The following is a 71,280-nucleotide window of genomic DNA, read 5'->3' as shown; positions in this document are numbered from 1 at the left end:
GCGGTGCTTGGGCTTCTCATTGCGGTGGTTTCTCTTGTTGCGGAACACGGGCTCTAGGTGCGCACGCTTCAGTAGTTGTGGCACGTGGGCTCAATACTTGTGGCTCGCAGACTCTAGAGCACAGGCTCAGTAGTGTGGTGCACCGGCACAGTTGCTCTGTGGCATGTGGGATCTTCCCGGACTAGGGCCCGAACTTGTGTCCCCTGCTTTGGCGGATTCTTAACCACTGCACCACCAGGGAAGTCCCGCCTGCTTCCACTTTTAAGGGCTCTTGGGATTACATTTGGCCTAGCAGTGGTAATTGGATTGTTGGATAATCCAAATAATCTGCCTGTTTTAAGGTCAGCTGATCAACAATCTTAATGCCATCTGCAACCTTAATTCCCCTTTGCCATGTAAGGTAACATATTCACAGGGTCCAGAGATTAGGATGTGGGCATCTTTGAAGGACCATTATTCTAGCTATCATAAATTTCCTTCTTTCTTCCTTTTCCCCTTCCTTTCTTGTTTCTGTTTTATTTTTTTGCAAAAAAATAATATTCACATTATCAAATTTTGACTAAAAATAATTGAGAACATTATGAGAAAGTGAGGACATTTCGATGAAGCACCAGGCTTATGTGGTCCAAACGTTTTACTTTTGCTGATTGGAACATGAGCAAATGGATGGTTAGTATTCCCTTGGCCTGACCTTCTCAGATACCACCCATTTCAACCAGGCTTTTGACAGTAAGTCAAGATGGGGTTCCTGGCAAATACCTTAAGTGCAGATGATAAGAGGTCTGTAAGATTTTAAAGTCTTTTTTCCCCCTCTGAAATCTTTTAGATTTATTGAGGTTTGATTGATGAAGTATGGACTGTATATATTTAAATGTACAACTGATGAGTTTCAGATAAGTCTGTGGAACCATCACCTCCATCAAATAACTCCAGAATTTTCCTGCGCCCTTTGTTTTATTTTTGGTTTTTTTTTTGCTGTACGCGGGCCTCTCACTGTTGTGGCCTCTCCCGTTGCGGAGCACAGGCTCCGGACGCGCAGGCTCAGTGGCCATGGCTCACGAGCACAGCCGCACCGCGGCATGTGGGATCTTCCTGGACCGGGGCACGAACCCGCGTCCCCTGCATCGGCAGGCAGACCCTCAACCACTGCGCCACCAGGGAAGCCCTTTCCTGCGCCCTTTGAAAGCCAGTCCTCACCCCACTGCACACCACCCCAGGCCACCTCTCATCTGCTCTCTGTGAAGCTTCTCCTCTGGACCATGGGTACTTCACAACTAGAATGCCCACAAAAAGGCTTTTCTTTTTTTCCCTTCCAGCTTTACTGAGGTATAATCGACAAATAAAATTGTATATATCTAAAGTGTGCTATGTGATGATACACAGGTCCATTGTGAAATGACTATCACATCACAATCAAGTTAATGAACACATCACTTCATGTAGTTACCTTTTCTTTATCTTTTCTTTTTTTTTTTTTTGGTGGTGAGAACACTTAAGATCTACTGTCTCAGCAGATTTCAAGTATACCTCACAGTATTGTTAACTGTAGTCGCCATGCTGTACACTAGGTCTCCAGAACTTACTCATCTCATAACTGAGAGTTTGTACCCTTTGACCAACATCTGCCCATTTCTCCCACCCCCTAGACCCTGACAACCACCATTCTACTCTGTTTCAATGAGTTCAGCTTTTTTTTTTTTTTTAGATTCTACATATGAGTGAGATCATACAGTATTTGTCTTTCTCTGCCTGGCTTCCTTCACTTACCATAATGTCCTCCACGTTCATCTGCGTCGTCACAAGTGGCAGAATTTCTTTCTTCTTTTATAGCTGAATAATGTTCCATTGTGTATATATCACATTTTCTTCATCCATTCATCCATCAGTGGACACTTAGGCTGTTTTCCTATTTTGGCTTTTGTAAATAATGCTGCAATGAACACGGGAGTGCAGATGTCTCTTCAAGACACTGATTTCATTTCCCATAGAAGGCTTTTCTAAGAGATCATTTTGTCTTCACAAGTTTCATTGCTCTTAACTGCCTGGCAGTCTCTTGTTGACACAGGTAGGTTGAGAGCAGACCTGGAGCAAAGGAGCCTCCTATCTGTGAGTCACCGGTTGGTGTGCCTGGGTGAAATGAATAGAAAGCCATTGTACATTAAAATGTAAAAGACAAGCACTGAACATTTTTCAGGTATCTGAGGTACAAGACCCTGACATCATCTCTTGATTTCTAGGCAAATTACATATTGTTCCACAATAGTAATCTCACTTTTAACTTAATTATATCCGGTAATAACCTTGTCCCTTAAGAAGATAAAATGATTCAAGTGATGCTTCTAAAATCCTTTCCTCTTAGTTTTTTTTATCATGCATTCAACTGATTTCATAACGCCACGTTGGAGTTGGGGTGTAACTAAGGATGTGGACAATCTTTGCCTTAAATGTGTTGCCTTAATGGTGTGGATTAAGCAGACAGTGGGAGAAAATCAGCTTTTGAGGAAGTTCTAGCACAGAATATTGAAGGTGTTAGAGTCATACCCTAAAGTGCCACCTTGACTGTCCCATTTTTATAGCCAATTCAGATACGAACATGACCTAGAACCACATGGTTACCCCAGACCATCATTCCACCCATCTCTCAGTGTAGAAGGCAGCCGACCCACACCCCTGCAAGCTTAATGCAGTAGACTGTGATGGTTAATTTCATGTGTCAACTTGACCAATATGTGCTGGTGAGGATGCGGGGAAACTGGAACCCTCATATACTTTGCTTTGGAAAACAGTTTGGCAATTCCTCAAAAGTTTAAACATAGAATTACCATATGGCACAGCGTTTCCATTCCAAGGTAAATGCCCAAGAGTCATGAAAACATACGTCCACTCAAAATCTTGTACATGAATGTTCACAGCAGCATTCTTCATAATAGTCAAAAAATGGAAACAACCCAAATGTCTGGCAACTAATGAATGGATAAATAAAATGAGATATATCCGGCTTCCCTGGTGGCGCAGTGGTTGAGAGTCCGCCTGCCGATGCAGGGGACATGGGCTCGTGCCCCGGTCCGGGAAGATCCCACATGCCGTGGAGTGGCTGGGCCCGTGAGCCATGGCCGCTGAGCCTGCGCGTCCGGAGCCTGTGCTCCGCAACGGGAGAGGCCACAACAGTAAGAAGCCCGCGTACCACCAAAAAAAAAAAAAAAAAAAAAGAGAGATATATCCATATAATAGAATTTTATTCAGCAATAAAAATAAATGCAGTACTGATACATGCTACAACACGGATGAGTCTTGAAAACATTATGCCAAGTAAACGAGGTCAGTCACAAAATACCACATACTGTATGATTCAGTTATACAAAATGTCCAGAATAGGTACAAACAGACAGAAAGTGGGTTACTGGTACCTAGGTTGGGGATTTAGGGGAGGAAATAGACAGTGACTGCTAATGGGTACAGGGCTTGTTTGGGGTGATGGAATGTTCTAGAAGTGATTTTGGTGATGGTTGTTCAAATCTATGAAAAATCATTGAATTGCAAAAAATAAAAAATGAAAAGTCCCCCTACCCCACCTTTACCAAAATTACTGGAGTGGACTATATATGAACCAGTACTGAGAATGGGTTATAATCTAAGCATAACGAATCCACTTCTATGTACCTGAAGTCCAAGATACAATGAATTAATTAACTCTGTTCTTTAAGTACCTTCTACTTAATTAAACTTAAAAGCTTTTGCACAGCAAAGGAAACCATGGACAAAATGAAAAGACAACCTACTGAATGGGAGAAAATATTTGCAAATGATATGACTGATAAGGGATTAATATCAGTATATTAACAGCTAATATCAGTATATTAATATATAAACAGCTCATACAACTCAATATCAAAAAACGAACAACTCAAAAAATGAGCAGAAGACATGAATAGATATATTTCCAAAGAAGACATATGGGTGGCCAACAGACACATGAAAAGATGCTCAACATCATTAATCATCAGAGAAATGCAAATCAAAACCCAATGAGATGCCACTTCACACCTGTCAGAATGGCTATCATCAAAAAGACCACAAATAACAGATGTTGGCAAGGATGTGGAGAAAGGGGAATCCTTGTACACTGTTGGGGAGAATGCAAATTGGGGAAGCCACTGTGAAAAACAGCATGAAGGCTCCTCAAAAAACTAAAAATAGAATTACCATATGATCCAGCAATTCCACTCCCAGTTATATATCCGAAGAAAATGAAAACCCCAATTCTAAAAGATACATGCACCCCAATGTTCATAGCAGCGTTATTTAAAAAAGCCAAGATATGGAAACAACCTAAGTGTCTATCAACATGAATGGATAAAGAAGATGTGGTATATATATATACAATGGAATACTACTCAGGCATAAAAATGAATGAGATTTTGCCATTTGCGACAAAATGGTTGAATCTGGAGAGTCTTATGCTTAGTAAAATAAGTCAGACAGAGAAAGACAAATACTGTATGTTATCACTTATATGTGAAATCTAAAAAGTAAAACGAATGCACGTAGCAAAAGAGAAACAGACTCATAGATATAGAGAACAAACTAGTGATTACTAGTGGGGGGTGGAGGGGCAAAACAGGGGCAGGGGATTAAGAGGTATAAACTACTATGTATAAAATAAGCTACAAAGATATATTGTACAGCACAGGGAATATAGCCAATATTTTATAATAAATAAATAAATACCTTCCTCATCTTAAGCAATATTGTCCATAAAATCGTGGTTGTGATGTTCCAGTTATACATTTTTGTCTAATGCATATCAATAGAAAAGCGTATTAGTTTTACGTTCATCAGCCTAGGTTCTGCTTCGGGTTCCTGCAGCCTCACCCTTGGTCTCCATGCCCGCACATACCTGTCTGATGGACAAGCTGCAACAGAGCCCTTGTGATTCCTGCAGGTCTAGTTCATGAGATTACGTGAGGAGCCCATTTGCTTTTCTAAAGGGGTGTTTATAACAAGCAGGATGTAAGAGAAATCTCAGGCACCTCAGGATTTTCTTCCTGGTCTAGGACTTCCCCAGACTTCATTCCAAAGCACCTACAAAACTTCTCCTGCCTGCAGGGGTGGTTACAAGCTTACGTTTACCTTGGCTTCAAATTCAAAGAGCCCATCAAGGGTGAAGCGATACACAGCAAGATTAGCATGTTCCTGTCCTTACATTAGTTCCTGTCCTTACATTAGTCTTCCACGTTTGTTACATTTTTCTTTCTGATAAAAATAACCAATATCCTCCTGTAGTAGCAAATGCTTTCATAAAAGTACAAGGTCTAAAACTCCAGTTCTGCCTCTAACTTGGAAATTAAACATTTTCTTACACGTGTCCTAAAAGAAGTAATGCTTGGTTCATGGGGGTTGTATTGTAGTTTTGTTGGCTAATATTATAAATTATTTTTAAACTTTTTTATGAAATCAGTGATACTAGCAAATGATTATGGCTTTTTCTTGAACCTATAGGTTTTTCTTCTTTTATTTAATACCCATTTTCCTGAAAAGTGTCATGTAGATCAAATCTAATTTTAAATGCTGTCAGAGTATTCACTAATGGAAAGGCAGTGAATCCTTCTGAGGCTAGAAGAATCCTCGTCTACTGAAATGTTTATATATCAGTATATAAACAGGAGTTGAATTTTATTTCCCATGAAACAGAGCACACTTATACTATTTTAAAAATATTTTGAGTGTTCAAAAATAGATCATTGGCATTAAACAAGCATATGCTTAACATTCAGAAGTCAACTCCACATCATAATCTTTGAGAAGGTCATCAATAAATAGGACTGAGTCTGGATGAGAAACACCAAACATTTTTTCTTGTCAGTCACGACCTCACTGTACCTTTACTTGCAGGAGCAAATGGTTGTGATGGAAGCAGTTGAAGACATGAGATGTGAATGCCTAAATTTAAGAGGAAAGGAGTTTGGGAGAAGTACTTGAACCACGTCTCATTTGTGAGACAAACGTGTTATCTAGTAAAATTAGTACAAGCTATTGAAGAACAATGTATGGATAGTTTAAGGGAGAATCAGTAAAGCAGGTTCTTCTATTTTACATGGGAGGAAGGTGGTTCTCTTTTCTATGATCATTTTTGGTGGATTTCTTATACGTCTACCCTGTACCTTTAAGCTCGACAGATACACCTAGGAAACCTATTAGCCAGAGATGAATCAGAATGGGCTGCAGCTATTGTAGCAATGTTCTTGGACCTCTTTGCTCTGTCTTGCCCTTGACTTGGGCTTTCCTCCTGACTCTTGCTCGTGTTGACCTGGCCTTGTGTCTCAAGTCTCCAGTTTTCTCTTCACCTTGAGAACAAATTGAACTTCTGGGGCTCTTTCGGAGACACTGGTGGATCTTCCAGCCCCAGACCAGTCCCCCAGCCGGACCTACCCTGGCTCCTCTGCCAGAGAAGATCAGATGATTTCACTGTATTGTGAAGACCAGACCGAAGGCCAGCGTTAGGAAACTCTTAGGACTGTGTAACCAGTGGTTATGAAAACCCAGGAGCTGTCCTCTTCCTGGTTGCAAAGCAGCAGAGCATGCGTGGCAGAAGCTAAGAGCATCCAGAGCTTGGCCATCCAGGTGGTGAGGTCAGACCCGAGCTGGAAGCCCCGCTTCTCCCCTCTGTTCTGTGGAGCCTGTGCGTTCACCCTCGAGTGGGTGTGCTGGCAGAACTACATCAAAGGGATATTGAAAGCATTAAATAAGACGATACGTGTAAAGCACCGTGTTGGCACAGTGCTTGGCATATAATTAGGAGACTTGTTTCTAACGTTGTGTTAATGGTGTCATTGAAACCCATGCCACCTCTGAGAGAAAACTCAGCAGAGGCCTTTGGAGAGGCAGCATAAATCAGTGGTTCAGAGCATATACCCTGGAGCCTCGTTGCCTGGATTCAAATCCCAACTTGCATCACTTATTTCACCTTTAATGCGGTTACTTAGCATCTCTACATCTCAGTGTGATCTTCTGTAAAATGGGAACAAGAAGAGAAAGAGGAGGAGGAGATTAACCCTTTGGATCGTGGTGAGGTATTAAATGACTTAGACTATATGAAGTCAATCCCCATGCCTCCCAGTGTGACGCACTAAGCACACAGCATCCCTTCTGTGAGACTCTTGACAAAAAAAATACATAACCTACATCTGATTGTGAGGATGCATCAGACAAACCTGAATTAAGGGATATTCTAAAACATAACAGGGCCTGTACTCTTCAAGAAGGTCAGCGTCATGAAAGATAAATGAAGACTCAGGAACGGTCCAGGGTAAAAGAGATGAGAGAGACCATGACAACTTAACGCAGCGTGTGATTGCTTTTACCAATTGGAGTGGGACAGCGGGCCAAACTTGATTCAGGGCCAGAGATTAGGTAACCGTATTATAACTTTGTTAGACTTTTTATTTTGAAAAATTTACTGTGGTAATGTAAGAGAATGTCCTTGTTTTTAGTAAACGCTCCCTGAAGTATTTAGGAGTAAAGAAGAATTTAGAAAATATGTAAAGTCCTTAGAACAATGCCTGGCACGTAGCATGTTATTTTCTAACTGCATTTTTTTGGTGCTGAATTCCACGTAGTATCAAACAGTGCTCTTGTGACCTTCATTAACAGTATTGCAGGAAACTGTGGCTAATCTCACTGCTTTTTCTTTTCCTGTTTCCCAGCCTTTGGTTTCAGATCTTAGGCAGTCCTGGAAAATACAGGAAAGCTACGAGGAGTTTCCTTTGCTCAGATGTAATATCTCTCAGTTCCCCTGGGTTCCTCTTGCCCTGTCTACCTCTCTCATGCCTCTTTTACGAGCCTCACTGTGCATTCAGATTGTGGAAGGTGAGCCCACCTGTGCCCCTGGAGCAGGATGGGGTGAATCAGAGCAGGAGAGCAACCTGCTCAGTGGAGAGGAGTGAACATTTGCAGAAAAGAGCGTCCCTCAGAATTGTTCTTTAAGTACTTTACTGTGGTCCCCTCTCCCCTTGTGGGGTGACAAAATCAGGTGGAATATGGGAGAGGGTGTTTAAATAAAGATGTCGACCTAAGCCACGTGCTTGTTTCCAATTCGTTGTGTGAATAGCTCCATGGGGACGAAGATGGCCAGACGAGGGAGCTGTCTTTCAGAAATCTTGTCATGAATGGTTGGTTCAATCGCGAGCCCAGCTCTCAATGGCTTTTGCCTTGGTGTGAGTGGACTGAATGATGGGGGTTACCTTGGTTACTTAGCTGCTCTTACACGAAACATGGTTAGCCGGGTTTCACTGTAGTTGAGGTCAGCATCGTATTGGATGTGTAACTAGCCTGGGGTTGTACTCACTTGAATGACAGTGGGGTCTTTAGGATACATGGGGTTAAAAAAAAAAAAAAGGAAAAAAAAAACCCTATACCATCAAATGCGCTTCATGTGGTTTCAAACCTCCACGTGTTACCAAAAGTGGGGTCCGGCTGCTTACCATTCAAAAGCCAATACTCGGGAGAAGAGGTTGGTGGAAAGGAAAGTTTGCTTCATTTCGGAGGCCGACAACTGGGGGAGTCGGCCTTTGGACAGGAGTCCGCCCTCTCCCCTAGTTGCCAGCCTCTGAAATAAAGCAAACTTTCCTTTCCACCAGCCTTGCCTCGCGAGTATTGGTTTTTGAGTGGTGAGGAGCCAGACCCCATTTTCGGTAACACATGGAGAGAGGTTTGTCAACGTGAAGGATGAAACAATGGTCTGGCCCACCTCAATTTGGATATACCTGAGAGGAGTGAGGGGGACATTATTCCTAGAGGTTGTGTTGGCTGCAAAAATAGGAGGATGTGCTTCCTGGGTATCAGGACTGTCTGTCAGGATGACTTGAGGCAATACCTTCCAGAGATTGAGATTTTCAGCTGTGCAGTGACTAGCAATGGCTAACACTGCATCTCTTTCATGCATTACTAAATATTATTGAGCTCCTATAAGGCGCCTGACACTGTTTCTAGGTGCTGACAAATCAGTAATAAACACATGCATGTCCAATTCTTGTTTAGTCCTTTGAATAGTCAAGGAGAAAGTCTCAGGAGTAGAAAGGTCTTTAACACCTCTCTCTAATTTATTAAGGGCGAGAGCAGGCTGCAGGCTTAGTAGTCATCCTGCAGTAGCTCTATCTAGCTGGAATTAATAACCTTGTTTGTTTTCATTTATTTATTTATGGCTTCCTTTATTTATGCCCTTATTTAACAAGAGTTACCGAGAGCTTACACTGTGCCAGTTTAGTTTCAGGTGATGCAGAATGCTACCCTGGGCAAAGCCAACAGGAGCCACTGCACTCATGCAGCCTATATTCTAGGGGAGAATAAAATATGCAATATTTCAGGTGGTGACAAGTGTTATAACGTAAAACAAAGGAGGCTGAGGGAAGCGAGGAGAGGGTTGCATTGTTCTTTTATACGTTTAGGTTGGTCTTGGCAAGGGGTAGACTAGTTTTCCATTTACACTAATGATACGACACTTCCTTTGAAAATAAAATTTAAGTTAAAAGACAAATTCATTTAAAGAAAATTGTAAGTAGATCATCGTTCAGCAAGATGGTAGGCAAATAACTGACATTTGGGACGTGTTACTTTAAGGCAGTGGTTTCAAGCATTGACTGAATGTTAGAATCACCTGGGAGTTTTAAAAAATTCCAGATGGTCAAACCACACTCCAGACTAATTGGATCAGACAATTAGCCAGGGAACTGCCCATCTCCTAACCCACAGTGAGGTTATTTTCTGGAGAAATTGAACTAGATGTGGGCGCAGGCAGGACAGAAAGTGGGGCTGTGGCAGAGAGCGGGAAGGGGTGCATTCTGCTCACCGAACGGTGAGATCCTCCAGCACCTTTCACCTGCTCTGCCCCCCAGACACCAGCGGTCTGGAGCATATTTCTCAAACAGGAGACAGGACGAAACTTCCTTTGGAGAAACTGAATGGGCCCAAGAAGAATAATTTGCAAATAATGATGTTTTGGGGGTACCCGATGAAGAAGTTGGCTTTCCACCCAATCATGACGGGTAAAACACACCCTTTGGCACATCCTTTCCTGCCCACGACCGCAGGCTTCTAATCAGCTTTCCGACAAAGGGCTATAGGAAGGAACTGAAATCTACGCACACTAAGTTAACTGAGTTTGAAGAAGTTGGTTACAGCAGTGGAACTGGAGGGATGGTCCCATCATGAATCAAGTAGTTCACACAGCAGTGTGGCTGGTAGGTGGTACCACTCAACTGGTCGACCACTGGTGTGTGCTGGCTAGTAAGAGTAATCACCGCGCTACGTCCTCTGTTGCTCAATCCTCACAACACCTCCGTAATCGAGATGCTTTTATTCCCCCAATTATGGGTGAGTAAACAGGGGCACGAACAAGTTAAGGAACTTGCCAGGTACACAGAGCTTGGGATTTGGATCAAGGGAGTTTGGCTCCAGAGTCCCTGCACTTCACCACTACATCGCACAGCCTCCAGTTGGGTATATATTTCTAGACAAAAACAAAACAAAACAAAACTCAGGGATGCACCCCCTGGTCCCTGCAGGCTACAGCTGCCGTGAAGAACAGGTATCCCAACTCCCTAACTGGCTGTTTAAAGAGCTTGATCTGAGCCCAGCTCACTTTTCTGGTGTCATCTCCTACTACATCTCTGTGCCATCAGTGATCCAGGCAAAGTGGATTTTCCTCAGTTCATGCCTCCGTGTTTCCATGTGCTTTTTCCTTCCTTAGACTGGAATCACGGGCCTCTCACTGTTGTGGCCTCTCCCGCTGCGGAGCACAGGCTCCGGACGCGCAGGCTCAGCGGCCATGGCTCACGGGCCCAGCCGCTCCGCGGCATGTGGGATCTTCCCGGACCGGGGCACAAACCTGCGTCCCCTGCATCGGCAGGCGGACTCTCAACCACTGCACCACCAGGGAAACCCTAATTCTTTACTCTTTTTCCTGACTCCACTCAACCTAGTTCCTTCAGATCCAAATGACCAGGACCTGTTCTGTGTGCCCACGGGTTTGTCCACCTCTGGTCCTCTGGAGGGCACCTCTGCCGTTGCCACCTGCCCAGCGTCTGTTCTTCCTTCTCCTGCCATCAGCAGCCTGGTGTTCCCTTGGGGAGCTGTTGCTGGTGAGAGTTCTGCTGCACTTCCAGGATCCAGGCCCAGCCTATTGGGGCATTCTTGCTCTCTGACCATAGAAATTGGTCTAGGAATGAACCTGTGACCCAAACCAAGCCAATCACCCCCAATCCCAGCACTTTGTTTAGAAAGAGGTGGTCTCTGCTGGACTCGCGGAGCTGGTAGGACCCAAGCCTCACACTACTCGGGGAAACTCTTCCTACCTCGTGGAATTATTGGGGAATGCGTGTGTATACGATTTAAGGTTAAAGTCCGCACAAAGAGAACAGAGTCAAGAGTTGAGAAACAAAGAAAAGATGCCCTCATTTGAGCAGCTGGGCCCAGCCATGCTTTCCAGAATCGTCTGTGCTTTTCTATTACGTGAACCACTTGTACTCTTGAGCCAGTTTGAGCTGAGATCCATCCCTTGCTGGTTCGAAGATCCTGACTCACACGTGGCCTGTGCACCTTGCTGCGACTGATTCCGTGGCTCTCCTGTGTGGTGGATTCCAGGCGGCCCCAGGCACAGAGCGGGCCTTTCTAAGGCACGAGGAAAGCTTGGATGAGTCAGAAGTCCTCCTCTCTTTGCAGATCTTGTCCTGCTCCTTCTGTGGAAGTCAAACTTTCTCTAATTGCCGACAGCAAAACAGTTGCTGTGGGAAAACATTTTTTACTTGTTCAGTCCAGAATCATGGCTTCTCTGCTCCCCTTTTCTTTGAAAAACTCTGTCTTGGGGATTAGAAGGGTGTACGCCTGTCAGGAAGTTTGCCTCAGGGCATTTTAAACAGATCAGCAAAAGGTCCTCTCTATGTTCTGTTTAAATTTAACAGAGAACCCAAAGGTGTGAGAAGCATGGAGGGGATGAGACTTGCAGGGAAAGTTTCTTGAACTGCGGAGAAGAAGAAAGGAAAGGAAGTCCCAGCACCAAGACCTGAGGTTCAGAATTTAAATGACACCTGTGAACAGGGACCGTCCAGGGCAAAGTTACCAAGCAAATGTCTTTGGAGCCCACCAGGGGCCCAGCTTTCCCTTCCCACTCTTCCCCTCCAGAGCAGAGAACTGAGGGGATGAGGCCCAGGGCAGGTGTTTTGATATCAGATGAGTGTAGCAAGAGCATGGAATGCTGCTGGGAGCCATGGAGGACCCACAGCTAGGGAAGCCGCAAGGCCAGGAAAGCATGAGCTGCAGGGAGTGGGTGAGATAAAGGGGCTGCCGAGCCGGGAACACTCAGCCTGAGGTTCCTGCGATCAGAAGCTCCAGAGTGAGCCAGGTCCTGAGACTGAGAACTTGGTACCGTTTGCCCTTCTGAAGCAGTTCTTCATACATTGGGAAGATAATACTAAATTATGAGTCTCAAGGGCACATCTGTCCCAGACTGCCTTTAGTTCATTTTGGGGACCGCAAGGCTATAGTATTCAGCTAATAATCCCACTATGGCCATATAGGGAATTAAAATGCTGGCATATTCCTATCATGGTTGACAAATAGGAAAACAGCTGCCTCCTGGCCCTTCACTACAACATTCCTCCCCCCAACCCCCCTCAAGGCGGGTAACCTTGTCTTATCAGATATGACATATCTTGAAAGCCCTCCTGGGATACCTAAGCTTGCTACACAAATTAGCTATTATCCATTAGCCTGCATTTAGACATTTAAAAGTACTGAGTTAAGCCATTTGCTACAAATCCACAAGTTTTGAGCATCTGCTGTGTGTTAAGGTCCTGGTGAGACCTGCACGCTGGACTAGACAAGGCAGGAGAGGCCCATGTACGCTCACATGGACACACTGCACCCCACAAAAGCCCGGCTGCTTGCATGCCTCAGTCTTCCGCATCCCACAGTGAGGACAAACAAGAAAGGGGAAGGCAAAAAAGCGAACGTGATGATAACCAAGCCCAGACAAGCTCTCTTCTGCGCCCCTTCCTCTCGGGGACCCACGCAGCGCCCTGGTCTCGCAGGGCCACGAGGCAGGGAGCTGGGGGGCAGATGCTGGGCAGTTCCCCTGTGTGGAGATCTGGAGGTCCGGAGCCACTGCAGTGGAAGAATAAAACCATCAAAGGCGGGGACCCACGGGAGAGGGCACTGGGACTGATTTCGCGGGGTCTGAGTGATGACGGAGCCTTTGGTGGGTGGGTGGCTGCGTGGCCAAGCCTTTGCAATGCGTGTTAGCATCTTCAGGTGGTGCCTGAAGCGGCAGCAGAAAAAGGGCCAGCACGACTCAGGAGGAGCCTGCCGACACCTGGGCATCCGGGAACAGGGTTTTGCCTCTAATTTCTAACAGGTGAATAATACCCTTGTAGTTATCCTGAACGCTCTGTTTTTCTTAAAAGGCACAAGTTCTCCTTGGATAATTTCAGTTCAGAATGGTGTAAAATGAAGGCAGTAGATGGAAAGAATAAAAAAAGCAAAGGAAAACATTCTGCAAGTCTCTTCATGTTTTTCCTTGTTGTTAAGGCTTTGAGGGCTTGTTTTACTCTTCCATCTCGGTTCCTCTTAGAGAGCAGGTTCTCTTGGTTGAATGGAGGCCCAACTCTAGGGACTGGGTTTTGGCTTTCAACCTGGCTCCCCTCCGGAGTGATGAAATTGGCCTTTTTTCCACTCCTGCTATGAGCATGCATCAATGTCATCCATTTCAACATGTGAGCGATCAAAGCTAGTAGCCCCCTCCTTGTCCCTGATCTCCGTCTGCTGGCGGGGGTGAGGTTGTGGGCAGACGGGCTCCACAGAAGCTGGCCATGTAGGGACCCTCTCTGATTTTACGTCATCTGTACTCTGAAGGTCAAGCAGGACCAGAGTTTTCTTTGCCCTTTCCCCTCCTCTGCATGCTGACCTCTCCCCGACCATCCCTGGGGCCCACCTGTGTCCATTCTCATGGGCCTAGATCGAGAACTAATTCCAGGGTCAAGTTCAGACTGTTTAGAGACCACTACTGGGGGTGTTGGCATTTTGAAAGTTAATGTATCAGAGACTCTCAGGGTTGAAAAAGATGTTGGAGATTAATCTAAGCCAGGGGTCAGGACTTCCCTGGCAATGGTTATGACTCCACGCTTCCAATGCAGGGGGTGTGGGTTCAATCCCTGGTCAGGAAACATGCTGTGTGGCATGGCCCAAAAATGAAAAAAAAAACCCCAGGGGTCAGCAAATGGGGCAAAATCCAGCTTGACACCCATTTTTGGGAAATCAAGTTTTGTTAGACTACAACACCCATTCGTTTGTACATTGTGTGTGTGTGTGCGTGTGTGTGTGTGTGCGTGTGTGTGTGTGTGCGTGTGTGTGTGTGTGCATGCTACAAAAAAGCAAGAACGGCAGAGCTGACCAGTTGTGACAGAGACCATATGACCCACAAAACCAAAAATATTTACTATTTACTCCTTTACAGATGAAGCTTGCCAATTCCTGATCCAACCTAACCGTGTTTATGTCCCCTGTAGGTGACCAGTTCTTGAGCATTTTGTATGACAGAGAGCTCACTTCCTAATACTCACCTGCTCTTTAATTCTAGAATGTTCCTTTTTATGTTAAGCTGCATTCGCTTTCTTGGTTTTCTTTTTTCTACCACTTTATCGGAAAACTAAAAATTCAGATAACCCCAAGGACCTAATTTCTGATGGTAGAATCCCACACACTTTTATAGTTTGGTGGAAGAGATAGTTGGTGTGAAGGTGAAGGGCTTTAGAGGTAATTACCTTTCAAACCACATGACCTGGGTACTTGCCTCTCTTCTGCTCACTTATGAGGTCCACCCTCGAAAATCAGGGCATTCAGTCTCGTTGCAGGCTGAGCCAATTCAGCCTTTGGAGGTGGAGTTCCCGCCAATGTTCCCTTTTCAGCCTCCTGAGGGCGGTTAGCTCATGACATCGTGGTCTGTCATCCACACACACAGCGTATGAAATAGCAGAAGGGAAATAATTTTTCCAAGGATGAAAAGTCTGAGATTGTGCAACTTGAGGATTTCACTTGCATACATATATATTCTCTTTACTATCGCTGTGTAATAATCACCCCTAAACTTAGCCGCTTAAAATAGTCCTTTAATTTTGCCCACGATTTAGTGGATCAGGAACTCGGAAAGGGCTCAGTTGAGCAGTTCTGGTTTGAGGCTTCTCATGTGGACACAGTCAGATGTCGGCCGGGCTGGACGTGCCCTGTGGCTCAGTCCCACTGCTGACACCTGAGCTGTCACGGTGCTGATAGCTGGCACTCAGCTGGGACGTGGACTGGAGGGTCTGCGTGTGGCTTCTCCAGCATGGCAGCCTTGGCTTAACTGGACGATGTACGAGGTGGCTCAGGGCTCCGAGTACCAGTGTTCCAGAACACTCAGAAGTTTATTTCTCGGTTGACACAGTCACAAGCCCACCCTGATTTGAGGGGGGGAGGGGAGGGGACAGGGACCCTGCCTCTCAAGGGCAGAAGTGGCAAAGTTACTTCTGCAGGGCGGGTGGAAGATATTGCCATAACTATCCTTGGAAAATGTAATCTGCCAGGGATATTGTCCTGAACTTGTATCCCCTGCTTTTCCAGGAGCCACATCCAAAAGATGCCCCATGGGGGAGGAGCTTTCAGAAGAGGTTTTCTCCACTTTTGACTCCGTAGCTCCGCCCCTCTCAGTTGCTTCCTGGCCTCTGCACAGCAATGGTGCAGGTGAACTCTCTGGCACACCCTGGATTGATTTCAGTTTGGACATCGATGGCCGTGTCATTTGGTTCCTCTGTGCTTTGACACTAAATTTATGGCTCTGCGCAGTCATGTTCTCTATCGCTTGGTGCTTAACACCTTTGCTTTCCTGATACTGAATCAGGGTTGGATGACAATAGAGGATATTTGATCTTTTCTGGAAGGTCTTTTGGAAAATTTCCAGCAGGGTGAGAGGATCCATTTTCCACCTCTGTCCTCACTACCCTTCTGTAGGAGCTTGTCCATCTGCCTCAGGAAGGCCGTCTGACCCTGGGAATCAGGAGAGCACAGCCATGGCCTCTTGCTCTGCATGGCCCCTGATACGGGCCATGAGCCCTACACCTGCCTTTCCACCTCTCTCTTGCTTTTCCCTGACCAATAAATATCCTATTGGCTCTGAGAGCTGTTGAGTATTTGCTTTGGGAATAAAAAACTTATTACGTGAAATATATAAACATGGGAACCATCACTTTTAAATATTCCTAACTAGTACCAGCAGTTTGAGTGCTCGGCAAGCTGTTTAGGAGAAGAAGGTAAGAACCTGTGGGAGAAAAAGTGGATTCTTTACTAAGTGTCTTATTTATCATTTGTATATGACTGAGCCATTTTATAACTTGACATAATTCAAGTCTGTATCAAAGGGAGAACTTAGCAAAGAGAAGTAAAATTCGCAGTGTTGGGACTTCCTGGTGGTCCAGTGGTTAAGACTCCACGCTTCCACTGCAGGGGGCACGGGTTCGATCCCTGGTCGGGGAACTGTGATCCTGCATGCCACGCCACATGGCCAAAAAAAAAATTTGCTGTATTTAACAAAGGTATTAGTCAAGTGTGTGTGTGTGTGTGTGTGTGTGTGTGTGTGTGTGTGTGTGATTGACACTGAATGGTTTCCATCCCCCTTGTTGTCGGGAACTCATTGTGAGCTATCATGTGTGTTGCTATGTCACCGAGTCCCCCTTTATTTGGTTTTCATATGGTGGGACCACTTCCTTCGCAGTTGTGTGCTAGTCCTGGTCGGTCCTTGTTCTTCAGACAATCTGGGCAGCAGGTGGAAGATGTAACTGGGGACCTGTCATGCCCAATATCTAATTTTTCCATCCTAGAGTTGGAGCCATTTTCTTATGCTACAAAGGCACCCAAACTTTATTTGCATTAAAATCACTGCAGGTGTTAAAACACAGCTTCCCCAGCCTCGCCCCTGAAGAGTCTGGTTTGGTAGGTCTGTGGTGGGGCAGGGATCACTCACCATCAACTGCAAACCCCACTTTGCCAAGCATTTTGCCCATTTCAGCTTCTGTACCTTCTGCTACAGTGACCCTCAAGTGAGCTTCTATTTTCTGCTGGGTTATGTCCTGAAAGTTTTAAAGAAAGCTTGAGGGAACTTCCCTTGTGGTCCAGGAACTTCCCTGGTGGTCCCCTTCCAATGCAGGGGGTGTGGGTTCGATCCCTGGTTGGGGAGCTAAGATCCCACATGGTTCGGGGCCAAAAAACCAAAACATGAAACAGAAGCAATATCGTAACAAATTCAGTAAAAGACTTTGAAAATGGTCCACATCAAAAAAAAAAACTTTAAAAAAAATTAAAAAGAAAGCTTGAGGGAGACAGAGACAGACAGAGACAGCTGAGGGGCAAAGATATAAACCCTTCTGCCTTCATGTAGTTGAGCATAAACCTGACTTCTTAGCCTGAAGGGCATCTGGCCAAGGGCGCAAACAGGTTCAAATAAGCACGTATTTGCACTCAGTGAATATTTGTTGAATGAAATGAAGGGGAGAAATAAGTGTTCTAGCAGTAGTTTGGAAGAGTGTCAGGGGAGCACAGAAGAGAGGACTGTTTTTTAGCCTCATAACCTTGACACCTTATCATTGCTTCGTGGAGCTGTCATATGGACTAGATTGATGAATAGCTCTATGTACTCTGTGACGTGGTCTAACAAAGTAATCTCCTGACAGAGCCGAAAGGCACACCAGTCTGCCCGCCAGCAACTGTCCATTGTTAGTTGCCACCAGAATCCTTCTTAAAATTTTTGAAATGGTCTGCAATGCACCTTGGCTCCCTGCTGTCAGACAGCTGAACCCTGTACAGCCTCACTCGTGTGTGCATGGCCCCAGCTCCCCTTGCCCGCAGCTCAAAGACATCTTGCAGATCATTGCCTATCAGTAGTTGCAGGGAGGAGGCAGGAATATCGTAAGCTTTTCCGCCCACGAATATACCTTCGTCTCAAGAACCTCACTCAATTCCTAAATCCTGGGGTGCTTTGGAAACTTCTGGAGATGATTCTCCTATAGCCTGCCTGTGGAACCACATATTATCTATCTCATCCACATTTTGTCCCTGGGTATTTATTTACTCTTACTCAAGTAGACCAAGTCGTCAAGACACCTGTCATCTTTGGCTAGATCCTGTAGGGAGCTCTGAAAAGAGACCCTTGCTGCCGAAAGTGGGAGCCATTGGAGGGCAGCCTTGGCATCGCCTGGGAGCTTATTAGAACTGGAGACTCAAAGACCTCCTGCATCAGAATCTGCACGTGATTCAATCCCCAGCCAATTCAGCTGAGCCTAAAAGTGTGAGAAGGACTGGTATAAAATATACATTGGAGTTGTCCTCACCAGGTGCAAAGGAGTTCCTGTAATCTGACAGTCAAGGGGAGTGAATTCTTTCCAGGGGCATCTGGTTTACAAAGTGCAGCAGGCAGGTGGACTTGGGCAGCCTGAGGGTGGTCCTCCAACAAAGAAGCAGATGCTGGCTGCTGGGAAGGAAAGCATATAACCAGGGGAAATAAAAAAAGGATCTAAGAGAGTGTGGGCAGAGCGTGGATTTTGTTTGCCACACCTCTCATAGGAGCAGATTGGATCCAATTTTATCTCTCCTGACTTTATCCACTATTGCCCACAGTTACCTCCTCTGAGAGGAAGTGAAAACACTTGAAAGAAAACATCCTCCCAACTAACAGCCAGGCTTCCAGCCTTAAAACAAGTGTGACAAGTTTGGAGGAACAGGGAGAGGCAGTCTTAGCAAAGCTCATTTCTTTCTCAAAAAAGTAAGTTGTCTACTGTTAAAAATTTTAACAAAGCTGGTGATGTATGAATGATCACTGTGCTTAACTGTGTCTTAGAAAATGAAGAATGTAAGCTTTTGAGAAAGTAAAACTACCTGACATTCCTTCTTATTCATGGGACTCTCCCTACGTTAAAAAAAAAAATTTTCAATATAGTTTTTTTAGGCAGAGGAGGTGGATTAAGATGATATACTTAGTTTTTTTAAAAAAATGGATTTATTGAGGTATAATTTACATTCAGTAAAAAAAAATCACCATTTGAAACATATAGTTCTCTGAATTTTAACAGATGTTTACAATTTTATAATCACCAGCACAAAGAATAGTACAATTTCATCAAAACCAAAAAGTTCTCTTCTGTCCCTTTGTAGCCGTCCTTTTCTTCACCCCTAACTCTTGACAACCGCTGATCTGATTTCTGTCTCTACAGTTTTGGCTTCTCCAGAATATCACAGAAATGGAATTATGCACTCGGTAGCTTTTTTTTTTTTTTTCCGGTACACGGGCCTCTCACTGTTGTGGCCTCTCCCGTTGCGGAGCATAGGCTCCGGACGCGCAGGCTTAGCGGCCACAGCTCACGGGCCCAGCCGCTCTGCGGCATGTGGGATCTTCCCGGACCAGGGCTCGAACCCGTGTCCCCTGCATCGGCAGGCGAACTCTCAACCACTGCGCCACCAGGGAAGCCCCCTCGGTAGCTTTTTGTGTCTTGTTTCTTTCACTTGGCATGATGCTTTTGAGATTTGCCCACATAGTGTGTGTCAGTGTGTATATAACTTAACTATTCCTTTTCATTGCTGAGTTGTATTTTTGGTATGAATGTACCAAGGCTTGTTTATCCATTCACCAGTCAATGGACATCTGTATTGTTTCCATTTTTTGGCTATTAGGCAAATTCTATGAACATTTGTGTATAGGTTTTTGTGTGAACACATGTTTTCATTTCTCATGGGTAAATATCTAGGAGTAAAAAGGCTGGGCTGTATGGTAACTGCATGAACTTTTAAAGAAACGAAGAAACTGCCCAACTGTTTTCCAAACTGATTGTCCTACATCACATTGCCACCAGCAGAGGGTGAAAGTTTCAGGTGATTCACATATTTTCTAGTTTTGGGTATTGTCAGTTTCCCGCTGCAACTTTAGACATTCTAATAGGCGTGTAGAGGTCTCTCATGGTAGTTTTATTTATGGTTTCCTAATGACTAATGGTGTTGGGCATCTTTTAATATGCTCATTGGCCTTTCCTCTATCTTTTTGGTAAAGTATTCAAATGATTTTTAAAATAGAGTACTGGGACTTCCCTGGTGGCGCAGTGGTTAAGAATCCGCCTGCCAATGTGGGGGACACGGTTTCGATCCCTCGTCTGGCAAGATCCCACATGCCGCAGAGCAACTAAGCCCAGGTGCCACAACTACTGAGCCTGCGCTCTGGAGCCCGCAAGCCACAACTACTGAGCCCACGTGCCACAATTACTGAAACTCCCACACCTAGAGCCCATGCTTCGCAACAAGAGAAGCCACCACAATGAGAAACCCGTGCACCACAACGAAGAGTAGCCCCCGCTCATTGCAACTAGAAAAAGCCCGCGTGCAGCAACGAAGACCTAACGCAGCCAAGAATAAATAAATAAATAAAATTTTAAAAAATAAAATAAAGATGGAATTGTTTGTTTTCTTATTATATTCTGAACTCTGAGAGATCTTTTATATTCTGGTCACTTTTCTTTTATCAGATCTATGTTTTTAAATTTTTATTGGAACACAGTTGATTTACAAATATAAGATCTATGTTTTGAAAATATTTTCTCCTAGTCTCTGGATTGTCTTTCCATTTTCTTAATTGTCTTTCTTTGAAAGAGCAGAACATTTTTTCTTTAATCTGTTTCTTTTTTTAAAAAATGGAGCTTTAGGGTTTCCCTGGTGGCGCAGTGGTTGGGAGTCCGCCTGCCGATGCAGGGCACATGGGTTCGTGCCCCGGTCCGGGAAGATCCCACATGCCGCGGAGCCGCTGGGCCCGTGAGCCATGGCCGCTGAGCCTGTGCGTCCGGAGCCTGTGCTCCGCAACGGGAGAGGCCACGACAGTGAGAGGCCCGCGTACCACAAAAAAAAAAAAAAAAAAAAAAAAAAAAAAAAATGGAGCTTTAGTTGCTATAGTTCACATACTACAAAATTCTCCTTTTTAAAGTATACCATTCAGTTGTTTTTAGTATATAAACAAAATCATGCAACCACCACCACTATCTAACCAGGACATTTTCATCCAAAAAGAAACCTCACACCCACTAGCAGTCACTCTTCATGCCCTCCTCCCCCTAGATCCTGGCAACCACTAATCTACTTTCTGTCTCTATAGATTTGCCTATTCCAGTTCTTTCATGTAAACGGAATCACACTATATGTGGCCTTTGGTTTCTGGCTTCTTTCACTTAGCATAATGTGCTCAAGAGTCATACATGTTGTAGCATGTATCATTCCTTTTACAGCTGAATAATACTCTGTTGTATGGTTATACCCCACTTTGTTTATTTGTTCATCAGTTGATGGACACTTGCGTTGTTTTCACTTTTTGGCTATTATGCATAATGGTGCTGTGAACATTTGTGTCCAAGTTTTTGTGTGGGCATATGTTTTCATTTCTCTTGGGTTATACCTTTGAAAGAAATTGCTAGGTCATATGGTAATTCTATGTTTAACCTTTTGAGGAACGGCCACATTGTCTTCTAAAGCAGCTGCATCATTTTACACCAACATTTGCACCAACGTTGTGAGTGTTCCGATTTCGTCACATCATCTCAACACTAGTTATTGTCTGCCTTTTGACTCTAGCTCTTCTAGTGGGTATGAAGTGGTATTTGATTGTGGTTTTAATTTATGTTTCCCTAATGACTAGTGACAATGAGCATCTTTTCATGTCTTCTTGGCCATGTGTATGTCTTCTTTGGAGAAATGTCTATTCAAATCCTGTGCCCTTAAAAAAACTTGTCTTGGGCTTCCCTGGTGGCACAGTGGTTAAGAATCCGCCTGCCAATGCAGGGGACAAGGGTTCAAGCCCTGGTCCGGGAAGATCCCACATGCCACGGAGCAATGAAGCCCGTGCGCCACAACTACTGAAGCCTGCACACCTAGAGCCTGTGCTCCACAACAGGAGAAGCCACCGCAACGAGACGCTCTTGCACCACAACAAAGAGTAGCCCCTGCTCGCTGCAACTAGAGAAAGCCTGTGCACAGCAACGAAGACCCAACGCAGCCAAAAATAAATAAACAAAAATATAAATAAATTTATTTAAAAAAACTTGTCTTTTTATTGTAAAGTTGTGAGAATTCAAAGAGCAGAAGTTTTCGATATTGAAAAAAATTATGCACTTTTTATTTTATGGCTTAAGTTTTTGTGTTCTATATAAGCAATAATTGCCTAACCTAAGGTTGCAAAGATTTTTTTCTCCTATGTTTTTTTCTAGAAGTTGTAAAGTTGTTGCTTTTACATTCAGGTTTATGATCCGTTCAAGTTGAATGTTGTTTACGATTATGGGTACAGGTCAAGGTTCATTATTTTTATAAATAAAATAAATAAGTAAATAAATATTACAGCACTATTGAAAATACTCTCCATTTACTTTTTTTTTTTTTTTTTTTTTTTTTTGCGGTGCGCGGGCCTCTCACTGTTGTGGCCTCTCCCGCTGCGGAGCACAGGCTCCGGACGCGCAGGCTCAGCGGCCATGGCTCACGGGCCCAGCCGCTCCGCGGCATGTGGGATCTTCCTGGACCGGGGCACGAACCCGTGTCCCCTGCATCGACAGGTGGACTCTCAACCACTGCGCCACCAGGGAAGCCCTCTCCATTTGCTTTTGATTTGCCTTGACATCTTTGTCCATAATCAATTGCCAATATATGTATGAGTCTTTTTCTGAGCTCTGCTCTGCTCCATTGATGTATAGGTCTATTTGCGCACCAATATCACACTGTCTTAATTATTGTAGCTGTTTTAGTAAATCTTAAAATTCAGTAGTGTTACTCCTCCAACTTTGTTCTCTTTTTCCAAAGTTGTTCTGTGTATTCTAGGTCCTTTGTTTTTCCATATAAACTTTAGAATCAACTTGTGAATTTCTATGTTTAAAAAGCCTGTTAAGGTTTTTTTGGAATTGCATTGAATATATGGATCAATTGGAGGAGGATTTAACAATATTGAGTTTTCTGATCTATGAACATACCCATGAACAGATTTTTTCTTTTTTTGGCCATGCCACGCGGCTTGCGGGAATGAATAGATAATTCTTAGGAAGACTCGTTGCTTTACCTGGTTCCTGTGTGTTTATCACTTATGGTTGACGATCAGTCAGTCAAAGTGGCAGTTCCCCTCCTCTTGCAAAGGTGGCTTCAGAAAAGGGCTTGTGACTCAGTTCTGGCCAGTGAGGCAGGAGGGAACTTGGCTCTGGGAGTTCTGGAAACAGTGTCTCTGTCCTAAGAAGACACGGGTAGAGAGGCCCCTTTCTTTCTCCGGATGTTGTAATGTCTAGAGGTGATGCCAGGAATTGCTGTGGTCATCTTGTGAGGGGAATCAGAATGAGGGCAAGCAGCCAACATGCGGAGGATGATGAAGCAAAAAGACAGACAGAGCCTGGATCCTGACCACCACGCTGAGCCAGGCTCCAGCCAACCTTGGATCTGACACATCGCTTCCTTGTTAGATGAAAAAAAGATCTTCAGGACTCTCAGGTCTATTTGCATTGGAGTTTTCTGTTATATGCAGTGGAAATCATCTAACCTAATAGCTTATCAACAGCTAAAACACATTCCTGGAAAATCATAAGCTATAGATTTTTCATTTAAAGAATATTTTTTTGTTTATTTTTCCTACTCTTTAAACTTTGTGTTGTTTTCCAAATTTATGAACTCAATAGATGAATTCAGCCTCACTGTAAAAGTACAAACATTACAAACCTAATTAATACAAAAAGTCAGGGAACCCTCCTACACTGTTGGTAGGCATGCAAATTGGTGCAGTCACTGTGGAAAACAGTATGGAAGTTCCTTAAAAACTAAAAATAGATCTACCATATAAACCATCAATTCCACTCCTGGATATATATCTGGAAAAGAAAACTCTAATTCTAAAAGATACATGCACCCCAATGTTCACAGCAGTACCACTTACACCAGCCAAGACATAGAAGCAACCTAAGTGTCCACTGACAGATGAATGGGTAAAGAAGGTGTGATATATATACACACACACACACACACACACACACACACACACACACACACAATGGAATATTACTCAGCCATAAAAGAGTGAAATAATGCCATTTGCAGCAACATGGATGGGCCTAGAGATTATCATACTAGGTGAAGTAAGTCAGACAGAGAAAGACAAATATCATATGAGGTTGCTTATGTGTGGAATATGAAAAAATGATACAAATGAACTTATTTTCAAATAGAAACAGACCCATAGACATAGAAAACCAATTTATGGTTACCAAAGGGGGAAGGGGTGGGATAAATTAGGAGTTTGGGATTAATACATACTACTATATATAAAATAGATGAACAAAAATGTCCTACTGTATAGCACAGGGAACTGTTTTCAATATCTTCTAACAACCTATAATGGAAAAGAATCTGAAAAAGAATAAATAAATAAATAAATATATATATGTAGAACTGAATCACTTTGCTGTACACCAGAAACTAACACAACATTGTAAATCAACTATACCTCAATAAAAAAAAAATGTTGAAATATCTTCTAGGTTTCCCTCCCCCCAGAGCTAACCTGATACCCTTCCTAGAGAATAACCATTATTATCAATTTGCTGTGCATCCTTCTAGATCTTTTTCTATGAGTGAAAGTGACAAATATACATATATTTTAAAAACATAGCTTATTTAAATATTTATAGGCACAGATGAATGAAAAATTAAAATTTACAAGGAATTTTTAAAAATATAAGAGCTTTTGTCATATGAGTATTGACATGATTTAAAATATTTTTCCTTTTACAGGAAAAACATTATGTATTGAGATACATATTATACGCTATATCTCAGAATCCAGTAGAAAGTGCTGGTAACCTTTAAAAAAGATAAAAATGTATATCTAAAAAGAAATATAATGATGTCATTGAATACTGGTACAGGGTAGTTATAGAACACACATTCCCAGTTCTGTTAGAACTAGATTATTCCACCTGTCATATTTTTGTACCCTTTCCTCAATTACACATTTCTTCTAGCCCATAGTGTCTGGGGCTGTGAATTTACATGAAAAGGGGCTGTTAAAAGAAAGTGCTTGGGGACTTCCCTGGTGGCACAGTGGTTAAGAATCTGCCTGCCAATGCAGGGGACACAGGTTCGAGCCTGGTCTTGTAAGATCCCACAAGCCACGGAGCAATGAAGCCCATGCGCCACAACTACTGAGTCTGCGTGCCACAGCTACTGAAGCCCGTGTGCCTAGAGCCTGTGCTTCACAACAATAGAAGCCACCGCAATGAGAAGCCCGTGCACCACAACGAGGAGTATCCCCTGCTCCCTGCAACTAGAGAAAGCCCGCGAGCAGCAACAAAGACCCAATGCAGCTAAAAATAAATAAATAAATTTTAAAAAAAGAAAAAAAAGAAAGTGTTTAACGACCTTGGGTAATGTAAGTTATTGAGTCAAAGCAACCTGGATTAAAAAAAACTTTTTAATCAATATTAAAAGAAAAATTCATTTCTCCCCAAATTCCTACAATCCCATTCCCTGAATTAACATTAACAATTTGGTATGTAATTTTCTTTATCTTTTCTTATGCTGGGCTGTGTGTGTGTGTAAAATGAGGTCATGTATTATCATTTAACTTAGGATATGGGTTTGATTGTAATAAAGACCCCAAATAACAATGTCTCACACACGAGAGAAGTTCACTTCTCGTTTGCAAAACAGTCCAGTTTTAAGTAGTCTTGGAGATATGGACATTCCACAGTGTCAGGGACCCCAGAGCCTTCTAGCTTGTGCTGTCTGTCCTCCCTAGGCATCGTTCTCATCTGTAAGATTACCACCACTTCTTCACTCCAACCCAAGGAAAGAGTGAAAATCTAAGGGGAAGGAATTTCCCCTTCCAAAGAGAACAACCTGGAAGTTGCATCACATCTGCTCTCATCCTGTGGGCCATAATTTAATCACAAACCACACCTCACTCCGAGGGAGGCAGGGAAAAGCAGTCAGGGTTGCAGGGTTCAGACAGCTCCTGGGCTGCCTCCCAAGTGGTCAGAATCTCAGGCACCCCGAACATCAGTGTTTTCATGCCATATCATTTCTATGAGCAGAGGCTGAATCCTGATGACTGCAAATTCTCTGATTAGAGAATGACACAGAAGGGCAGAAACAATAAAGGGGAGGATTGATGAGCTAAAATTTAAAACTTCAGAACTGTCAAAAATACCATATTCAAGTTAAAAGGCACGTGGTGTACAGTGAAAACTATTTGTAACATATATAATAGGAAAATGCTTAATAATCTCAATATATTAATGGCTCTTACACATCTGTAAGAAATAAACAAATGCTCCAATTGAAAATGGGCAAAGAATGTCAGTGGCAACTCAGAAAAGGAGAAATATAATAAGCAAATAAATACATGGAAAAAACCTCCAAACACTGTATATGGTTTTTAAAAATGCAAATTGAATCAGCAATGGGTTACCATTTATGAAATAGAGACTTTGTGTTGAAACTTTATATATGTTGAGGGTTCTGGACTGGGAGGAATGAGGGAGTTTTCTGGCATTCTCATGCTCTGTTGGTTGAAATATAATTGAAATAACCTTTTGGGAGAGCCATCTGGCAATATGAATGAAAAATCTCTTAAAAAGGACATACTTCGACTCAGAAATTCTACATTAGAAATGTGTTTGAAGGAAATAAGTGTGTTCTCTGATATATAGGGGACTCAGCCCAGAATTGTTTATACTGATACGGTATGGAAAAACCTGGAAATGATGTGAACGCCTCACAATAGGGGATTAGATGTATAACTTAAAATCTGCTCATAACAATATGTTACTCTGAAGCGATTCATAATTTTGTAAAAGTATATTTATCTTGAAAAGGAATGATAATTATGATGTATTTTTAAACAGGAAGTTATAAACAGTATGCTCAATATGGCCCCATTTTAATGAAAATATCGAGATGAGTTGTTTAGGATACACTCAGTTACAAGTCGCAGAAATTCAATTTAAACTGATTTCAACAGGCAAATTTATTGGCTCATCTAACTAGCAACTCCAGAAGTAAGTCAGATTTTGGTGTTAGCTTAATTTAGCATCTCAGAAAACCCTTTGAAAACCTGATTTCTTTTTCTCTTTTTTGCCTCTGAAGCGTCTGCTTCACCTGAGAGATGGTTTGTCTTGTGGAGGCAAATGGCGGCCAATAGCTCCCAGGTCTCTGAGTCCAAACCCAGAGAAGGAGTGAGTGAGGGAGTGTTTGAGTGTCGTCCTCCACCCCGCCCCTCGGCAGGAGTCCTAGGCTTTCCTCTGACCGGATCATCTTGATCACATGACTTTCCTGGTGGCCAGGGAAGTGCTTTGCATTGGTTGGCTTAGGTCTGGATTAGGTGCTGGTCCCTAAAACACTGTGGCAAGAGCATGAGTTTATTTTCATTTAGTTTAGCCAAATCAGGATCTACACAGGGGCTCAGCGTGGGTAAATACCAACAAAACTGCGTGGATGTTCCACAATGGTGTGGGATGGAATGGCTGTTGAGAAGCTCATCCTAATATCCACCTAAACACAGAAAAAAGGCTGGAAGGATGCACACCAAAGTGCCAACAGCGGTTATCTTCAAGTGGCGGAAATATGGGGAATTGAAAATTTTCCTTATGTTTGCCTGCACTTTTCATTTTTGACAACAAACATGTACGACTTAAATAACTTTTTAAAATGAAAGCTATAAATATGAGGAAAAGCTGGTGTGTAATGCTTGCGATGTAATTAACTGCCTGAGAGATTTAAAGCAGACATGTTGGCAAACAGGAAATATGAGTTTTCAGAGTGGTACCACCTGTGCTTTGCAGAAGTTTCTAACTGCCTTTCTTTTGCCTCTGTTATGAAATTGTGATCATTTCTAAAGATGTAATTGGAGATCTTTGAAGGCTAGTCTGATTTAAAACCAGTGGTTCCAGTGGCTAGAGTTTTCCCCAAATGTTAGTGTGGGAAACATTTTAGCTTTCTCTAAGATGTTTTTCCTTGTCACCTTTAAACACCATGAAGTGGGCCCCAAATCCCACAAGAGGTGCAGAGAGCATGCGTCTCTTTGCAGAAGGACCTCTGTGTGCAGAAGGGGAGGCGCTGGCCCCCCATTGTCCCACTTCCTTCTTGGACAGATAGCCCTGAGTGTTCTTTCAGGAAGTGGTCACCCTAGAGAGTCCCTGGCTCTCTCTGCACTGTGAGTCACGGTGCAACACGGGCTGCAGGCACCACGGAAAGGGCCCCAGGTCTGAAGACTCAGGGTCTTGGGAGAAATTGAAGTCCCTGGGTTCACTCCTGTTAGATGCTGGGTGTTGGGAATTCTTCCTACAATTCATGAAGAAGCTCCGGCTGCTCTTCTGCATACTTTTTCCTGGAAAAGAGAACTTGTTCTACTGGCAGAAAAGACCTCCACTGGTAAAGGAAGGTAAGGAGTTCTCATGGCAGAGTCTGGGCATCCCGCGTCTCACTTTTATTTCTGCTTGAAATTGATGCTTAGCTCTGCATTTTCAGGAACCTGATTTTATCTGATCCTGCAGTTCTGAAATTATCCCATTGTGATGGTAAGCAATGAACTGGCAATTCTGTTTCACAATGAGAGCTGTACTTACGAAAAGATCAAACTGCTCCCATTTGAGAGCTCAAGGCACTCTGGTCTCAGGAAAATACATGTGGAAGAGGAAATGAGGCCAGAGGGTGGATATTGGATGGTCTGAAGGAACCATTCTGAGTTTCTCCTGGTAATGTCATCCACTTCCCCCATCAGAATGCAAACGTCACGCAGGGAGGGACTTCGTCTTGTTCAATGTTGTATGCACAGCATCTAGAACAATCGGAGGTACTCAACACATAAGTGATGAATGAATGAATGGAAGGCCGGCTAGCTGGAGGGATGAACCCTTGTTAATTTCTAGAGACACCGCCCATGAGAAGTTTTCCCTGACCCTTCTGGGAAGATTAGACTCCCTCCTCTGGGTTTCCATGACACTTTGAATTAAAGCACTTAACTCATAGTATTGAAACTATTTGCTTACATATCTGTCTTCCCTAAAAGACTGTCAGCTCTGCAAATGTAGGAATTCTGCCTTATTTCTCCATTTAACTAACTACAGACACTTTTCACAGTACTCTGGCACATGGTAGACACTCACTGAATACAAAAATACTGTGGCAGCCTCGTGAATATCTCTCAGCTTGTGGGAGGTACCTGTTAAGTGGATCAGGACATTACATTAATCAAGGCCCCTTTGCCTCCTGGGTGTTGGTCTTTGCTTTTCATTGCTTCCCAGGGAATAAGCATCCTTCTATTTTCAGCTGTTATTACAATATCCTCTCTGTTGAAGCTACAAATACGCTGAATGGATTACATTTCCAGGATCAAATTAGTCACCTCCTGGTGTTATACAAAGAGGCACCTTAATCTTATCAGCAAACAATCTGCACATCTTAGGATAGGAGGTATTATTTCTGGGAGGACCATCTAGAGACAGCATACCCCTCCTGGGTTATGTGGATTCTCTGGTCACACAAACTGAAGCCTCCAGTCTCATCCCCACTCATTTTGGGCTCATCTCTTTTATCACCTATGACCCTCTGGTCTGGAGACCGCACTTCCTCTAATTAGTATACTTGCCTTCTGACCAGGTCACATTTCCTTGGGGTCCAGGTGGGGATTTGCATGACGCCCCTCTGACGACTCTGAAGAAAGCAAATGGACGCAGGCGGCCCCCAGTCCTGGATCATCCAGAAATAATATTCAGTGTTTGGAGACCAGGAATTTAGAAAGTCAAGACCTAAACTAAGTGGCAAACACACATTTGAGATCAGGGCAGGCTGACAGTCTGAAACGAGGTAGATACTCAAGTTAGGTACAATTGGCAATAACCAGGGAATGGTGAGGTGAGTCTGATTCTAGAGTTTGCTACAGCTCAGGAACCCATAGATAGGTCTGTGGAGCCCAAGGATGTGGACGGTTTAGAGTTCTCTTGGAAGGTTCTTTGACTGCTGGTGCAAGCCTCACTAGACCAGAGTGGCACAGCTGTGCTTTTGCTGGGAACCACCACTGGGATTTATTCATCTCAGCCATTGTTTCCTTATCTAAGGCCCACCCTCACCTCCCAGGACGCCTTGCATCCTGCACTTGGATTCATCCAGCTGTGTTGTACGCGGAGAATCCCTGTGATGACGGTTCCTTTGTTCTTTGATGAGGTAGCTACTCCGCGTCAGCATCCTGATGGCTTTGAAAGACTCAGGCATTTGAGCCAAACCCCAATGTTGGCCAGTATCTGGATCTAGCTAACTGTACCCTTCAAACACTTGTTTCCTTAAATTAGATCATTTCTTGACTGCTTCTCCTGCTATAGGCATCATCTATAAATTTGTCTTGATCAGATTTGCCCTCAGCTCCTCTCCACAGGGCCAGCCTTTTTTGCGCAGTTGTGGTTCCTAGAGGGCTTCTTTACCACCTTCTGTCTTTCTCAGACAGCCTTATTAAGGTTTTTGATGGCCTTACTTCTTCTAGGAGGCTTCTCCTGCTAGCCCCATGTCTGTACTGCCCTGATCGCAACATCTCCTGCCCTGATTTTTTTTTTTTTAATTTTATTTATTTATGGCTGTGTTGGTTTTCATTTCTGTGCGAGGGCTTTCTCTAGTTGTGGCAAGCGGGGGCCACTCTTCATCGCGGTGCGCGGGCCTCTCACTGTCGCGGCCTCTCTTGTTGCAGAGCACAGGCTCCAGACGCGCAGGCTCAGTAATTGTAGCTCACGGGCCCAGTTGCTCTGCAGCATATGGGATCCTCCCAGACCAGGGCTCGAACCCGTGTCTCCTGCATTGGCAGGCAGATTCTCAACCACTGTGCCACCAGGGAAGCCCTGCCCTGATTTTTCATGTAAGAGAAGGAAGAATGCCTTCCTCAGATCCTCTTCTTGGGAGAAGGAGAAAGAAACTCACCTTTCTTTATTCTAAAGCCTTGTGACTTTCATATATATTCTCCAATTTAAAATATTTGAAACTCCTCTCTCTTTTTGCCATCTCTCTCATAAATGATACCAGTGTATGAACAGTCACACCTGCTCCCACTTGCAAATCAACAAAGTAAATTTCTTGATGACAGAGGCCGTATCTCACTCACCTTTGCATACTCACCCATGTGGTAGGTACCCGATTCATGTTTATTGAATGAACGAATGAGTAAATGTGTAAATGGAGAAACTGGGATATCAGCATGAATTTTGAAATTCTGACTGTAAATTTTTTGATCGGGGTTTTCAAAGTCAATAATTTTCTTTGTCACCAATACTTAGAATGTAAGTTCTTTTGAAAAATACAAAATACAGTTACAAATAATGTTTGCAGAGGTAACATTAATGACAATAATATATTTTCTGCTTGGGAATAAGTCCCTTAAATAAAAAGATAAATATATGGTCATATTTTAAGATAATTACAAGGATAAATATTGAAATAGCCATTTGCTCTATAAATGTGATTCAAAATTCTATGCCAATTCTAAAAGGCAAATATAAATGCTAATGAAAATAACCATGAATTTAATAACTTGGTATAAGTGCACTTTGCTATGGACAAATGCAAGTCCATTCAGATGGTAATAGAAACTTTGCTGTGATAGATGGGCTTATATCCCTGCAAAAGGGACTTTATAAATATATAGGTTCTGACAATTTAGAGAAATCAATTATACAATAATTGAGTAAAAATTCAAGTTAATAATCAATGATGTGCTAAGTACAAGTTCTCAGAGCAGTCAAAAGGTTAAGGTGTTCCATGAATTTTCACTTTCACTTATAAGATTTGTTTAAAATCATAGTTTTTAGGCCTAGAGAGTTGATTTTGTGTGACATGTATAATATGAATGGCGCAGATACCTAATAAAGGTAGGGATACTTAACCAAGCGATGTATATTATATGTAGATTTCAAAACTTGGGGAGGTCTTTTTCATCAATAAAACCAGTCACATCAGATAAAAAAGGTTAGTAAGAATAGCTATAATTAAATTGTACTTTAATTTGGGGAAGTGAAATTCAACCTGATAGAAAGTTTATGGTAATCCTAATGCTGAGTCAGAGAGAAAACCAAAGCGCTTCATGGAATCTGCTGATTTCAACTTTGCCAAGGTTGTGCTGAGAAAGCATCCAGTGTACTGCTAAAGCCAGGCGTGGTCGACTGAGACAGAAAGGGTGTGTCTTGCCCCTTAGGATAGGATGGGGCAACTATTTTAACCGTGCGTGAAAGGAAACCACTGACTATGGAGTAGAGGATTGCATAGTAGCAAAGCACAAAACTCACCATCTTGGCTGTTTTGTGTTATTTTATAAGCTTTAATAATGCTAAAATCATATACAGGTAAATTAACTTTCAGCTAGCTTAATAATTGCAACAACGTAATATTAAAATAGCTTCAGCACATTTCAAAAGTAAATGCTACAAAGTGAACTTTTGTTAGAAACTAATAGACCAAAGACAAAATCCTCTCAGATTCTGAGAAATAATATTGAGAATCATTTTCTCAGCAACATATAGATTGCTGTTTGCTTTTTGTGGTTTATAGACATCATACTGATCTTTGGCATCTGGAGAAATAGGGCAGGAAGGGAGAAAGGCCATCTGTTTACTACCTGCCAGGTAACTGTCAGAAGATTCAGGATTGTGTAAGCTCTTTTTTTTTTTTTTTCCTGCGGTACGCGGGCCTCTCACTGCTGTGGCCTCTCCTGTTGCGGAGCACAGGCTCCGGATGTGCAGGTTCAGCGGCCATGGCTCACGGGCCCAGCCGCTCCGCGGCATGTGAGATCTTCCCGGACCGGGGCACGAACCCGCGTCCCCTGCATCGGCAGGCAGACTCTTAACCGCTGCGCCACCAGGGAAGCCCGATTGTGTAAGCTCTTTGACACCAGAGCCTTGGCCTGTGTTGGTTAATGAGTATCCCCAGCTCATGGATTTAAGAGCTTGGTAACCATAAGTTTGGTTTCTACATCGTTTGCAAGTATTTTCTCCCATTTTGAGAGTTGTCTTTTTGTTCTGTTGATGGTTTCTTTTGCTGTGCAAAAGCTTATAAGTTTGCTTAGGTCCCATTTGTTTAACTTTGCTTTTATTTCTTTTGCCTTGGGAGACTGACCTAAGACAGTATTGCTATGATTTCTGTCAGAGATTGTTTGCCTATGTTCCCTTCTAGGAGTTTTATGGTGTCATGACTTATATTTAAGTCTTTAAGCCATTTTGAGTTTATTTTTGTGTATGGTGTGAGGGAGTGCTCTAACTTCACTGATTTACATGCAGCTGTCCAGCTTTCCAAACGCTACTTGCTGAAGAGACTGTCTTTTCTCCATCGTACGTTCTTTCCTCTTTGTCGAAGATTAATTAACCGTAGGTGTGTGGTGCACATTGTTTTTTAAGAAGTGTTTCTGAGCGTTAAGAAAGGGCCATGTTTCATTAAAGCAAGGTAGTGTGTCTTTAGATTAAGGAATCCTAAGAGTGCTTAGAAGAATGTCTGTAGGTCAAAGTTTTGATCAGAAAAAAATTGGGGAAGGAAGCCTGACGATTTCCCCTTTTTATAAAAAAGAGCAGGTTAACTGCCTGGGAAAGCACTCACTAGCAAAATATGTAATTTTTCTGTCTTCAGAAGTCACAGGATATACCTTCAGAGGATTTTACCCGGTTCTCCGCATCACCCCTGGGAGCTCTTTCCAGATGGTTAACACTCACAGCTAATATTTAGTAAGTGCTCATTCTTGATGTCAAGTACCTGGCGTTCAGTAAACACCAGTTCCCTCCCTTCCTTCCTGCCCACTTGGAGGAGAATAACAGAGGTGATCACAGAAGCTTCACAGACTGGAGTGATTTGTAAAGTGCTAAAGAAGTAAGGCCACAATTAGACATGTTTAAAGAGAAGGTGGCATGTTTATTGTGAGAGGAGAGGGTCTGATCATTTGGGAAGGGTTTTAGGGGCCATTCTGGAAGTATCCACTTTTCTCACTGGCCTTCTGCCAGCAACCACTTGGCAGATGGTAGGCCTCTTGCTGCTTCTTTACATGGCCTTTCCTCTGAACGTACACACATCTAGGGTCTCTCTCTCTCTCTGTGTCCTAATCTCCTCTGTTACAAGGACACAGGGCACCAGTCAGATTGGATAAGGGCCTCCCTAATGTTCTCATTTTAACTTAATTGCCTCTTTCAAGACCCTGTCTCCAAATACAGTCACATTTTGAGGTTCTGGGGGTTAAGGCTTCAACATCTGAATTTGGTGGTGGAGGGGACACAAACGCAGACCCTAACACCTGCTCAGCCTTTAAAATAGTTTTTCCTTTTTTTAAAAAAAGAATTCAATTCGGGGCTTCTCTGGTGGCACAGTGGTTGAGAGTCCACCTGCTGATGCAGGGGACACGGGTTCATGCCCTGGTCCGGGAAGATCCCACATGCCGCGGAGCAGCTGGGCCCGTGAGCCATGGCCGCTGAGCCTGCGTGTCCGGAGCCTGTGCTCCGCAACGGGAGAGGCCACAACAGTGAGAGGCCCGTGTACTGCCAAAAAAAAAAAAAAAAAAAGAATTCAATTCATATGCATCAATATGGTACTCTAATACGGCTACAATATAATCGAGTTTTTTCCTAACTCAACAAATAATAACAAAATGTTATCTCAGAAATCATAACAACTGAGTTATGATTCAGACTTCACCGTTAACCAGCAACTCCCTGAGAAGAAGTGTGAGGACCCCTTTACAACCTTTAAATATCAACCTTCACTGACTGAGGGCCCTGGCCCAGTGGTTTAGGGAGTGAGCCCTAGAGTTGGACTGCGCTGTCCAAATTCCAGCATCACTGTCATGGGCTAATTAACCCCGAGAGTTACTTCCTTCCTCTACCCCTCAGTTTTCTTTACTGAAAAGTGGGAATAATGATAGCGTCTACTTAATAATCTCGTTGTGCATATGAAAGCAGTCGGCCTCATTCACAGTGAACCATCAACACGTTATCTGTCGTAACAAAATATCATTTTCTAATGCTCCCTTCCAGGCCCGTCACTCACATTGTACACGTCCAGTGCTCCTTTGATTTTCTCCTCAAGTGTGGTGTCCATTCAGGAATGGTTACCTTGGGGACCCTCAGAGGTGAGAGAAGGGAGAAATACCCCCAGCTCAGTGACCCAGAGCTCACAATAAGGCCAAGGCAGCAGCTGCCCCTCCATGAAGGGAATCTGTCTCACTTGGCCCAAGCTGCCCACCATGCCCCTGCTGCTGACCGGAAGGGGCAGAGGAGAGAGAGGAAGCATGGGCTGCCCCAAGTTTATTAGCTTCCTGGAGAAACGTCTCCAAGTGCATGTCCTGTTTCAGGGCCACTAGGACTATTTTTTCAGACCCATGTGGAGATAAACAAAGACCAACCACAGGAGAAAAGCAAAGGCCATCTATTCAGAACTTGCTAGAACAAGGGAATCAGCCAACATCACTTGCAGTTTGGAGGAAACTCACTGGCAGGGGAGCGGGAAAGCTTTCTGATGGAAAAAAGGGAGGGTTTCAGGTAAGCTTAGATGGGGGACTGTGGGCCTGGGGAAGCTGGAGGTGGCCAATAGGAAGTGGGGTGGCCTATGATCGGTTAGGGGTGCATATTTGATTCTTCTGGTTGGTCTTAAGTTGGAAGCAGGGGCAAAAGTTGGGGAAGTTGTCAGCTATTCATGTCCTGGCTGTTTTGTTACAGGTGTTGTTTGCCTTCCTGCATTGTCAGTAGAGACAGCAATCCGACTTCCCCCAGGTCTGACGTAGCGCAGGCTGCCTTCCTGGGCTGGTTACTGTAGCTAAGGGCTTGGTTTCCTGGGCACGTTGCTGCAGGTTGCAGGTGAGAGTTCTATTTTTATATATGGTCTGGCCAAATCCTTTTGTAGCTTCAGTCTCTCACTGTGGGCAGCCTGCTGGTTGGTCCCCAGCAGGGCACTTAGGACGACACCCAGGTGCTTCGCTGTCTTGTATGTACCCATTCCAGCCTCCCACACCTCTGCTTCTTACAAGATTTGTGTAGGGAGTGGCTGATTCTGATTTTTTTTTCCAGGGAAATTGTGGGTATAATGTAATTCTTTGCATAAATCTCTAAAGCTTCAAGATTTTACTTCGAAACTGAAGCCAGGGCTTCCCTGGTGGCGCAGTCGTTGAGAGTCCGTCCGCCTGCCAATGCAGGGGACACGGGTTTGTGCCCCGGGCCGGGAAGATCCCACGTGCCGCGGAGCGGCTGGGCCCGTGAGCCATGGCCGCTGAGCCTGCGCGTCTGGAGCCTGTGCTCCGCAGCGGGAGAGGCCACAACAGTGAGAGGCCCACGTACCAGAAAAAAAAAAAAAAAAAATATCCTGAAGCCAAGGTAACATTTTGGGCTAGAAGGAAACATTATTCCCCATTTTAGAATTCCAGAAGGAAAAGACTCTAAGTGGAGGTAATATGTATAGATGAGGGCTTATTATACGGGTTTGGTTGCCATGAGCTCTTGATATGCAACTATATGTCCACGAAGGAATATGAATTTGGAGACTGGGATGTTCTTTCTGGCTGCATGATCCAGAATAAATGACTGATTTTCTTGAGGTCTCATAAATTAATGAAAGGCAACACTACTTGCCCTCATTGATTTTGCAGCGTTGCAACCCTCCTGGAGATTTCAGATGTACAGAAAGTGTTCTAAGTATTTGCTATGGTTGCAAAGTCTTCATTGTGCAAATTTCTCCTTTGTGGGCTGCCGGCTCTGCAGAGTTCCTATCAAATACTGCTACGCAAGGCGGGCCCTGTCCTGGAGAGCCAGGAGTTCTATTCACGTTAGTCAGACGGGGAATAGATGAGAACGTTCTGGGGCAGGAGTGGGGTAATCTTGTCCTCAAGAATCAGGTAAAAGCCCAGATATTCCAGGCCTGAGTTAAAGGAGGGATAAGGAGTTTGGCAAGGCTGCATGGGCGTGATGTAAGGAACAAAGGAGCAGAGAAGCAAAGTGATTTAAGTACCCGAAGTCATATTCCTCTTTGGCAGCAAATCTAGGCTTAGAGCCCAGTTCATGTGATTCTCCAGTCCAGAGGCAGAGTGTTTGTTCCCACTTATCAGGGTCTTCATGCAGTCCCTATGGGAGCCCTCCATTTCTAGGGTGGCGCCCTGAGGGCGGTTACAGCCGTGTGCTCTGGGAGCAACAGGTTAAGGAGGAGGCGTGTAATGCCGGCAGATGTGCCTTTTCCTGTTTATTACTGAGGGGTTCTAGTAAGAGTTTGACTGAAAAACCTGCAGCTAAAAGAAAGCCTGACAATGACAGTGACCATTACAATTTCTATTCCTCTCTGAAGAGCTGGAGAGTAGAGAGAATAAAAGCCTGGAGTTCAACAGCGTGACCATGCACAAAAATCCATCAGAACAGGGAAAATTCTCCACAAAGGGTGACAACACAATATGTAGGAAAAAAATTGTGCCTTCAGCAAGGGATTTCATAAGGAGTTTCGGCATTTTCAGTTCTCAGGGCGTGGCATCGTCGTACCTCCATTGTGGTTTGCCCTTTAGGAAAGCAGTAGCACTTAGTGTGCTTCTTCAGGGTCCATTTTATATACTTTCATCTCTAGGAGCCAGAATAAACGAATAGAAACCTGTTTAAACTAGCTCAAATAGTAGAGGAGGGTGTGATATTTTTAGAACCCAAGGACAGAAAATGCAGGGCATCTTGGTGGAATCAGAAGTCCAGGAACCCAGGTTGCTCTCTGTCTTGCAAGGGCTTCCACGGTCCCTGCTTCTCTTTGCTCCTCTCCAGCCACTCTCTGTCTCTTTCTTCCTCTCATCTACACTCCGACGTGGCTGACAGGTCGATTACATGCCATCACGCTGGGAATACGTTCTCTGAGAATCCCATGGTTGGATTTTTTAAGAGACACACACTGATGGACGCAGCACAGCCTGCAGAACGATTTTCCATGAGGCAGACTTCTCCCAGCCCAGGCAACTTTGATGGAGGAGGAGGTCGTAAGGAAGCAAGGAAGCGAGGCGATGGTGGGGTCCACCCCTGGAGAGCACTGCAGGCGGGGAGGCAACAGTCGGTACCTCTACAGTAGACTGGCCCAGAGACAGCAATGACGGTGTAATCAGCGGCTCCCCAGGCTGCCACACAGTGTGCCATTCCCCGTGCACGTCTTACCATTTCAGTGGACCCCATCCCTCAGCAATCCCGAGATCCCAGCAACTTCCTGGGCTGTCCGTCTTCCAGCTCCTTACCAACAGAAACAATTTTCCTACCAATGGGGTCCAGTTGGTCGGACAAACGATACTGGTTAAAGAAGAGCTGGGAGAACGCATCCATTTGGCCTTGCATTTCCTCCTCGTAGTTGTTGAGAGAGCGGGCTCTGGCGCTGTACGCCTAAATCCAAATCTTGGTCCCACTGGGCAATGATCGTACGGCCTTGAGTGGGCTATGACTTATCCTCTCTAAGTCTCGGGTTCACCATTTGTGAAAAGTGCGCAACAAACCCCGTGGTGGAAAATAAAACATACTCCAGGCTTAGTGAGGAGTATGCTCTGAGCACAGTTTTTGATCCCTGGGAAGTACTTGGTAAATGTCAACGTCGATTGCCGTCGTTATTGTTAGTCTCCCTTTCATGTCTTAGGGACCCAGATGAATTCAAGTCTTTGCATCAAGGAGTTCCCCCCACTCCTCACAGCTTTGGCCCTAACTTCTTCCTCAGAGCTCTGCGTGCATTAAGTGTTAACACGGGTTTGATGGCTAATCAATTGACTTTCACCATGCTGTGCTTTGTGCTCCGAATTGAGCAGAAGTTCTCACAATCAAAGACAGAAAATGATGCCTAAGGAGTAAAACTTTGACCTGCTTTTGAGCAATTTGCTGAGTACTGAGAGTATATCTTTCAAACACTCCTTTTAAACGGTCTGAGCATATGTCTAAAGTTCTGATTCCAATTCTGGCGGGGGGGAGTCCGCCCACCACAACCAAAGCAATGCTCCAACACCAGCTGGGTGTCCTACAATTCAACTCGGTTCTGATACTATATGTCTAGAGATAGTGTCAAATCCCACAGGTTAAGGGCTCAGTCCTACAAGACTATCCCCCTGCCACCACGCCAGACCCCAACTGCAAGTACATGTGGTCATCTGTGTTTCTGACCTGCACCCTCTTTGGGTTTGAGTAATTTGCTAGAGGGGCTCACAGAATTCATAGAAACATTTTACTTACTAAGCTCCCAGTTTATTATAAAAGGATATAACTCAGAAATGCATAGGGCAGGCTTCCCTGGTGGTGCAGCGGTTGAGAGTCCACCTGTCGATGCAGGGGACACGGGTTCGTGCCCTGATTCGGGAAGATCCCACATGCCGTGGAGCGGCTGGGCCCGTGAGCCATGGCCGCTGAGCCTGCGCGTCCGGAACCTGTGCTCCGCAACGGGAGAGGCCACAGCAGTGAGAGGCCTGCGTACTGCAAAAAAAAAAAAAAAAAAAAGAAAGAAATGCATAGGGCAGGGTACGGGGAGGGGCCACGAAGCTTCCATGCCCTCTCCAGGCGAGCCACTACCCCTAAATCTCCACGTGTTCACCAACCTGGAAGCTCTCCCAACCTTGTCCTTTGGGTTTTTATGGAGGCTTCATTACACAGCCATGGCTGATTAAATCATTAGCCATTAATGACTGGTTCAACCTCCAGCCCCTCTTCCCTCCCTGGAGGCTCAAGGAGGGGGGTGGGACTGAAAGTTCCAACCATCTAATCACAAGGCTGGGGCCCCTGACAACCAGTCCCCATCCTTAGGTGACCGAGGGGCTTTCCAAAAGTCACCTCATTAACATAACAAAAGACGGTTGTCACTCTCCTCACTTAGGAAGTTCCAAGAGTTTTAGCTTTGTGCCAGAAATGGAGCAAAGACCATATATATATTTCTTATTATAAATCTTAATATCACAATGTCCCTCCCCTGAAGTGAAGAGAGAACTCCAGATGATTCCTCCAGTTTCCCTGATCCATGTCAACACTCTCTAAACGTGTCATCGTCTATACCGAAAAACGTGCAATCTGTTCCTTGAGACTGTACACAAGGTCAGAGGGTCAGAAAGCCACACAAGAAGCTTTCACACAGATTCATCCTTTCTCATTCTTTCCTCCTGCAGGATCCAAGTTTCCCCAAAGATCATGAACTTGTCTTCCGAGCACTGCAGCACATCAGATTGGCTGAGGCTGGAAGCAACAGTGAAGGCTTCTGTATATGTGGTGGCTTTCTCCTTTGCTACATGTCATCATTATCACAATCGTGTCACAGAATTCAAAACTGAGGAAAGAGGTCCGATACATCCTCCTTTGCCACCATCTGCTGTGCATGTCATCCTGTGGTCTGGGGGTGGTTTTCCAAGGGATGTGGGCCCTCTTGGCCAACAGCCCCGTGCTGGGTGGTGTTTGGGGCACAGCGAAGTGTTGGAGAAGGGATTCTCTTCGCTCTGGGCTTGATGGCTGTCAACACCTACCTAGCAATTTGCTGGCCCTTGATATCTCTGTCTTTTGTAGATTCAGTTAAGTATAGGATTCCGGCTGGGACTTGGATAATTATTATAGTGAAGAATGCTTGCTTATTGCTCATAGAGGGCACTAGCTCTACTCAGGGGGCTGTTTTAAAATCCGAACCCCTTCGCCCAGTGGTCTTGAATGGCATTCCTGCCAGAGCCACTGGCATGGTTTTCCTTTTCTTTCTTCTGTCTATCATTCTAAGATACTCTCTGATATACAAAGAAGGGAAACTGGCTGGCCATTTTAATAGGTCAAATATCAAAGCAAGGAAAACAGTCCTTATTCATTTAGTGCAGTTTGGCTTACATGTGATATCAACCTTGTTATTCGTAGGTTTGGGAAAGATGTGTGGAGTGTTTTTCTTTGCTTTAAATCTGGTGCTTTTTGGAGTCTTTGCATTTGCCCAGTGTTTTAACCCTCTGATCTATGGGCTCTGGAATAGAGAGTTGCAAAGCAGATTATACCATTGGATGTGCTGTCGACTGTGGTGTGGTCACAGTGACCAGCAGAGGGCCAGTTTAAACAAAAACTCAGCCATTTTGAATCAATAACGCTAGTCCTAATGGACCATCAGCTAGGGATGGGGATTTGCTGTTTACTCAAGCTAATATTGATGCCTTGATTTGATTTTGAAAATAATATGAGTAAATCAAAATTATCCATCTGGCTTACAAACTTTGTTACTGTGTACACTGAATTCGCCTCAGTGAAATCATTTTATGTCTTTAATTCTAAACCCAGATTAGCGTTTTGGGCAGCATGCCTTATTGTGCTTCAGGAGTTGGGCAGCTTTTGAGAATGCACTTGTTTTTAGAAGCTGAGAAATAGTCCATGGCTGATAGAAAAAGAAGTTTGGCTGTTCCCCTTTATTAATTAGGGGTAGGTTTGTCTAATGTAATAACAACTCAGCAAATAACAGTGGCTTTAAAAAGGTAGAGATTTTTTTTTTCTTATGTAAAAGAAATCTGGAGGTACACAATCCAGGCCTATGTGGCAACTCTGTAGGCCACAGGCTCATTTTCTTCTACTCTGCCATGAGTACTGTACTACCTCATGACCCAAGATGGCTGTTAGTGCTCCTGTCATCACATTCACACTCCAGCCAACAGGAAGAAGAGAAGGGGAAAGAAGCCTCTGCACCATCCTTCTAAAGACACTTTCTAGAAGTTACAAAACACTTTTTCTTATATCTAACTGGCCAAAATTTAGTCGTGTAGCTATGACCTAGCTTTAAGGGAGAGTAGCAGGGTAGCAATGTCTCAGTTAAAAATTGGGGTTCTTAACACTAAGAAAGTAAAGAAGACTGGATATTGGGAGACAAAATTATTTCAGGAACTGATTTCCTCTCAACCAAATAAAATACAAAGAAATGCAATGGATGGGTTATGGTCATCACAAAAATACAGTCTACCTTTTAATTTGATATATAAATGCAGAGTTATCTGTTCTGGATCCCAGAAAACTTTAATTGTGTTATGTCAAAGAGAATGGCATCAATAAAGAGATCACTGAACTGCTTTAAACATAGGAACTATGGATTTTAAAAATAATTATTAAATAGCAGCCTGAATGGACTAAGACAACGTGCTTTGCTTTGAATATGAAGACTTTCTACTGATGTTCTCTTTTTATCTCCAAACCTACCACCTCAGATCTCCCAGATAAAGGCAAATAACTACAACACAGGCAGAAATAAGAGAGCATGTGACTGAAAACACAGTGATATGCCATTTCCATTAATTCCAAGATGCTTATTCTTTTGCGCTTTAATATTTCTGAAATCTGGACGTTTTTCAGCAATGGCATTTAAAAATTTCTAATGTGTTATTGCTGCACATCTATGAACTTGGATATTATTCCTGGTGGTACCTTAGGACGGGAGCAATCCCTTGATTTTTCAGATGACAACTATCTATGAACCATCAAAGGAAGGAGTGTGAGTCCTGGTTTTTGTCTGAAAACTGCTCATTGATAAGTTCTTCCAGTAAGATCAGGATACTTGCCTATAACTAGCTTCTCCCATCTCTAGGCCAGTGGGACCCTTAGATTTCCCCATCCTCTTGAGATTAGGTGAAGCCACGTGTATTAGAGTTCTAATGCTGCATAACAAACCACCCCCAAAACTTAGAGGCTTAAAACAACAATAATCATTTATCATCTCACAGTTTCTGTGGATCAGGAATTCAGACAGGACATGGGAGTGAGGGAGGATTTAGACAGGACACAGTCCTACGATCGATGTCTGGAGCCTCAGCTGGAAGACTTGCAGGTTTGGGGGCTGGAATCACCTGAAGGCTTGATTGAGGCTGGAGGATCCACTCACATGGCCAGCAAGTTGGTGCTGGTGCATTGGTTCCTGTCCACATGGACTTGGCCACGTGCGGACCTCTCAAAGGGCTGATCGTGTGTCCTCATGACATGGTGGCTGGCCTTCACCAGACTGAGCTATCCAAGAGAGAAAGAGAGAGTGCACCAGGTGAAGATATCCTTTTTATGACCTAGTGCTATGGTCTGAATATTTGTGAGTCCCTACAATTCAAATGTGAAATACTAATGCCTGCTGTGATAGTATTAGTGGGGGGGAGCTTAAGCCATGGAATTAGTGCCTTATAAAAGAGACTCCAGCAAGGTCCCTAGGCCCATCCTCCATGTGAGGATATAACAAGAAATTTCAGAACAAACAGAACCATGACTTATGTTTCACAACTCTCATAGCTGATTTCATGGACAGTCCTATCATGTTTTTGGCATTTACAAACATTTTTTTTCTCTGGGAATTCTTAGGAGTGGGAGCATATGAAACCCCATTTCTCTCCTCACCTTCTATACACACTCAGCATTTCCGATGGCTGTGGAATTCGTGGCTCGTGGGCTCGGGTGTCCTTGACAGTTCTGAACTTGAAGGAAGCTGTAAAAAGACCCCCCTGGTTCCTCCTTCTTGCTTCTTTGGGGTGGGGTAGGCATTTCCTTGGGAACATTTAAGAAGAAGGCATATTAAGGAGGGGAAGTAATCCTTGGGCTTATGGGGTAAAGGTCAGAAATTGAAGGCAGGACTGGACATAGCAGGTCAATTCTAGACAGATGCGATGCAGGGGTAGAGGGTGTGGGGTTAGGGCCCAGACAGGACTGGGATCTGACTGGTAAACAGGAAAGGAATAAGCTAAAACCGTGGAACCTCAGACAGCTCACAGCACATGCCACTTAACCTAGGAATCTGCCTACTTGTAGGCCATGCCCCCCATGTGGCTCTCTCAGTGGGGCCGTTATCAGAAGAGACCCATTAAGAACCTGGGACCTAGTGTGAAAATATCCAGCTTGGCTCATAGACCAGCCCCGTCTTTGGAATGAATCAGAGGGCAGAGACAGATCAACAGATGAGATGGAGTCTTGAATTCTTAATCCATTTCTTTCCTAAATAAAAATGAGAGTTGCAGCAGCTAAGCTTACTGAGTTTAAAGCCTCTTTTTATTATTATTATTTTACATCTTTATTAGAGTATAATTGCTTTACACTGGTGTGTTAGTTTTTGCTTTATAACAAAGTGAATCAGTTATACATATACATATATCCCCATATCTCTTCCCTCTTGCGTCACCCTCCCTCCCACCCTCCCTATCCCACCCCTCCAGGCGGTCACAAAGCACCGAGCTGATCTCCCTGTGCTATGCGGCTGCTTCCCACTAGCTATCTACCTTACGTTTGGTAGTGTATATATGTCCATGCCTCTCTCTCACTTCTTCCCAGCTTACCCTTCTCCCTCCCCATGTCCTCAAGTCCATTCTCTAGTAGGTCTGTGTCTTTATTCCTGTCTTACCCCTAGGTTCTTCATGACATTTTTTTTTTCTTAGATTCCATATATATGTGTTAGCATACGGTATTTGTCTTTCTCTTTCTGACTTACTTCACTCTGTATGACAGACTCTAGGTCTATCCACCTCATTACAAATAGCTCAATTTCGTTTCTTTTTATGGCTGAGTAATATTCCATTGTATATATGTGCCACATCTTCTTTATCCATTCATCCGATGATGGACACTTAGGTTGTTTCCATCCCCGGGCTAAAAGCCTCTTGTTCCTTCCTCACAATCTGTGGGCAAAACAGCCTGAGGTAATTGTCTCCAAGCCAGGATCAGAACTGAAGGTGGCCACAGGGGCTGGGGACCTGAGGTGGCCCCTGGGATTTCATCTGGGGCCACGAAGAACTGGCAAGTCTCTCAGTGATTGAGTGTTTCTCGAGGCACCTGGGCTTGCCCTGGGCTGGCATTCTGGCTCCCCAGCAGTCGGGCTCTGCTCTGTCCCACCCCGTCACTCACAGCGTTATGTGGAGGCTGTGGGGAGTGGACAGCTAGGGCTGGGTGGAAGCAAGGTCCTCACGCCTGCAGGCCGTTCTTGCTGTGTCTTGACTGGTCTGGGCTGTTAAAGGCAGGGCAGTAGGCGTGGACCAGGCCCTGCAGCCGGATCACGTAACGTAGGTGCGAGCGGTGCCAGCAGAGGGTTCTGCTCCCCGAGGTGGGGATGAAGCCCCTCCCATTGGCCAAACCACAGTCAGGCTCCTCTAAGCCTTCTTCTCAACTAGGCTTTGACCTTGGACTTCAGTATCCAACCTTGGTGGGCCTGTGTTGCTCAGTTTCAGCGGGAATCCTGCTAAGTCAACTTAGAGAGAACCCCCCCATCATTGGTACCTGACCACCCTTGATATGCGATCACCTCGACAGCTGGCCACATCCTTCATCCCCCATTTTTGGTATCTGATCACCCTGCTTGCCTTCAGCAAGAATCCTGTTCTGCTTAACCAGAGTCCACTCTCCACCCCGTGACCATTGTTGTTTCCTGTTAGTAATTTTCCATCCACGGAACCCCCGACCTGCTCCTCCGCTATAAATCCCCACTTGTTCTTTTTTTTTATTCATTCACTTATTATTTATTTTGGCCACGCTGGGTCTTAGTTGCAGCATGCGGGATCTTTTTTTTTTCCTTCTTGTTTTTTTAGTTGTGGCAATGCAGACTTCTTAGTTGCAGCATGCAGGCTTCTTGGTTGTGGCATGCATGTGGGATCTAGTTCCCCGAGCAGGGATCGAACGTGGGCCCCCTGCACTGGGAGTGCGGAGTCTTACCCTCTGGCCACCAGGGAAAGTTCCCCACCACCCCCGTTCTGCAACTTGTTCTTGTTAGATTCAGACCTGAGCTCCGCTCTAAACTGAGGTCTCTTCCCCCTAATGCAATAATTTCTGAATAAATTCTGTTTTCCCTTCACTAGCCACTGCTAGCCTCTGGTTTGCTCTAATATTGGGAATACCTCTCAGCCGGAGCTCAGGTATCAGGGAGGACAGGGAGAAGTAGCACAGGCTCTCATGGCCGCCCAGAGCCCAGCGGGAACCCACGGCAGGACAGGGGGAGATGAATCCATCGAGTGAAGCAAGGCTCTGGGCGGGGAGGGAACTGGGCCCAGACAAGACGGGTATGGGCAGAAGGGGGTCTAGGGCAGAACCGGTGGAGAAGCCCAGCTTACGACATGAGGGTTTGGCCTGGGTGCTGGGGAGTGAGACCGTCACTAACTAATGGTGGGGAGCACAGGAAGGCAGGATGCTGCTCAGAGAAGCTGTGGACCCCACAGCCCAGCTGGCTCAGACTAACTGGGAGGACAGAGGCATCCATTCAACAAATATTTATGAAACGCCTAAGAGCTCGAGAGGGATATACTGGCAAACAAAATAGACAGAATACTGTCCTCGAGGAACTTACATTATAGTGGCAAGAGGCAGACACTGAACACAATAAACAGACAACATGGAGTGCTGGAACATGATCAGAAGGGGCCCTATGGAAAGCAAGCCACAGGTGAGAGGGCGTGGTAGAGAGATGAGAGGCTTGCAAGGTTGGCCTCCCCAAAAGGTGACATTTGAGCGAAAACCTTAAGGATGGGAGAGTGAACCACGGACAGTTCCAGGAGGAGGAACCTTCTAGACACAGGGACGTGCTGGTGCAAAGGCCTTGAGCAGGGGCTGAGGGGGCTGGAGGAAGAGTGAGAAGGGGAAAGCCCACCAGGGGTAGAAGACAAGAGGAGGGCCCCCCGTGAGGACCCTGGGGCTTTCACCCTGCGGGCGGAGTAGATAAGAGCAGACTGGCTGCTGCCTGGGAAAAGGTCCTGGGATTGGGGTCGGGCAGTGTAGAAGCAGGGAGACAAGGAAGGCTACTGCACACACAGGCGATGGTGGCTTCCAGCGAGGTGGGGACGTGCGGGCCGCTCTCCGTGAGTGTCACTTATAGGCAGAGCCAGCAAATCAGGGGCAGCTCTTTGGGGGCTGTGGCTGTCGGCCGTCTTCCGGCTTCTGGTCTGGAATGTCACCAGGCCTGGACCTCGGGATAGATCAGGAATTTCCACCCCGGAGGGTTGGGGGAGGGATGAGGTCGGAAGCCAGCAGGGATGATGCCTGGCTGTGACTGTCTCTGAGAAAAACTTCCCCTTTCGCCCCTTTAAAAAAAGGTTTAAAGGAACACGAAGAACAAGAGACAGCCAATCTCAGGAATTCCACCCTTGCAGCTTCCCTCAGTCCCTAGTCCCCTGGGCTGGGGTCCCTGTTCTCTTTGGAGGTGCCCCTGCCTGAGCTCAGCGGGGGTTGTGGATTCTGGCCAGCATGACAGAAGCTGGTCACTCGTGCTATGCCTGGGCCAAAGCGTGCTGGGACCTCAGCTCCATGGGCCACTGATGGGCAGGGCGGTGGGGGAGGCCCTGGGACACACAGGTCAAGGGCAAGGCGCTCTGGCGGATCTCCAGGATGGCAATGACTTGGCTGTAGTGAGCGGCCACTGCGTGCCAGGCACTTGGCGTACAGGGTTGGATTGGATGATGTTTCTCCCCTTCTGAGAAACTGGGATGATTAATTTGGGGCTGGGCAGCCTCCATTATCTGTCAGTGAAGGAAAACTTGACATACTCCAGCGCTGGAGGCAGTGCTGTTCTTAGCAGAATAAAGCCCAAGCCAGGCTTACTAGTTCTCAAGAAATGACTTCCGTAAAGAGAAGAAACTTAAGTAGAAGGACTCTGCCCGTTCGATAGAACTATGAATCTTGCCTGGGGGTCAGGAGTGGGTGTCAGAAGGAAATGAGTTCTTCAGGGTAAGGTGTGCTTTGATTTTAGGACAGAAGCTGAAACCTAGAGTAGCCCCCTCCCATACATCCCCTCCCACTCCCCTCTCACGCTACAGTATTCCTTCTCTCCCATCCCCACTTCACCCCCTGAAAAGCCCAGACAGTGGAGCTTGATCCTCTGAAGCACTGAAGAGGTGGTTATACTAGTGCAACCCCCAGCTCCTGTCTTCCCTCCTCACCTGGTCCCTAGAGGGTGGGTGTCACCAGCGCTTCTGTCAAGACGTCGCTGCTTCAGTGCCTCCTTGGGGCCTCTGGTCCTTGGCTCTCGGCCCCTCCTGTCTTTACTTCTTCCTTCCCTGTGCGGTCACTGCAGTAAAACATTTGTACCCTGGGACCTGTCAATATTCTGAATTCCTTGTTTTTCATAACTGCCTGTAGCCCACAGATAACGGGGGTGCCTGGCGGCCACCTCAGGGTGATTTCACATGCAAGTATGATACCAGCCCAACATCCAAAAAAAGCCTCAGAATGAATGTAAACATCTCAAGTCTCTTGAGATTGACCCACAGTGAAACATCGTGAAGATCCGTCTTTCTGAAGCCCTGTTGACAGCTGCTCACGAATGATCTGTTTTTCCTCTCTCGTGTGCTTCTGCCCCTCCCCCCTCCCCCAGTCTGGCCCACTGGGCTGCCTTTTCTTCTAGTTCTCCCTTCCCCCTTACTCTCAGCTGCTTTCTCTTCCTGGCTTAGTTTTTTCTTCTGCAAATGGCTTCATTCTTCTCTTCTTACTAATTCTGAAAACCAATTATACTGAAATACATGCTTAAGTAAACTACAAAACATTAAAGTTAGACAAAATAACCACAAAACCAACCAAACCACAGAAGGCTGAGCCAGCTCTCGCTATGAAGTTGCTGGTTCCACCGCTACTGTGGCACCATGGATACGTGGGTTAGATTTGTTTCTTTGTCAAAAGATAAAGACCAGTCTTATCTTAGGAAAATGGACGCCAAACTCAATTGGGGCAGAAAAGGGTCACTTAGAAAACTTGCTGAAAACACTACTTCCTGGTGCTCAATCATAGACATTCTCCTCCAGGACCAGGGACCTCAGAATCTGCATCCTCAGGAGCTCCTTGGTGATTCTGAAGCGGTGGTCCATGGACCCTTTCAACGGGAAACAGATGGGCAGCCGTCTCAGGGGACCCCTCTTCAAACACCATCTGGTCAAATTCACTTTATTGGGACCAAAGACCGCTTTATCGGTGCAGGTTCCTCATCAGATCCCCACCTTTCAGCCTCCTGGAGAGCAGGTCTCATGGGACATTCTTAAAAACGAGAGCTTCTAGAATCCACGTCTGAGGATGCCACTGGCTGTCTTCAGGGTGGGCCTACCACCAGACCCCAACCCGTTTAAATGAAAAAGTAGACTGCACGGCCGTCTCTCCAGCCACGTTGCTTATCACACCTCCGTTGTTACATTTTGCTAGCTGTGAGGTTGGAAGCTTGTGATGAAGGACAGAAGGGCCCTCCTGTCAGGAAATCTCCACTGAAATGTCAGAGGCCCAAGCGTGTGCCTAACCGTGACAGTCCAGCTGGCGTTCTTAGCTCACCTAATCTGAGGATGACCCGGCACACGTCCTTGGTTGGCTTTCCTGCTACTAGATGCTCAATGACAGAGCCTCTCAGAGCACCTCTGCCCCCTTAAAAGCCCTCACCACTTCTTCTAGTTCCTAGTTCCTGCGGGAGCTTTACTACCTAGTGCCTCTGGAGAGGGTTCAGACTGCCCTCTGGTGGTCGGGCAGCCTCGTACCATCGCCTGCAGAAGTCCAGAGAGCCTGCTGGGTTCTGAGAGGGAGTAGGAAAACCTCTCTGCGTTCTGCTCTGTCCGAGTTCTCCAAAGAGCTCAGAACCAGGGCTAGAGGGTCCAGGGAAAACTGCTCTGAGCAACTGGAAACTGACATGGCATTGATATCAGGCACTGGCTACGCAAAAAATAAACAGGGTCACGGTGCAGATACAGAAATAGCCAGATCTGCCCTTTGGCTGCGTCCGGGAAAATTGAGGTTGCATTGGCACCTGTAGGTGCCGAGGGGGGGCCCGCCTGCTTCATGTGAGGACCAATCCTCTACCTTACTTTTTAAGAGGATGTGCTTCTCACACTGGAATACTCCTACCCTCAGGATGCGCCGGAGCATCTCTGGCATCTCTTACTTCCGGTAAGTACTAACATGTGCCCATGAACCTGAAGGCCCTTTCACTGGCCGCCAGAGCCCACCTGCTTGAGGGCAGAGAGACTGGGCTCCCCTGCCCCCCAGGGCACTTTCATGGGCCCATGAATCAGTCCAGAACCTATTCATAGGGCCAGCTGAGGCAGCCCCTCCATACGCACCTCGACAGCTGGGCACAGTTGAGCCCTGGATCTGAACAATGCAACCGCAGTGCCTGGCTGCTCTGCCTCTGCCCCAGGGCTGTGGAGCCCGGAGAAGCTCACTGTTGCCCTTGTGAAATAAGGATGTTTCTGCCTCATCCCACCCCCTAGATGCTAGAGCATTTGGCGTGTCAAACAGTCACTCCGCATTAAACGGACACTGTCCCAGGGCGGCGGGACAGATGAGTTCTGGTATCAGCTGACATTCTGGACGTGCAGCCACTCCTTCCTGCTGATCCTCAAGCCCTGTGTCCAGGTCTGGGTCACTGTCCTCGCCACTGAGTTCTTGCTTGAGGCCCCGTGCTGTCTTCTGGAAAATTGGCCTCCGTGTGACATCCGGGTGATGGAGGAGAGAGTTCCTGTGGCGTCTCTGCTCAACCTCTCTGTACATAATCAGATGCCAGTGGCTGCTCATGGGGCGAGGTGTCTCCAGTGCCAATGTGTCCTAGCTCTAGTTTTATCTAGCTAGGATGGCCGTTGGCACGTGGCCCGAGGAGTCCAGTCTGGGAGGGCCTCACTGAGTGGTACTCCCTTTTCTAGATGGCTCCTGAGATGCAACAGACCACTGAACCAGGGAAAAGTGTGTAAGACAATGGCTTCCTTGGATTTCATTATCTCAAGTGTCACTCCACAGTGGCAAAGTGAATAGTGTTTGTGCTTTTCTTTTTTTCTTTTTTTTAGAACAAGAGCAAGGGAGTTCGATTTTTATTTAATTAATTAATTAATTTATTATTAAAATTTTTGGCTGCGTTGGGTCTTCATTGCTGTGCCCGGGCTTTCTCTATTTGTGGAGAGCAGGGGCTACTCTTTATTGCAGTGTGCGGGCTACCCTTCATTGTGGTGTGCGGGCTTCTCACAGTGGTGGCTTCTTTTCTTGCAGACCACAGGCTCTAGGCTCTCAGGCTTCAGTAGTTGCAGCACGCGGGCGCAGTCGTTGAAGTACGCAGGCCCTAGAGCACACGGGCTTAAGTAGTTGTGGTGCACGGGCTGAGTTGCTCCACGGCATGTGGGATTTTCCTGGACCAGGGCTCGAACCCGTGCCCCCTGCATTGGCAGGCAGATTCTTAACCACTGCACCACCAGGGAAGCCCGCAATTAGCACTGTTAAAATGCTAAAAGACTGTTAGGTTTAAAATATTGACCATAGAATTGCAATTGTTTTAATTTAGTGTATTTAAGTCTCATACTAATGGCCTAAGAGGAAGAGTGCTTTCTGAAATACCTTCTCCTTTTTAAAATGATAAATAGGGAGGACAGAGCATGGATAAAGATATTCTTGAAAGTAAGCCCAGAACAAATGGATCAGAAAGATTTAATGGAGCTGAAAACAGAACCAGATATGTATACTGAAAAGGCTCAGTGTGCCAGGCAATATCAGTGGTAAGAATATTACACTGAATCCTATTCTGTCGAAAATAACTAAACACATAATTACAAAGATAAAGGGGGAATTTCATACGTTTTCACACACTAGCAAAGAAACAGAATTCTGACTTAACTCAGACATTAGAGTTGTAGAACAAAATGCTCAAAGACAGTGGAACAAAGTCTAAATCAATTTTGAAGATGAGAAGTTGTGATAAAATATATATTGTAGTGCACTATGTTGTTAGTTAATGAAAACAACAGAAGACATTCTGAGATATGCAAAGAGTCAGAAAACACACCAACCATGTACGCTTCTTTTAAAATTACTTAAAGATATACTTCAGTCAACAGAAAGATGGATCAAAAAAGGAAGTATGGAGATATCATGGCAAGAAAAGACCAGCGGGGAAACTTAAATAGTAAGAACAGAAAACATTAATATTGTTCTCATGAAATGGATTATCATAACACAAATTTTTAATTTTTGCTTTTGAATTACGTTATATGATATTTGACATGATTATAATTTATATATAATATAAAAATAGCAAAACAATGACATATAAATAATTGAATAAAATTAAAATAATTAATATAGAGTAAAAGACAGAAAAATTAATAATGATAATGAACATCCATATTATTATACAGTGGATAGACCAGAATTAGGGAGCTGGTGGGTATAAAAGTGACACACCTTGGCTTAAATATGTGACACATTAAAATATTTTATTTTTGGCTATGACATTTGAAGAATAAATTAAAAATACATTTGGAAAACTTGCAGGTAAATAGAAGAATTACTGTTACAATGTTTTCCAGAAAAGAAGATGAAAACAAAGAAAATGTAGACAAAAAATACAAACATATTCAAAAGAGAAAGAATAAAATGATAGAAATAAGACCAACTATAAACAATAAATGCAGTAGATGACTTTTAGAAAAATATAAAAGTGGAACTGATTCAAAAAGCAGTAGAGTGTTTTTCCTATGTTTTCCTCTAAGAGTTTTATGGTGTCTGGTCTTACATTTAGATCTTTAATCCATTTGGCTTTTATTTTTGTGTATGGTGTTAGGGATACATTTCATTCTTTTACATGCAGCTGTCCAGTTTTCCCAGCACCACTTATTGAAGAGGCTGTCTTTTCTCCATTGTATGTTCTTGCCTCCTTTGTCGTAAATTAGGTGACCATACGTGCGTGGGTTTATCTCTGGGCATTCTATCCTGTACCATTGATCTATATTTCTGTTTTTGTGCCAGTACCATACTGTCTTGATTACTGTAGCTTTGTGGTATAGTTTGGGGAAGTTGGGGAGCCTGATTCCTCCAACTCCATTTTTCTTTCTCAAGATTGCTTTGCTTATTTGGGGTCTTTTGTGTTTCCATACAAATTGTAAAATTTTTTGTTCTAATTCTGTGAAGAATGCCATTGGTAGTTTGATAGGGATTGCATTGTATCTGTAGATTGCTTTGGGTAGTATAGTCATTTTCACAATATTGATTCTTCCAATCCAAGAACATGGTATATTTCTCCATCTGTTTATGTCATCTTTGATTTCTTTCATCAGTGTTTTATAGTTTTCTGAGTATGAGTCTCTAGTCCCCTTAGGCAGGTTTATTCCTAGGTATTTTATTCTTTTTGTTGCGATGGTAAATGGATTGTTTCCTTAATTTCTGTTCTGAATTTTCGTTGCTGGTGTATAGGAATGCCAGAGATTTCTGTGCATTAATTTTGTATCCTGCAACCTTACCAAATTCATTGATTAGTTCTAGTAGTTTTCTGGTGGCATCTTTAGGATTTTCTATGTATTGTATTATGTCATCTGCAAAGAGTGATAGTTTTACTTCTTCGTTTCCAATTTGTATGCCTTTTATTTCTTTTTCTTCTCTGATTGCCATGGCTAGGACTTCCAAAACTATGTTGAATAAGAGTGGCGAGAGTGGACATCCTTGTCTTGTTCCTGATCTTAGTGTAAATGCTTTCAGTTTTTCACCATTGAGTATGATGCTTGCTAACACTCTTTGACATAAACCACAGCAAGATCTTTTTTGACCCACCTCCTAGAGTGACAGAAATAAAAACAAAAATAAACAAATGGGACTTAATTAAACTTAAAGGTTTTTGCACAGCAAAGGAAACCATAAATAAGACAAAAAGACAACCCTCAGAATGGGAGAAAATACTTGCAAATGAAACAACAGACAAAGGATTAATCTCCAAAGTATACTAACAGTTCATGGAGCTCAATATCAAAAAAACAAACAATCTAATTAAAAAATGGGCAGAAGACCTAAATAGACATTTCACCAAGGAACACATACAGATGGCCAAGAGGCACATGAAAAGATGCTCAACATCACTAATTATTAGAGAAATGCAAATCAAAACTGCAATGAGGTATCACCTCATACTGGTCAGAATGGCCATAATCAAAAAATCTACAAACAATAAATGCTGGAGAGGGTGTGGTGAAAAGGGGACCCTCCTGCGCTGTTGGTGGGAATGTAAATTGATACAACCACTATGGAAAACAGTATGGAGATTCCTTAAAAAACTGAAAATAGAACTACCATATGACCCAGCAATCCCACTGCTGGACATATACCCTGAGAAAACCGTAATTCAAAAAGAGAGATGTACCACAATGTTCATTGCAGCAGTATTTACAATAGCCAGGACATGGAACCAACCTAAATGTCCATCGACAGATGAATGGATAAAGAAGATGTGGTACATATATATAATGGAATATTACTCAGCCATAAAGGAAATGTAATTGAGTTATTTGTAGTGAGGTGGATGGACCTAGAGTCTGTCATACAGAGTGAAGTATGTCAGAAAGAGAAAAACAAATACCGTATGCTAACACATATATATGGAATCTAAAAAAAAAAAATGGTACTGATGAACCTAGTTGCAGGGCAGGAATAAAGATGTAGACATAGAGAATGGACTTGAGGGCATGAGGTGGGAGGGGGAAGCTGGGGCAAAGTGAGAGAAGCATCAACATATATACACTACCAAATGTAAAATAGATAGCTAGTGGGAAGCAGCAGCATAGCACAGGGAGATCAGCTTGGTGCTTTGCAATGACCTAGACGGGTGGGATAGGGAGGGTGGGCAGGAGATGCAAGAGGGAGGGGATGTGGGGACATATGTATGCATATGGCTGATTCACTTTGGTGTACAACAGAAACTAACACAGTATTGTGAAGCAATTATACTCCAATAAAGGTCTATTTTTTAAAAAAGAGCAGTAGAATATCTGAATAGTCTAATCACCATGGGAAGACAGAGAATGTGGTCAATATTATCTCCCCAAAGTACTCTAGTCTATATCATTTTAAGAGTTGGTTAATTTAAAATGCTGTAAACTATTTCAGAACATATAAAAAGGTATAAAGTTTCATGAGTTATTTTACCAAGCTAGGCTAACTCTAAATCTGACTATGGCAATATATGAAAACTTACAGAACTATTTCATTTATAAATACAAATGCAAAATCCTGAAAAAACAATCTCTGCAATAGTATATTGAATATATAACAGAAACAAAAATAAATTCCACTCAAATTTAGAATTCAGCTTAGTTTTGTTTTCATAGTGGTATGCGTATAGAAATTCTGAAACTATTATTGTTGTAGTTTAGATTTGGGCAAATGAGTAAACATACTGCTGGAGAAGAGAGACACAGGAAGGAAGGAAAGGAGGAAAATATGGAGGAAAATATGGAAGAAGCCTGTGGTGTTGGATGGGAATTAGAGGGATATAATATTTATAACTCATGGGATTATCAAGGAATGTTCTCTGTCCTGGGATTGGGGGACCTGGCAACATGCACCTCACTTGACTTCTGAATTGCTGTGGACCAGTGACTGCTATGTGCTACCCATTTCCCACTGTTTGAATGCAAGTGTCTGCAGTGGTTATTCTATATCATCATTATATTTGGAAAGTGGGGGAGACTAACTTGTCCGTCAATTCACAGGTCTTTGGTTCCAGAGGAGGTGCACCTGAGGGGACACATCCAATGAACCACATCTAAGGAAACTTATCTCATCTGAACCTGATTTAGATGCTGAGGTCCTGGACTTTGATCCAGTGCTGCAATGAGTGAGACTTCTTGGGGTGGGAGGTGGGCAGTGAGTGTCCTTTGCATGTGGGAAGGATGTGAATGGCTGTGGTCAGAGGGTGGGCTATGGTAGGGTGTTTCTGAAGACGGTGGCAACATTTCTTCCCAAGCAACATTCCCTTTGTAATGTGACTTTGACATTCATCTCATCAAGAGGTACAGCCTATGTCCCCTCCTTTCGAATTTGGCCCAGTGATCTGCTTAGACCGATGGGATGTGGCAGAGGTGATACTGTGCAAGCATGAAAGGGCTTAATCAATAAGATGTGGAGCAAAGATAAGGCATCCACATGGAGGACTGCCTGAATTGCTGACCCACAGAATAGTGAGCCATAAAATGATTGTTCCTTGAAGCCACTAAACTTTGGGGTCATTTGTTACACAGAAATAGGTAGCTAATACACTATATCAAAGAGTGCTGGGGTCATTTCAAAACAACTCAGGAACCAACTTGAAGAGATTCTCACTCCCTGAAGATAAGCAATTTGAGCAGCAATAAAGACGTTAACTGCAATGGTCTAGAGCATATTAAATATATTTAAATCCAAGAGCTCAAGATACGTTAAAGGAAAAAACCTCCTTGCCTATCTTTAGAGGCTATTAGGAAAACAGTTCATTAATCTGAACACTTTAAATAAAGATCCATCATTTATCTCGCATTTCCTATACAAACTGTATTTCAAGCTAACCAAATATTATCGAAGGGAAGCTCTTTGCAGAAGAATTCTGACTAATAAATATAGAATGAATAACAGAATCTAAATATCATCATTTTGGGGACTTCCCTGGTGGTGCAGTGGTTGAGAATCCACCTGCCAATGCAGGGGACATGGGTTCGATCCCTGGTCCAGGAAGATCCCACATGCCGCGGAACAACTAAGTCCGTGTGCCACAACTACTGAGCCTGCGACCTAGAGCCTGCGAGCCACAGCTACTGAGCCCATGAGCCACAACTACCGAAACCCACGCACTCTAGTGGCTGCGTGCCGCAACTACTGAGCCCGCACACCTAGATCCCATGCTCTGCAACAAGAGAAGCCACCGCAATGAGAAGCCCGCACACCGCAACGAAGAGTAACCCCCGCTTGCAGCAACTAGAGAAAACCCGCGCACGGCAACAAAGACCCAACGCGGCCAAAAAAAAATAATCATTTTGCAAACCCTAGTGAAATGCGTTTAGGCAATGAGCATCAGTGGCTACTAAAATCATTAGGGGAAAGGGTGATGTATAACAGATGGGTCAGGCTGGTAACACCTGAACCTGCTGGACGATCTTAACATTACAAATGAATACACAGCTCCCCTTGCGAAGTCTCTTTACTAAAAAGCCAAATCGAAGTACCCCTCCATCCCCCGCCCACCCAAACCTGAATCTAAGCAAGACTCTAGATCTAACTTCTACTTTACAGAAAACGCCAGGGAGAAAAAAACATGCCACTAAGGGGATGTAGAAAAATCCAGAATATGAAAAATGTTATTGGACAAAGACCCCAGGTTATCCAAAGAGTAGACAGCAAGGAAAAAAGGCAGTGGGGAATTTACAGATGAAAAGAGCCTTAAGAGATAGATTAGCCAAATTCAGTGTGTGGAAGCTGTTTGGATCCCAATTCAAACAACAGTTGTAAAAAGATTTATGAGACAATGGGGAGACTATGAACTGTGATGGGGTATTTAATAGTATTAAGCCAATATTTAATTTTTTTGAGGTGCGAAATATAAAAAGAAACAATAAAAGGCGGTGGAGGGTGTGACAGTGCTCTGAAGGGTCTGGATTTGAGTCAAGAGGCAGCCAATAGCATTCCAGACTCGTTGGCAATCTAAGGAGGGCCAGGGCCACATCATCTGGATCCTGAAGTTGGGATGCCTTAGTTCGTCCAGAACAGGATCAAGGAGGAACCTGGAAGCTGTTCTCACTGGCTTCATGAAAAAGAAGCACTTCTTTGAGGTCCTTTTCAAATTCTGCCTCTAAATCCAGTCCTACCTGAGCAAAGTCGGTGGCCTGAAAGAGAAAAAAAGCAAACACACAGAGGTCTAAGGACGAAGGATTAGGGCCAGCAAATCACTCGTGCTTTTTTGGAGCCCTGTCCTCCCTTTCCCGAACGCTGTTGTTTCCCCCGCCGTCAGGCAGAATAGGTGGGAAGACGCTGCCTGCCGCTCAAATGTTCAAATGCATGAGACCCTGCCTGGTTGTTAACTTAGACCTGACAGGCGATCTTGACCGATGAGCTGATTTTGACCCCTGCAAAGCCTGAGTTTGGTGCAAAACAGAGAAAGATAAAGCTTTTCTTGAAAGCCCAATCTTTGAAGAAAGGTTGACCCTTCTGTCCTCCAAGGCTAAGACTGTGCCAGGCATCAAGGGGCTCCCTGGGTTGACTCTTTCCCCTCCAGCCCCGTGGATGGACACCAGCTTACAGTGAACATGCCAACTTGTGGCACACAGGAGAGGAAGGAGGCTGGGTGGAGATGAGAATCTACCCTAGATGTGTCCCGAGAAACACCTGTATAAGTGAGAGTAAAAATCAGGGAAAACTCAATAAACTAAAGCTAAGAATGCCTTGGATCGCAAGGTAGCTCAACTCGTTGACTCTCCCTACTAACGAAGGATGGAGGCAACACCAGCTGGAGGCAAATCCGGATGTTCGAGTCCACTGGGAAGTTCAAGAGTAAAAATCCAAGCATGAGCATCCTGAATGTTTAATTTATTTCATTTAAGTTAATTAATTCATTTATTTCTGTGTTTCTGAGGCAGGAAGGACCATGGAAGCATGAACTGCCTTCCCCCTAGTTTGAACAGGGAGGCAGGATGAAATTGACTCCTCGGTGGGAGGAGCGTATCTTTCTGAAACTGAGGATGGATTTTTTTCCAGGCACCGTTTACAAGGATCCTTCCCTGTCCTGCTTGCTGTTCTTCCGGACATCCTCCTCTCCACCCCTGGGGTTAGGAGGCAGTTTCCTTCTACAATCCTTGTCTTTTTGAGCTCTCCCCGGGACAAGACTGGGTAAGCTTCTTGCAAGGCTCTGCTGCGCCAGAAATGCGGGGAAAGTAGAAAGCATGCGAAACGAAGGCAGGAAATGCCCTTTACCTTGTAAAATGTTTTATGGTTGCGAAATATCAGGCGTATGTCCCGTAGAAACCAGGCCACTGTGTACACTTTCTCAGCCAGCCTTTCCTTAACCAGGTCCAACCACATGGCTTCCCTAAAGGGCTCACCATAATCTCGAATCTAGCGGCAAAGCCATCAGAGAGGTGATGTTAGCATAGCCGTCATCGCTGAAATGGATCCAACACAAGCCTTTATTTCCAGGGTAATACTGATAATAACGTCCGACATCTATGTGCCAGGCATTGTTCTAAGCTTTGCCACTATATTAACATAGGATCTCCACAACAACCCTAAGAGATTGGTACTATAATGACCCCTGTTGTATTGATGAGAAACCAAGGGATGGAGAAGTTAAGTGACCTACCCAAGATTTCACAGCTAAAAACTGGCAGAGCTACACTGAACCCACAGTTCAAGTCTCCTGAGTCTGTACCCTCACCGCTATGCTCTCTCTAAGAAAGACATTCCCTCAGAAGAGAAGGAGAAACTGAGATACGGGGCAGGAGAAGCAACTCGTCTGTGTCCCAGAGCTGGGATGCGATGGGATGGAGTTTGAACCCCATTCAACTGTGGCAGTGCCACTCCAGAGTCTGCAGCGAAACCTTCTGTTCTCTGCAAATAGAGGTACCTGCAGGACGCATGCTCCACATTTCCAGAATGAGTTTAACGTCAGAGAGATGCCCAGAGGATGAGAAACATCTAAGAGGACTTACATTACATGGGGCCTCCGTGAAGAAAGAGCTTTGTGGATGACAGTAGGCTTTCAAGAGGAGAAACTCACATTTCTGTAAAGTGCGAAGAGGGATTTAAAGGGAAATGTTATTTGGAGAAAGTGAAGCCAAGCTTTTGCCCAGGTACCACAAACAGGGGCAGCAAGCACAGCGGACTTCCGACCCCGTTTGCCAATATGCACCATGATGGGGGCGGGGGGTTGAATTCTGTTTGTCCTCCATGTTTGGGCACTGAAGCTCCATCTTCTGAAGTGAGACACTGAAGGCTTCCTTTGGGTGCCCTTTCCTGGACCCTTTGCCTCTTTGAGGGGAAAGGGGTAGGCTTGGGGTTCCCATCCGACTCACCAACTGCTCCTCGGGCTGCATCTGCCTTGCCAGGACCCCAGATTCCCCGAGACACTGCTGGCTTCCAGAAGACTCCTTCATCCTGCAGAAGGTGCAACTCCACGTGCTCCTGAGGGGCCGGACATAAGTGAGCAAGGGCAAGGTCCCTGGAAACAGGCACCGTTTTCCTTTCGGGAATGGCTGATGGGTGCGGCCGGGGATGAAGGGGACACCTCCTAAGGGGGGGTCTCCCATCAAGGCAGCGACAAAGGGGTCAGTGTGGTGTCAGGGTAAGTGGTGGGCTCTCCTTCCCCCCTCAGAGCTGCTGGGAGAACAGGGAGCCCTGCCCACCAGTCCCAAGTATTGGAAACTGGGTCTTAAGCCCCTGGGGGACCCAGGCTCCATCAGCCTGTCGAGACCCTGGGGAAATGGGAGAAGCAGGCCACGTTTCCTGCCTTTTCTGAATACTCACGGAACACAGACAACTGGTGTTTTTCGTCCCTTACCCTCCTTGGACAGGAGTCTGGGTTACGAAACTAGGAAAGGCCATCTCCCGGAGGCAGTGGCAGTCAGGGTGGCCCAGCCACGGACTCAGACACCGATACCAGAGGGAACACAGGCTGCAGCCCCACTGGGCTGCACTGGGCCACCCGAGCCCAGGATGCTCTTCCACGTGGAGAGGAGCGACCAGAGGCAGAGCCTGGGCGAAGTGTACGCGCACGAGGCGGACTGCGTCTCACTAACCTCTTGGCCTCCGCAGGTGGGATGTGACAGTCCTCATGAAAGGCCCTTGGACAAGTGTCACAGCAGAGCAGCGGCCCCCCTCTACAGCATACCTCACATTCCCTGGAGTTTTCCTGCTAGAAAGGGAGATAATGCGGGCACCGCTGGGGTCAGAAGGAACCGCGGACACTGACACTGCGGGAATCTGGAACACGGCGTTCGGGTCCCACTAGACACTTCGGCCTGACCCAGTGGGGCGCGCACTGGGAACGCCCGCAGACGAAGGACCAGCCCGGCCTTGCAATCGCGGAAGAGCAGGCGGCAAGAACTGCCACATCACTGCGTGAAGCACAGATTGTCAGAGGTAGAAGGGGCTGGAAGGTCGTTTAAGTCCTTACTGCACCAAGTGTGGTCTAAGGACCAGCGGCATCGCGTTATCTGGGAGCTGGTTAGAATCGCAGACCTACTGAATCGAAATTTGCCTTTTAACAGGAACCCGGGGAGGGTTTGTAAGTACACGAAATTGGAGAAAACACAGCTTTGGGCAACTGTCTCATCTGACAAGCCTTGGAAAGGAGGAATGCTTTTTCTCTGCAGTCAAAGTAAATTAGTACCTGAGTTAGGTTGGCCCCGAGGCTGCCCGTGCCTGGGTCAGAGCTGTCCTCATCCGCTGTGCGCCGTGCCAGGCAAACGTGTTGGCAGCTCAGAGGACAGTCTCTGACGTTACGCTGACACACAGAAAGAAAGATATACAAAGACAGAGAGTTTCTGTGTAAATGTGTTGTTTTGGGGGCCTGAGGAACCATAGGGGTCTTTCTCATGGCCTTAAAATGTAGTAAATTCTACAAGTGATTTATGTGAGGAACACGGTCTTTACGGCTGGATATTCACAGGCAGGAACCCCGGTTCCGCTCCCAGCCCCACAAGACAGACAGTGCTGGGCTCCACGCGCCCAAGGGAACATTTTCTCTGCACTAAAGGTGGGAGTCAGGAAGAGGGGTCCTTCTGCCTTTGCCCGACTGTGATACTGTCCCCACCAGAAGGATGGAAGGTGGTCAGGAAATAGACCATCAAGAGCTGGAGCAAAGTCTCAAAGGGCCTGGGAATCAGTTACACCCAAGGAGAGAAACCCTGCCACTACCCTCAACCGTCCATAATACAAATAATGAGGACCTGGGCAAGGGCATAAGGGATGGACATGTTTTGTCCATTCGCAAAACTAGCCACTCAGCCAGAGTGAAAAATCTTCTTGATCTGGGACTCTGTTCACCTCTCTTAACTGGGGGGGCTTCCTGCTCACCCTCTCCACTTACTAGGCCCCAGGGACTCATAAGGAGGACTCCCTGATCCTGAATTTCAGGGAATCTTTCTGGCCTTCCCGTCCTGAACTTGTCAGTCTGCCTTTCTCCGTTCTTGGGGTTGACACTCTACGGCCATTCTTGCCTCTGACTGGACACGTGGCCTGCCCTGGTCCAGAGTACAGATGCCAGTTCCCAGATAGCCCAGACCGGCCCAATCCTCCTGGCTGAGACCCCGGTTGGGTCCAGAGCCTTGAGCACCATTGCTCAAGGAGTGAAAGTTTCCAGCACACATGATATGATAAAGCAATGGTAGAGAAAGGACATACAACCCCACAATCACATTCTGTAATAAAGAGTTTGACTCCGGTTTTCATGTTTGACTGTTGATGGCTTCAAGCCCAACTTCCCCTCTTGGCACATCTGGGCAAGGTGATGGGAAAGCACACGCCCTCCCTCCCTCGACCACAGTGAGAAGTTCAAGCCAGACACACCCGCCCCAGCAAGGGAGTCCTCACCTTGCCCCACCGGAATAAAACGTCGGGCTTCACCCTCTCTTAGCTCAAGCCATTTTCAGATCAGCTTGGGTGGCCTACCTTGCCTCTTCCCAGAAAGCCTCTGTATGTGGGTAATAAATCTTTCATTCTCTCTTAGTACATGTGTTGCATCATTGGTTTCACTATCTGAACCCACTTGGGTTAGCAAGCAGGAGTCTGGGTGACCACGCCCCCTGCCCAGTGGCCTTTCTTCTTTTGCTGTGGATTGCTAACTGGCTCTGCTCCCTCCTGGCTTACGCTTTGAGCTGTGTGGCTGGCTGCTGGGCCACGGCACTGAGGTTGCGGGCATCCACCATGAGGCACCATTCCCTCTTTCCAAGTTTAAGAACAGGCCAAATTGGGCAGTTAAATGGAGAAAAAGTAGAGATCATCACTCTTGCTCTAAATATATAGATCTTGTATTATAAGTTTCTATCCTCGAAGGCCTTGTTTTAATTTATACTGAGTTCTATTAACTATTTTAACAGAGAGGAAGGTCCATTTTATAAAGCTGATTGTGTCAAAGATTTAATTTTATTTTACTTTATTATTTGTTGGATCACAGCATCAATGCCCACTATAGGATATTTTAGGGCAATGAATGTTATGACCTCGGGGCATTTAGGTAAGGCAACAGTTTTGATGGTTAAGGTAAGGTATACCAGTTTGTCCTCTGTTACATGTTTGGTAAATACCCTAAGAGGATAGCGGGTACCTTGTTTAAATTTAGTGGCATACCGTTACTCACAAAGGAGCCCCACCCATTAAAGTCCCTATACCCAATATTATTGCAATTACTGATGCCATCCACTTAGCGAGTGGTAAATGCTTTACTGTCACAGATTTGGCTAATATGTTCTGTTCAGTGCTTATTTCAATAGCATCTCAGCTGCAGCTGGCCTCCACCTTTGCAGGGATACAACACGCCTTTACCTGGCTACCATGGGGTACCTCTACAGTTTTGCCATCACACACAGTCTCTGCAGGCAAAATTGTGACTGCATCCGACTTCCCCCGGGAGCACAGGTACGACACCACACTGATGACATCCTTCTCCTCTGACATACTCATTCAGAATATACAACTACTCAGAAAGGAACTCAGGGAAAGGGAAGGGTCATCACCCCACACGCAGTACAAGGCCCTACCAGCTCAGCAAATCTCTGGGCTTTGTTTGGTCAGCTCAGGGCTGCTCTATTCCTGACACTGTCAAGAAACGATAACTGACCCTCTGAATACTCAATCCCACAACAACTGCCCAACATTTTTACCCCTTTTGAGCTCTGAGGGTAACATAGTCCTCATTCACAGGTTTTACTTGTACCCATTTAAGCTGTTATTTGCACCTCAGCCCACTTTGAATGGGGACTCCTCAACAAAAGGCTCTAGAATTTGTCCAAAAAAACCCCCCAAAAAACAAAAGCAAAAACTATCAGTCCCCCACTACATGCCATTAGGGTAGCAACTTTTGGCTGCATACTCGGCCCTTCTGGAAGTAGAGGCTCTCACAGGCCCTGAGCTGCCCATTTTGCCTTGGGTCCAGGGAGCAGCGCCTGCAGGGCAGCCACAAAACACGTGCTTATAGTATTAGCATCAGATCTCTTGCTGGTACACATAAACAGAGCTAGACACCAGTGGAGACTGGGTATACTGCAGAGTGACAGTGACATGCTGAAAAATGTTGCTGGGGGAAAGGCCTGCACTGGTCCATTCATGATCAGAACTAAACTTTGTTTTCTTTATCTCAACGTGGCTCCTGATGGAGGGACTGAATGGTCAGGTCAAGTGTGCCCCTGGCTGTCATTTGCTGACTGGTAGCATTATGAGTAAGAAGGAACTACAATATTGGGGCCATTAAGGATCTGGATTTTAAATATCTTTATTTTGTTTCTGGTTACAAAAGTAATTAATGATCATTATAAAAATTCCACCTGTACAGAAATATATCATATGGAAGTCAAATGTACCCTGTAATCCCATCCCAGAATAACTGATTCTTTCAGATATTTTTTTAGTCATAGCCTTACATATTCACGTAAGCAATGTCTTTCCATACACGTTCTTTCCAGTTTAAGCTTCCTGAAGCTTTCTTGACCCTAAAACCCTTGGGTGGTTTTCCACTGACTGAAGGATGGGTCTATACCTGCAAACCATCCATTTTTAAAAAGTATTATTCTGTTGATGTATCAGTTCATTTTACAACACTGATGGACATCCGTATTCTTCCCTATTTTTTGCCATTACCAGGAGCCTCCCTAAACATACCAAGATATTTCAAATCAGCATGGAAAAGATGGTTTATACAATAAACAGCTTTGGGGGATCATTGCCTTATAAACTTTGAATGAATCCAGCCAAGTGTCAGGCTAACCTCCAGGGCAAGATGGGAGAGGCACCACTGCCTCTGCTGGAGGTTCATATCTAACGGGACTGGAAGTTGTATTTACGGAAGTAAAGACAGGTGGGGAGGGGCAGCGGGTAGAACCAATGGATGACTGCCATTTTCACCTGGAGGCAGGCTGTGCAGAGACAAAGCTCAGTTCAAACACATTATTCCATTCTGGTGCTACCAGTAATGAGCATGTTGAACTGAGGAATACTTGGAGTTCAATCAGCGATGATCTTCTTATTCTTTCTTATACTGTTCTTGTCTATTTCAATACCGTATCTACTTTTCAAACTAGGGCACTCTATTTCTGACGTCTTTTGTTGGTAATCATCCAAATATACAGATCTTTTCCTAAAACACACACTTTTGTCCTAATCTTTAAAGAGTTATTTGCTTCCCCTTCTTAAAATTAACTTTGAAAATAATGGTGGCATGTACATGTACCAGTGTGCTGAAGCAGTTGTCATGAAGATGCAGTGCTGAAACGGGAAGGTGACTTGAGGCTGGGAAAGTCGAGAACTCCCAGGCAAGCCTTGGGACACAGAAAGTCGGCAACATGACGACTGAGAATGTGGTAGAAGTTCACTTGCTATTTACCTCTCTCTTGAGACTTTTTCTCGGAGGACAGAGCAGAAGTCCTTTCTGAAAGAGAGGGTGGGTCAATGAATGGGGTTGTTCTCGAGGTTCTTCTTTGGTAAATATCCAAGTTTCCACTTCCTAATGAAACAAGACAGGTGTCTCTGTCTCCATCTAGTTTCCTTCCAGCCCACGCGCTCTGATACCACCAGGCTAAGCTTCTTGAATCCCTCCTTGCATTTAAAGTTCCCCACCATTAGCACCAATCTATGTTCCTAAATTTCTCACCCACAATGTTTTTCTATGATCGTTTAGCTTTTTCTCAGTCATGCTGTGGAAGCCTAATGGGAATTTCTTCACCCTTCTGATATTGAAATTCCACTCATCCTTCAAGGAATTGAACTCATCACCTATGTGTCCCTTGTTATTCCAATACCTCCAGCAGCTGTTCTAGGGTCTTTCCTCTACAAAGCACACTCCGCTTCCAGTTCTTTGATTGTTTCCGTTTTCCTTCAATTTCAAATTCTCTTGGTGTGAACCAAAGTCCCTTCTTGTTCTGAATACACTTCTCTGAGGAGCCTGTAAGGTAAAGACAGCCCATTCCTGGATCCACTTCCGTCCTCTTTGAATTCACCCTAAACCTCCAACCCCCTACTTGTGATGCTCTACCTTTCTGGGTCCAGAGACTCCCTGTGAGGTGGAAGCAGTAGCAGGGGAGTCTGATTCCTCCTCTCTCAGATTGAAGGAAGCCCTAAAACCTGCCCTACTGGTGAAGGATTGGGACAGAATTTGCCTTTTATGTGGCTAGGACATGTGTCACAGGGTCCATGGATGACTTCCATGTGGGAGGGGAGTGGCCTGGTCGTCAGATGTACCATGACATTGAAAAGGTTGAAAATTCCTTCTTAAAAAGCATTGCTTTTTCTGCAGCCTAGCCTGCAGGGTCCATGTGCTGAACAATGACACACGTGGATATTTCCTTCCCTTCTAGTGATTCCTTCATCTAGGGTTTCCAAAGAGCAGAAGATCGAGGAACTCACCTTGTTTCATTTTCTCCTTATATAAAATCCCCTTTGCCTTACCACAGGTCACAGGAAGTTTAGGAGAGTGAAAATCCAGAGTTTCATCTTCAGGTTTTTCTGAAAGTAGAAAAGAACAGATTAGCGTTCCTCAGTCTTCATTCTGTCTCCCTCATGAATTTTTCATGAATTCTAATAATAATAGTAATGATATATTACTATTATTACTAATAATAGTAATAATAATAACATGAGTGGCAGTAGGGAGCGTCCTCTGGTTAATTCACAGGAAGTCTTCCATTTTGAGTAGCAGATGAGATATGTGAACAGAGGGGTCTCTAATAAACAAAACTACCCCTGCCAACACTACATCAAATAAAATAATTTAATAAAACATACTGTGCTTCTTCAGTGAATGTGTTTAAATTCACAAATTCATTGACTATCACCTGAAGTTCCTTATTCCATAAGCATCCTGTTTATCCCTCTGTGCTGATGGGAGTTGCCTACCCAAAATATTTCTTTGCATTCACGTAGCTGGAGAAAATTTCTCTGTCTATGATTTTATTGCCTGATTCAAACCAAGATGGGGGTGAGTGAGGCAGTTATCACTGAAGGGATAGTGTAAGTCTTCATCGTTTGATCGTTCCCCTGCTTCTTCCTCTATGAGTAAAAGAAAACCCTGGAGAGCTCTAGACTAGTTTGCACATTGCCTATGGAGGGATTTGGCAACTCACAGCCCCTGAGTAAGGATCTGGGGTTCTGATTCAGGAGAAGGAATTGTAAAAGGGTTAACACAAACATCAGCAATTCCTGCTTCCCCTCCCCGCAGCCTCGTTGTGGGTGAATTCATTAGAGACAGACCACAGGAGCTGCTTCTTTTTTTTTTGGATTTTTTTTTTAAACATCTTTATTGGAGGATAATTGCTTTACAATGGTGTGTTAGTTTCTGCTTTATAACAAAGTGAATCAGTTATACATATACATATGTTCCCATATCTCTTCGCTCTTGCGTCTCCCTCCCTCCCACCCTCCCTATCCCACCCCTCTAGGTGGTCACAAAGCACCGAGCTGATCTCCCTGTGCTATGCAGCTGCTTCCCACTAGCTATCTATCTTACGTCTGGTAGTGTATATATGTCCATGCCACTCTCACTTTGTCCCAGCTTACCCTTTCCCCTCCCCATATCCTCAAGTCCATTCTCTAGTAGGTCTGCATCTTTATCCCCGTCTTGCCCATAGGTTCTTCATGACCATTTTTTTTTCTTAGATTCCATATACATGTGTTAGCATATGGTATTTGTTTTTCTCTTCTGACTTACTTCACTCTGTATGACAGACTCTAGGTCCATCCACCTCACTACAAATAGCTCAATTTTGTTTCTTTTAATGGCTAATATTCCATTTATATATGTGCCACATCTCCTTTATCCATTCATCTGATGATGGACACTTAGGTTGTTTCCATGTCCTGGCTATTGTAAATAGAGCTGCAATGAACATTGTGGTACATGACTCTTTTTGAATGATGGTTTTCTCAGGGTATATGGCCAGTAGTGGGATTGCTGGGTTGTATGGTAGTTCTACTGTTAGGTTTTTTTGTTTGTTTGTTTTGTTTTTTCTGCGGTTTCGGGCCTCTCACTGTTGTGGCCTCTCCCGTTGCAGAGCACAGACTCTGGACGTGCAGGCTCTGCGGCCATGGATCACGGGGCCAGCCGCTCTGTGGCATGTGGGATCTTCCTGGACCGGGGCACAAACCCGTGTCCCCTGCATTGGCAGGCGGACTCTCAACCACTGCACCACCAGGGAAGCCCCTACTCTTAGTTTCTTAAGGAACCTCCATACTGTTCTCCATAGTGGCTGTATCAATCTACATTCCCACCAAAAGTGCAAAAGGGTTCCCTTTTCTCCACATTTATTGTTTGTAGATTTTTTGATGATGGCCATTCTGACTGGTGTGAGATGATATCTCATTGTAGTTTTGATTTGCATTTCTCTAATGATTAGTGATGTTGAGCATCCTTTCATGTGTTTGTTGGCAATCTGTATATCTTCTTTGGAGAAATGTCTATTTAGGTCTTCAGCCCATTATTGGATTGTGTTGTTTATTTTTTTGATATTGAGCTGCATGAGCTGCTTGTAAATTTTGGAGATTAATCCTTTGTCATTTGTTTCATTTGCAAACATTTTCTCCCATTCTGAGGGTTGTCTTTTCATCTTGTTTATGGTTTCCTTTACTGGGCAAAAGCTTTTAAGTTTCATTAGGTCCCATTTGTTTATTTTTGTTTTTATTTCCATTTCTCTAGGAGGTGGGTCAAAAAGGATCTTGCTGTGATTTATGTCATGGAGTGTTCTGCCTATGTTTCCTCTAAGAGTTTGATGGTGTCTGGCCTTACATTTAGGTCTTTAATCCATTTTGAGTTTATTTTTGTGTATGGTGTTAGGGAGTGTTCTAGTTTCATTCTTTTACAGGTAGCTGTCCAGTTTTCTTAGCACCACTTATTGAAGAGGCTGTCTTTTCTCCACTGTATATTCTTGCCTCCTTTATCAAAGATAAGGTGACCATATGTGTGTGGGTTTATCTCTGGGCTTTCTATCCTGTACCATTGATCTATATTTCTGTTTTTGTGCCAGCACCATACTGTCTTGATTACTGTAGCTTTGTAGTATAGTCTGAAGTCAGGGAGTCTGATTCCTCCAGCTCCGTTTTTATTTCTCAAGATTGTTTTGGCTATTCAGGGTCTTTTGTGTTTCCATACAAAGTGTGAGATTTTTTTGTTCTAGTTCTGTGAAAAATGCCAGTGGTAGTTTGATAGGGATTGCAGTGAATCTGTAGATTGCTTTGGGCAGTAGAGTCATTTTCACAATGTTGATTCTTCCAATCCAAGAACATGGTATATCTCTCCATCTATTTGTATCATCTTTAATTTCTTTCATCAGTGTCTTGTCATTTTCTGCATATGGGTCTTTTGTCTCCCTAGGTAGGTTTATTCCTACGTATTTTCTTCTTTTTGTTGCAGTGGTAAACGGGAGTGTTTTCTTAATTTCACTTTCAGATTTTTCATCATTAGTGTATAGGAATGCCAGAGATTTCTGTTCACCAGTTTTCCTACTTTACCAAATTAATTGATTAGATCTAGTAGTTTTCTGGTAGCATCTTTAGGATTCTCTATGTATAGTAACATGTCATCTGCAAACAGTGACAGCTTTACTTCTTCTTTTCCGAGTTGGATTCCTTTATTTCTTTTTCTTCTCTTATTGCTGTGGCTAAACTTCCAAAACTATGTTGAATAATAGTGGTGAGAGTGGGCAACCTTGTCTTGTTCCTGATCTTAGTGGAAATGGTTTCAGTTTTTCACCATTGTGGATGATGTTGGCTGTGGGTTTGTCATAAATGGCCTTTATTATGTTGAGGCAAGTTCCCTCTATGCCTACTTTCTGGAGGGTTTTTATCCTAAATGGGTGTTGAATTTTTTTGAAAGCTTTCTCTGCATCTATTTAGATGATCATATGGTGTTTCTCCTTCAATTTGTTAATATGGTGTATCACATTGATTGATTTGCATATATTGAAGAATCCTTGCATTCCTGGGATAAACCCCACTTGATCATGGTGTATGATCCCTTTAATGTGCTGTTGGATTCTGTTTGCTAGTATTTTGTTGAGGATTTTTGCATCTATGTTCATCAGTGATATTGGCAAAAACCCCTGAAAGTTAGCAGAAGGAAAGAAATCATAAAGATCAGATCAGAAATAAATGAAAAAGAAATGAAGCAAATAAGAGCAAAGGTCAATAAAACTAAAAGCTGGTTCTTTGAGAAGATAAACAAAATTGATAAACCATTAGCCAGACTTATCAAGAACAAAAGGGAGAAGACTGAAATCAATAGAATTAGAAATGAAAAAGGAGAAGTAACAACTGACACTGCAGAAATACAAAGGGTCATGAGAGATTACTACAAGCAACTATATGCCAGTAAAATGGACAACCTGGAAGAAATGGACAAATTCTTAGAAAAGCACAACCTTCTGAGACTGAACAAGGAAGAAATAGAAAATATAAACAGACCAATCACAAGCACTGAAATTGAAACTGTGATTAAAAATCTTCCAACACACAAAAGCCCAGGACCAGATGGCTTCACAGGCGAATTCTATCAAACATTTAGAGAAGAGCTAACACCTACCTTTCTCAAACTCTTCCAAAATATAGCAGAGGGAGGAACACTCCCAAACTCATTGTACGAGGCCACCATCACCCTGATACCAAAAGCAGACAAAGATGTTGCAAAGGAAGGGAGACAGCTTTCCGATGTGGTCCTGATGATCCTGCATTTGGCTCCATCTCAACCCTCATCTCAGTAAACAAGCCTCTAAGGATGGAAGCCTGAGGGCGAGGCCTCTGTGGAGCTCTCCCGCATCTATTAGGTCACTTCTAGTAAATGTGAGCAAACGTGGCAAGTCTGCTAGAAGTCAGCAATTAAAGAACAAAGGGAGGGACTTCCCTGGCGGTCCAGTGGTTAAGGCTTGGAGCTTCCGATGCATGGGGCCCAGGTGCGATCCCTGGGGGGGGAACTAAGATCCCACATGCTGCACGGCGGGGGCGGGGGAAGAACAAAGGGAGTTCATAGAGATGAAAAGCCTGGTGGAGGAAATGAAAAGAACAAGGAAAAGCAGAATGGAAAAAAACCTAGTGTGATTGGGAAGACTAAGTACAGGGGTTCTTACAGAACATAGAGAAAAGGCACAGGGTGAAACTATGCCTGCAAAGACATGGCCTGGGGAGAAGGCTGGAGCTCTATGACTTGTACACAAGGGGCCTGGCGGGGGATGCAGTGGCTGGAGGAGAAGCGCTAGTTACGGGAATAGTGAAAGCAGCACACACATTCTATTGTTTATTTTCACTACAACCTGTAACAAAAGAAAGGCAACGGCAATGATCCTCATGTTATAGATGAGGGACTCAG

At 44.5% G+C, this 71,280-nt stretch overlaps 2 protein-coding genes and 3 long non-coding RNA genes across 15 annotated transcripts in view; 1 reads left to right on the top strand and 4 right to left on the bottom strand.

Moving 5' to 3' along the window:
• The window catches only part of SLC16A14 (solute carrier family 16 member 14), a 35,076-nt gene extending 30,215 nt beyond the window's left edge, over positions 1 to 4,861 (bottom strand). The window contains exons 1-2 of one of the 2 annotated variants that reach the window (XM_027119037.1): positions 4,729 to 4,861; positions 1,768 to 2,127 (exon numbers count right to left, since the gene is read on the bottom strand). The gene's annotated coding sequence lies outside the window, so the exon portion shown is untranslated. Of the gene's footprint in view, positions 1 to 1,767; positions 2,128 to 2,822; positions 2,968 to 4,728 lie in introns of those variants that run through there. The other variant, XM_027119044.1, reaches the window with a different exon arrangement.
• A 31,528-nt stretch (positions 4,862 to 36,389) lies between these two features.
• LOC113626970 (uncharacterized) lies at positions 36,390 to 42,169 on the top strand. Its single transcript, XR_003435369.1, has 2 exons — positions 36,390 to 36,437; positions 40,205 to 42,169. It is a non-coding gene; the product is annotated as an uncharacterized LOC113626970 (long non-coding RNA).
• Positions 42,110 to 48,177, bottom strand: LOC113626965 (uncharacterized). Its single transcript, XR_003435367.1, has 3 exons — positions 47,924 to 48,177; positions 43,416 to 43,562; positions 42,110 to 43,040 (listed from the first exon to the last, which is right to left on the bottom strand). It is a non-coding gene; the product is annotated as an uncharacterized LOC113626965 (long non-coding RNA).
• Positions 48,178 to 57,260: 9,083 nt separating this feature from the next.
• The window catches only part of SP110 (SP110 nuclear body protein), a 39,597-nt gene continuing 25,577 nt past the window's right edge, over positions 57,261 to 71,280 (bottom strand). For 3 of the 10 annotated variants that reach the window (XM_027118868.1, XM_027118892.1, XM_027118928.1), the window contains 9 exons: positions 66,336 to 66,434; positions 65,732 to 65,874; positions 65,317 to 65,361; positions 61,111 to 61,224; positions 60,518 to 60,633; positions 59,795 to 59,903; positions 59,432 to 59,503; positions 58,698 to 58,838; positions 57,261 to 57,613 (listed from right to left, as the gene is read on the bottom strand). In XM_027118868.1, the coding sequence (XP_026974669.1) occupies positions 57,500 to 57,613; positions 58,698 to 58,838; positions 59,432 to 59,503; positions 59,795 to 59,903; positions 60,518 to 60,633; positions 61,111 to 61,224; positions 65,317 to 65,361; positions 65,732 to 65,874; positions 66,336 to 66,434 (953 nt within the window). In that variant the 3' untranslated portion in view covers positions 57,261 to 57,499. Of the gene's footprint in view, positions 57,614 to 58,697; positions 58,886 to 59,431; positions 59,904 to 60,517; positions 60,634 to 61,110; positions 61,225 to 65,316; positions 65,362 to 65,731; positions 65,875 to 66,335; positions 66,435 to 71,280 lie in introns of those variants that run through there. The other 7 variants (XM_027118878.1, XM_027118901.1, XM_027118869.1 and 4 more) reach the window with 6 other exon arrangements.
• Positions 71,196 to 71,280, bottom strand: part of LOC113626958 (uncharacterized) — a 2,980-nt gene continuing 2,895 nt past the window's right edge. Inside the window, exon 2 of the long non-coding RNA XR_003435358.1 lies at positions 71,196 to 71,280. This exon is cut by the window's right edge and continues 199 nt beyond it. This is a non-coding gene — a long non-coding RNA (uncharacterized LOC113626958).

The sequence above is a fragment of the Aethalodelphis obliquidens genome, unplaced genomic scaffold (genome assembly GCF_003676395.1).
Source record: "Aethalodelphis obliquidens isolate GAN/ISIS:26980383/991018 unplaced genomic scaffold, ASM367639v1 scaffold2, whole genome shotgun sequence".
Taxonomy (NCBI): Eukaryota; Metazoa; Chordata; class Mammalia; order Artiodactyla; family Delphinidae; genus Aethalodelphis; species Aethalodelphis obliquidens.
Note: the sequence above shows the minus strand (reverse complement) of the source record. Positions and strands in the feature narration are given on the sequence as shown.